This window comes from Pongo pygmaeus, chromosome 23 (genome assembly GCF_028885625.2).
Source record: "Pongo pygmaeus isolate AG05252 chromosome 23, NHGRI_mPonPyg2-v2.0_pri, whole genome shotgun sequence".
Taxonomy (NCBI): Eukaryota; Metazoa; Chordata; class Mammalia; order Primates; family Hominidae; genus Pongo; species Pongo pygmaeus.
Window position 1 is genome coordinate 34044632 of NC_085931.1, and position 63906 is coordinate 34108537.

Genomic DNA, 63906 nt, shown 5'->3' on the forward strand with positions numbered 1-63906 from the left:
CTTTTTGAGATGGAGTTTCGCTCTGTCACCCAGGCTGGAGTGCAGTGGCGCGATCTTGGCTCACTGCAACCTCTGCCTCTCGGGTTCTAGCAGTTCTCTGCCTCAGCCCCCCGAGTAGCTTACAGGTGCCCACCACCGTGTCCAGCTAATTTTTTGTATTTTTTAGTAGAGATGGGGTTTCACCATCTTGACCAGGCTGATCTTGAACTTCTGACCTTGTGATCCACCTACCTTGGGCTCCCAAAGTGCTGGGATTACAGACGTGAGCCACCATGTCCGGCCCCAAAAGCAGTTTTTTTAAAGGCAAAAGAGGATAAGGAGGCCGGGCATGGTGGCACACACCTGTAATCCCAGCACTTTAGGAGGCCAAGGCAGGTGGATCACGTGAGGTTGGGAGTTCGAGACCAGCCTGGCCAACATAGTGAAACCCCCAACTCTACTAACATACAAAATCTGTTGAGTGTGGTGGCACATGCCTGTAATCCCAGCCACTTGGGAGGCTGAGGCAGGAGAATCTCTTGAACCCTGGAGGCAGAGGTTTCGGTAAGCCAAGATTGTGCCATTGCACTCCAGCCTGGGCAACAAGAGCAAAACTACGTCTCAAAACAAAACAAAACAAAAATTAGCTGGGAGTGGTGGCACGCACCTGTGGTCCCAGCTACTTGGGAGACTGAGGCAGAAGAATCCCTGGAACCCAGGAGGTGGAGGCTGCAGTAAGCCAAGATCACGCCACTGTACTCTAGCCTGGGCGACAAAGCGAGATTCTGTCTCAAGAAAATAAATAAAAAGTAAAAAAGAAGATAAGGAGTGGGCTGATACAACGCTGCTTAGCAGGAATTGTCACTGGTTTAGAGAGGTAATGTAATCGCACCATGAGTTCATCTTGCCAACCGCCTAGACAAAGCCTATTTATCAAGACAGGAATTGCAGTAGACAAAGAGTAATTCATGCAGAGTCGATCGGAGTTTTATTATCACTCAAGTCAGTCTCCCCAAGGATTCGGGGATCACAGTTTTTTGTTTTTTGCTTTTTGTTTTTTTTTGAGACGCTCACTGCAACCTCCACCTCCTGCGTTCAAGTGATTTTCATGCCTCAGCCTCCTGAGCAGCTGGGACTACAGGCGTGTGCCACCACACCTAGCTAATTATTGCGATTTTAGTAGAGATGAGGTTTCACCGTGTTGGCTGGTCTTGAACTCCTGACCTCAAGTGATCCACCTGCCTCGGTCTCCCAAACTGCAGGGATTACTGACATGAGCCTCAGTGCCTGACCAAGGGGATCAGAGTTTTTAAAGGTAATTTGGTGGGTAGGGGCTTGGGAAGTGGGGAGTGCTGACTGGTCAGGTTGAAAATGGAATCACAGCCGGTAGAAGTGAGTTTTTCTTGCTGTCTTCTGTTCCTGGTGCGATGGCAGAACTGGTTGAACCAGATTAGCAGTCTGGGTGGTGTCAGCTGATCCATGGTGTGCAGGGTCTGCCAAATATCTCCAGCCCTGATCTTAAGTTTTACAACAGTGATGTTATCCCCAGGAGCAATTTGGGGAGGTTCAGACTCTTGGAGCCAGAGGCGGCATGACCCCTAAACTGTAATTTATTCCCCCACCCACCCACCCAGACGGAGTCTTGCTCTGTCACCCAGGCTGGAGCACAGTGGTGCAATCTCGGCTTGCTGCAACCTCTGCCTCCCGGGTTCAAATGATTCTTTTGCTTCAACCTCCCAAGTAGCTGGGATTACGGGCATGTGCCACCATGCCCAGCTAATTTTTGTGTTCTTAGTAGTGACGGGGTTTCACCATGTTGGCCAGGCTGGTTTCGAACTCTTGAGCTTGTGATCAGCCTGCCTCGGCCTCCCGAAGTGCTGGGATTACAGGCGTGAGCCACTGCGCCCGGCCTAAATGGTAATTTTTAACCTTGTAGCTAATTTGTTAGTCCTGCAAATGCGGACTGGTCCCTAGGCAAGAAGGAGGTCTTTTCAGGAAAGTGCTATTACCAATTTTGTTTCAGAGTTCCTTCCCAAAGTTAGTTCAGCCTACACCCAGGAATGAAGAAGGACAGCTTAAAGGTTAGAAGCAAGATGGAATCAGTTACCTCTGATTTCTTTCACTTTCATAATTTCCTCAGTTACACTTTTGCAAAGGCAGTTTCAATAACATGGGTTAGTGATGGGCTATACTTTTTTTTCTTTTTTTTAGAGATGAGATCTTGCTCTGTTGCCTGGCCTGGACTGCATGGTGCCATCAAGGCTCATTGCAGCCTCAACCTCCAGGGCTCAAATGATCCTCTTGCCTCAGTCTCCCGAGTAGCTGCGATTACAGGTGCATGCTGCCATGGCTAACTGTGTGTGTGTGTGTGTGTGTGTGTGTGTGTGTGTGTGTGTGTGTGTGTGTAGACAGGCTCCACTATGTTGCCCAGACTGGTCTCGAACTCCTGGCCTCAAGCAATCCCCTTGCCTCCATCTCCCAGAGCACTGGGATTACAGGTGTGAGCCAATGCTCCTTGCCTGGCTGGTTACTGCTGAACTATAGAGTATGAGTTATTGCTGGGGCTCAGAAACTGATACCCCAAAATATAGCACTGAACTGAAGAAGAAGCCACAAGGTCTCTCTGACCTCTCCCCACCTCTGTATCAATCTGTCAGCCAGAGCTCAGGATGAAGTTGTTCTCTGAAGTTCCTTATCTGCCTCAAGTCTGGACCTGCCAAAGAAGAAAACAATGAGCTCTGGTCCCTCCTGTGAGTCTTCCTTAACTGAACTCCTATCACAGGAAGAAAGACTGAAATCTGTCAGCACACCTGGACAGACTTGTCACAATCTATTATTTGCTCTTCAGGCCCAACAGACTTTGTCCCAGGCCACTGTGTGGTTTCTTGTTTGTTCGTTTGTTTGTTTGTTTTGAGATGGAGTCTCGCTCTGTCACCCAGGCCGGAGTGCCGTGGTGCAGTCTGGGCTCACTGCAGCCTCTGCCTCCCAGGTTCAAGTGATTCTCCTGCCTCAGCCTTCCAAGTAGCTGGGATTACAGGCATGCACCACCACACCCAGCTAATTTTTGTATTTTTAGTAAAGATGGGGTTTCACCATGTTGGCCAGGCTGGTCTCCATCTCCTGATCTCATAATCCGCCTGCCTCGCCCTCTGGAGTGCTGGGATTATAGGCATGAGCCACCGAGCCAGGCCCGTTGAATGTTCTTTAAATCCATTAAATTCTCCCTGCCCAGGCCAGGGGCAGTGGCTCATGCCTGTAATCCCAGCACTTTGGGAGGCTGAGGCGCATGGATCATCTGAGGTCAAGAGTTCAAGACCAGCCTGGCCAACATGGTGAAACCTCATCTCTGCTAAAAATACAAAAATTAGCTGGGCATGGTGGTGGGTGCCTGTGGTCCCAGCTACTCAGGAGGCTTAGGCAGGAGAATCAGTTGAACCTGGGAGGCAGAGGTCGCAGTGAGCTGAGATTGCACCACTGCACTCCAGCCTGGGTGACAGAGGGAGACTCCGTCTTAAAACACAACAAACAAAAATCCTCCCCACGCCAAATCATGTGCTGTCCTCCTAAAATCATCCACACTCCCATCTCCTGCCAGCCCCGGGTGATCAAGTGCCTGCTGTGGCCCATCAGGAGACCCCTCTCCTCAGGGTCCAGTGCTGCCGAGGAGGAGGGAGTGGCCAGTGTAGTGCGTTGTAGGAGTGGGAAGTCAGGGGGGCTTCCTGGAGGAGTCTGGCTCCAGCTGAGTATCAAAGGAGAGATTCCCATCTCCCTTTCCCCTAAGAAGCAGGGTACATCAGCATCTTTATCCCAATAAGATATTCGGCAATGACTCTTTGTATACCTTGTTTTCCAATTAATCTGCCTTTTGTGAGTTGATTTTTCCTTGAACTTTCAGAGGGTGAAGGGGAAGTTTTCCCTTGGCCCCTACATTATGGTGTCCAGCATATGGCATTTTATGGCTACTTGACATCGTTAGTCTAGAACCCACCTAGCAAGTGGCATCAAGGTGGGAGTGAGGCGTGACTGCTGTGACACCCCATCGCATTTCAATGCCTCTCTGGGCCTGATAATTAAAGGGGGCTCTCATTCCTCAGATAAAAATTTCTTTTTGGCCTGGCGCAGTGGATCACGCCTGTAATCCCAGCACTTAGGGAGGACGAGGCAGGAGGATTGCTTGACCCCAGGAGTTCAAGACCAGCCTGAGCGTGCCTGTGGCTCCAGCTACTTGGGAGGCTGAGGCAGGAGGATCACCTGAGCCTGGGAGGTTGAGGTGGCAATGAGCTATGATCGCACCACTGCACTCCAGTCTGGGTGACAGAGTGAGACCCTGTCTCACAGAAGAAAAGTTTCTTTCCCATCTTAGCACCAATCAACTGCTTCAACAAATGGTCCCTGAAACGTATTAAGGCTTAATCACAAAAGAAGTTTATTTCCTGGTCCTGGAACAGTAGTAGGTGGGTGATCAGGTCAGCAGGGACTTGGTTGCCATGGCTTCCAAAGTCAGTCATCCTCACATCCTTGCAACAAAGGGAGCTGGTGAAAGCCTGGAGGGATGCCTGTGGGAAGCCGCACTCCTCCACGATGCCTCCCTGACTTCCCACTCCTACAATGTGCTGCACCGACCGCCCCCTCCTCTTTGGCAGCATTGGACCCTGAGGACAGGGGTGTCCTGATGGGCCTAGCAGAGGTCTGGCCCACAGCAGGCACTCAGCCACCCTGGGGCTTGCAGAAGGAAGCAGCTTGGCAGAGGAGGGGGTCCCTCGCTCCCCAGCTGTGCCTGTACTGTACTGTACTGGGTCAGACCCTGGCCCGCAGGTCAGCCGCACCCACTATGCTCAGCCAACAGGACACCTAGTGGGAGGCTGGAGGGCAGGGGGCACAGAGAAGCCGGGCTTCCCTACTGTAGCCAGTGGGGGACCTGCAGCTGGGCTGTCACCTCTGTGACACCGCTAGGCCCACAGGCCTTCGTGACGCCCACTTCCATGGGGACCTGGGCCTGGCTCCCATAGCACACTCCTTCCTCCCTTTGCCCTTCTGCCCAAGGTGGGTCTTGGGATCCTGCAGGGACCTCATCGGCTCCTGTTTGACCCCCCAGCTCTCTCATCACCTGTGTCTCCAAAGCCCCGGATTACCATCTGCCCCACTCTGACTGGTACCACCACAATGGTACCAGCCATTGGGTGACTCTGATACTCTGTCATTTCAGCCCCACTGTGGACCACCCGCAAGCTCCCACGGCTGCCCGTCCTGCAAACCCTGGGCTGCTGTTTGGGAGACCATCTCCCTGAGGCAGCGGTCCCTGCCTTTGATGTCTCTAGAGAGTCTGCACCGGCTCCAGGCCTTCCGCTTTTGCACAGGTCCTGTCTCTGTCTCTTTCGGGCCCCAGGAAAAGCTCCTGGCAGGTGGTGGGGCTTCCCAGCCTGGCCTGCCCCTGGCACTGGGAACATCTGATATCTGGGACTGGGGCCACAGACAGGGCACCCTTTCTTCTGCTGGAAAGGGGAGGCGTGGGGGCAGACCAAGGGCCCATCCTGGAGGGAGATTGGTGGGGGTGGGGGAGCCTGAGCCGGGCCACACTTTGCTCTTAGGATGAAATCTAAATGCCTTGGCCTGGCAGGGGAGGCCTTGGCTGGCCCCCACCCCTGCCATTCCGCAGACACGACTGCCCTTCTCTTTCTCTGAGCCTTTACACAGACTGTTCCTCTACCCGGAACCCCTGTCCAACCAATCAGAGCTCTGAGAATCCAACCTGTTTCTTGACCTCAGTTCAGGGGCTGCTCTTGTCTGGAACACCCTCTAGTGGACCTGATGAGCTGCCAAGCTGCCCCTGCCCCTCTTGGGCCCCCTGGAAACCTGTGCCCGCTCCCTCATGTCCAGGCGTTGACCCAGAAACTGACCTCTCACCCACTGACACGTGGCCGGCCCAGGCCTGGCGTGGCACAGGGGTGCGCTGGGGATTCAGACAGTGGGAGGGGAGCCCTGCCTTACTTCATCTGTAGGGATGAAAGTACCTGCCCAGCCGGCCAAAGGGCTGGCCCTCAGCCTCACCATGCCTGGAGGTGCAAACCCAGGGGAATGGGGAAGCAACGGAGTGAGATCTAGAAAGACAGGAGGCCAGACCCCGTTCCCATCTGCTGGTCTCCCGCCACCCCTGCCTTGCAACCCTCTCAGCTCGGTTCCCGCACACGTGCCCCATCATGCACATTCACCTCCTCCAGGAAGGCCTCAGATGAGACCTGCCTCTGCCTCCCCAGCTCTCCCATTCACCAAGGGCAAGGCTGAGCAGGTGAGAGGCCTGGACTCCCACCCCACAGTCAGTGCCTGCTGAATGACCTGGGGCGACCTGTGCAACCTCTTCAACACTCCTGAGATAAGGGGATGACCCAGGTGAGGGGAGGCAGAGGGTGGGCTGTGCGCAGACCTTGGCTGCGGTTGTGACCAAGTTGGCTGATCCACCTGCAGGGCTGGGATGGGCTGACCGCCCTCCTGACCTCCCGCCACCCCGGCTCGCTGTTCCTATCCTCTGCTGCCCCCATGTGGCCACTCCCAGCACTGCAGGCCACACTGAGGCCGCTCAACTCCCCACCCAGTGTTCTCTACCCGGCCCCCAACTTCCAGCCTCACCCTCTCCAGCACTTTCTCTGAGACCTAAGGGGCAAACCTGACCAATGCTACCCTGCCTGAGTCCCCATTCAGGACCCTCTCCACAAAGGTTGATGGGCCCTGGTCATCCTCCAGCTGCCTCCGGGGTTGTGCCTCCATGCCGGGCCCCACAGGAAGTGCCGAGGAGGAGCTGCCTCAGGTGGGCCACGGTGGCCTGAGACCTGGGCTCTGTGCCCAGATTCTGGACATTCCTGTGCTAAGGAGCCCGGGCACTGGTCTCCTGAGGACTTGGAGCTGATCCTGCCCATGACTGCGCCCAGCCAAGGAGCTGAGGTTGCAGGGCAGTGCTTGCCAGAGAGCGCCAGGGCGTGGTGTGGGGGTGGCACCTCTGCTGGGGGAGGGGTTGTCCCTCTCCATCTCTTGAGCAACTCAAGCGAGCCCTGTGCTGTGTTGGCGGCTTCCCCACCCCACGAGGCGGCCACAGTTCTCCATCCCACTGCATACATGGAGAGAGAGCCTGGGGAGGGAGCATCCCCGGCAACCTGGGTGTGGAGGAAGCAGGCAGGGCTCAGACCTGCCTCACTCTGGATATGGTTGGTGGTGACCCCGCCAGGCGGTCATGGAACCCTCCAGAACCAGAGCGCAGCATGAACACCAGGAGACCAGGGAAGGAAACGAGGCGCTTGTTTTCTCCTTGCACACCAGGGAGGGTGTTCCTGAGTGACCTTCCAGAAGAGCTTGAAATTACAAGCCTGGAGTCCCCGGGGAGGTCTCTGCCACTGGGGGTCTCGCTGTCTGCTTTGGGGTTCTGGGGCCTCTCCTTACCCCATCTGGGGTCCCAGGGTGGGCCCAGGGGTCCAGGAACTAAGGCAGCACTGCACTGGTGCCCGCACAGTCTGGGAGCAGGCCTCCGTAGATCAGGGGTCAGGGGCCCCAGCGTCAGGCTCTGGGGAGTGAGGTATTGGAATCTGATGCTCAGATGTGGGAGTGTCAGGGCTCAGGACACAGGTATTAGAATCCCAGGGTATGAAGTTTCAGGTCTGGGGAATTAGAGCCGTGAGTATTTGGGGAACAGCACAGAGCGCTGCTAGCACGGGGCTTGGGTGTTGGAACACTGGGCCTCCTGCCTGGGGTCTGAGATGACAGAGCAGGGGGTTAAAGGCCCAGGTATCAAGTGTCCAGGTCCCAGGTGTCTGGTCCTGGGGCTGCGGGAGTCGCAGGACTGGGCTGCCTGTTCTCAGGAGTCTTGGCCTGGTGCTCACAGCCGAGCTGCTCCCATCAGGGCTGTGCGTCTCAGATGTGCCTGCAACAGATACACTGGTGGTACAGGCATTGGGTAAATATGCCCATTGCAAAAGAGAAAAAACTGCCATAAAAAGGGGCTGCAGATGTCATGGAGGTTTGAAACCCCGCAGGGCATTCATTAAATGTTAAAGCTCCAAAATAATCTTTTTTGACTCCATCTCCCACATCCAGGGCACACTGATGTAAAGGGTGGGCTGCCAAGGCTGAGAGCAGTTCTACCCATTTGGCTATGCAGGGTTCGGCCCCTGTGGCTGCTCTCATAGGCTGTTAAGTGCCTGCAGCTTTTCCAGGTGTAGGATACAATCTGCCAGTGGATCTACCATTCTGGAATACAGAGGACAGTGACCTCCTTCCCACAGCTCCACTAGGCAGTGCCCCAGTGGGGACTCGGTCTGGGGCCTCCAACCCCACATTTCTGCTCCACACTGACCTAGTAGAGGTTCTGTGGGAGGGTTCTGCCCCCGCAACAGGGTTCTGCCTGAGCACCCAGGCTTTTCCATACATCCTCGGAAATCTAGGTGTAGGTTATCGAGGCTCCAACACTCTTGCATTCTGTACACCTGCAGGTTTAACACCACATGGAAGCTGCCAAGGCTTATCATGGCGTTTGCTCCCCAAAGCGGTGGCATAGCAGTATCCAGAGCCTCTTGAGCCAAGGCTGGAGCTGAATCAGCCATGAGGCTGCACAGGACTGTGGGGCCCTAGGTCAGACCCAGCAAGCCATTCAGTTCACCTAGGCTCAGGACCTGTAATGTGAGAGGCGGCCTCAGAGATATCTGAAATACCTTTGAGGTCTTTTTCCCATTGTCTTGGCTATCAACACTTGGCTCCTCTTTAGTTATGCAAATACCTCTAGCAAGTGATTGTTTTGCAGCCCACTTGGGTTCTTTTCAGGAAAAGAGGATGTTATTTTCTACCACATAGTCAAGCTGAAAATTTTTCAATCTTTTATGCTCTGCTTTCCTTTTAAATATAAATTCCAAATTAAAGTAATTTCTTTGATCTCACATCTGAGTATTGCCTGTTAGACACAGCCAGGCCACATCTTGAACTCTTTCTGCCTAGAAATTTCTTCTGCCAGATACTCTTGATTGTTCTGCAGTTCCAACTTCCACAGATTCCTGGAACATGAATAGAATTCAGCCAAACTCTTTCCTAAGGTATAACATGGGAGATATTTGCCCCAGTTCCCAATAAGTTACTCACTTTCCATCTGAGACTTTGACAGCCTATACTTCATTGTTCATAACATCATCAGCATTTTGATCACAACCATTTAACCAGTCTCTATAAAGTTTGAAACATTTTCTACTCTTCCTGTTGTGAACCCCCAAAATTGGACACAGGTCTCAGTTAACTCAGAAAGCTTATTTTGCCAAGATTGAGAAGGCACATCTGTGACACAGCCTCAGGAGATCCTGATGACATGTGTCCAAGGTGGTAGGGGTACAGCTTGGTTTTATACATTTTAGGGAGACATGAGACATCAATCAACATGTAAGATGTACATCAGTTCAGTCTGGAAAGGGGCTCCAGGTGAAGGCAAGACAACTTGAAGCAGGCAATGGGCTTCCAGTCTTAGATAGATAAGAGACAAATTGTTGCATTCTTTTGCGCTTCTGATGAGCCTCTCCAAAAAGAAGCAATCAGGTATGTGTTTATCTCAGTGAGCAGAGGGGAGACTTTCAATAGAATGGGAGGCAGGTGTGCTCTAAGCAGTTCCCAGGTTGAGTGGGGTCCCAAGATTTACTTTCCTTTCACACTGTTTTCTCCTGAGCCCCCCAAACCCTTCCAGTCTCTGGCCATGACTGAGTTCCACAGCTGCTTTTGTACTATCAGGTATCTTTTAGCAATACTTTATTTACCAAGTATCTGTGTTAGAACATTCTTGCATTGCTACAAAGAAATACTCGAGGTTGGGAAATTTACAAATAAAAGAGGTTGAATTGGCTTATGGTTCTGCAAGCTGTACAAGAGTCATGGTGCCTGCAGTTGCTTGGCTTCTGAGGATATCTCAAGGGGATTTTACTCGGTGGAACATGAAGTGGGAGCAGACATCTCTCATGGCAGAGTGGGAGCAAGAAAGAGAGTAAGGCGGGAGGTTCCACACATCTAAACAATCAGATCTTGCAAGAACTCACCCACTGTCATGAGGACAGCACCAAGCCTCGCAGAATCCTCTCTGATGACCCAACCACCTCCCACCAGGTGCCACATGCAACATTGGGGATTACGTTTCAACAGGAGATTGAAAGAGGACACACATCCACACTATATCAGGAGGTGTGTGCCTTGCAACCAGCAGGGGATGCTGCAGGACTGCCCTATGGTCCCTACACAGCTGCTTAGTAAGAACCATTCACTCCAAGGAACCTGTGCCCTGTGTTCAATGATGGGGACTCAGGAGCTGTGTCCTCTCTGGCCTGGCAGAGTCCCCTAAGCAGAGACCTGCATATGGTTTCGGCAGGTGCTTCTTCCCAGGGCCCTCCCAAGGGGGAAACCAAACCTTCCTCCTCCTCAGTCTGCATGTGAGCTGAGCTTCAGCCCCAGGGCTCAGGGATGCGCTGGGCAGTCCTTGGATGGAAACATATTTGCATGAGCAGCCCCTCCTCTGGCAGAGGATGGAGAAAAAAAGGAGACCTGGGGCAGCCCAGGCCCACTGTTAGGGCTCAGGGGCTGTGTCCACTATGGGCTGGACTCTTCTCCTTCTTGTACTCCTCTCTCACTGCACAGGTAGGGAAAGTCCTTATAAACTGAGTCTCAGTGTCCAACCTACACCATCCCCTCTCGCTCAGACCTATGAGAAGCTTTACCCTGGGCACTGCCTTATCACCCATGATGTCTGTGTTTTCAGGTTCCCTCTCGCAGCCTGTGCAGACTCAGCCATCTTCCCATTCTGCATGTTCTGGAGCATCAGCCAGACTCACCTGCACACTGAGCAGTGGCTTCAGTGTTGGGGACTTCTGGATAAGCTGGTACCAACAAAAACCAGGGAACCCTCCCCGGTATCTCCTGTACTACCACTCAGACTCCGATAAGGGCCAAGGCTCTGGAGTTCCCAGCCGCTTCTCTGGATCCAATGATGCATCAGCCAATGCAGGGATTCTGCGTATCTCTGGGCTCCAGCCTAAGGATGAGGCTGACTATTACTGTGGTACATGGCACGGCAACTCTAAGACTCACACACTGCTCCAGACCCATGAGGAAGTAAGACAAACACCTCCCCTCTACTCTCCTGCCCTAGTGAAGTCACCCCTGCTGGTGGCTGTGACCAAATCTAGCTCAGGGGGTGACATCTGTTGTCACATCAACAGCACTGGAGCTCCCACAGACAAGTAGGTCTAACAAAGTCCTACCTTGCTCACATTTCACAGGCAGACATGCTCAGGGGTTTTACCTTGCTCAGGGGTAAAATCTCTCAGAGTTGACATTGAAGAAGGCAAGAGGGGTGGGTTGGGGTTCATCTCAGCCCAGAGTCTAGAAGTAACTCAGAGATGCTGCTGGTCTGAGAGTTTTAATATGAGCATTGGGATACAATACAGGGATGCAGATGGGAATTGTATTCTCTATATCAGTAAGGAACTATCAGTAGTTGAAAAGTCAGTACATTGAAAATAGCATAAAGCATGAAATACTTTAGGATAAGTATGACAAAAATTGTTGTTTTACACACTAGAAGTCATAAAACATTGCTTAGATGCAGGTCTTAAAGAAGACCTGAGTAAATGCACAGATAATCCTTTTTTTTTTTTTTTTTGAGATGGAGTTTCACTCTTGTTGCCCAGGCTGGAGTGCAATGGTGCGATCTTGGCTCACCGCAACCTCCACCTCCTGGGTTCAAGCGATTCTCCTGCCTCAGCCTCCCTAGTAGCTGGGACTATAGACATGTGCCACCACGCCCGGCTAATTTTTTTTTTTTTTCAGTAGGGACGGGGTTTCACCGTGTTCGTTCTCAATCTCTTGACCTCATGATCTGCCCACCTCGGCCTCTCAGAATGCTGGGATTATAGGCATGAGCCACCACACCTGGCCCCAGATAACCCTTTTTATGTGAGAGTGTGGAGAATGTTGCTGCAGCAGGCGTGGGATGGGGGATGGCTGGGTTGAGACTGTGTTGTCACCTGCAGTGTGCACCTGAGGTGACATGGTTCTGAACATCACTTTCCCCAGTGAAGGCCCCAGTGACCTGTTACTTGCTTCTCAAAATTCAGGAACTAGATGACTCTAGGACAGTGCACAGTAAGCTTTCTGCATATTCTTTCATGTGATTTCAAGGTCACTGACTCTTTATCCAAGCCTTAAACACAAAATCCACATCCATCATTCTTGTCTAAAGAGACCGTTCTAACAAAATTGTCTGTCACCTCCCTCCTTGCCTTAGCATATTCCAGAGTGAGGACATATCTCTCCAACACATGAGAATATTGGTGATCTCATGGTGGCAAGTTCTAAAAAAGCTGAACACACTCTTAGCCTACAATTCAGAACCCTAGCTGAACTGAATATACTTCTAACTATTTAACTAAATGAGCAACATGTGCCACACAAGACCCTGTACCCAAATGCTTATAGCTACTCTAATCATGATTGTCAAAGCTTGAAAACAACCAATGTGTTCTTCAATAGGCAAATGGATTCACAAGCCTTGGTAACCCATAGAATGAAGTATTATTCTACAGTAAGAAGGAGGTACTGGGGCACAAAAGAATATGCAGAAAGCTGCATGCATATTGCTAAATGACAGAAGCCAATCTGAAAAGATGGAAATTTTGGTGGTGGTGGTGGTGTGGGGGGCAGGAGCCTTGGGAACCAGTGCCTGCCTGAAGTCCACATGACTCCCACATTTACCAGAGGTTGCTGTGGGCTAAGCACCTGCTTAGGGCTCCTCAGCTGAAAGCCCCCTTTTTCTTGCTTCATGAAGGTGTTGCTGTGCCCTCTCTGGGGTGAAAGTCTTTCTCATTCTACAGTGTTTCCTTTTCTCAGCTGTAGTTCAGACTGAGGTTAAAGGAGGGGCTTGCACAGCCTCCAGAAATGGGGAAGATTTGCATGGAGTCCTCCCACCCTTAGAATCAGTGTGATGGATAAGAGGTGATGGTGGGCTCAGTCCTGGCCATGGACTCGGGCAGCAGAGCCTGGGGCATCTCCACTGTGGCCTGGGTTCCATGCATCCTCCCTTTCTTCACACATTGCACAGGTGGCTGCCTGCAGAGAATTCAAGGGAAGCTCCTGGATGTCACCTGCGATGATGACCTCTCCCTCCTCTCTGGGAAGCAGGCCTGATCTGTCCTCACTGTTCTCTGTGTTGTTCCCTTCTTTCAGGGTCTTGGTGGGAGGATGTGTTCACTCAGTCCCACTCTGTCAGGGTCTCTGGGACAAAAGAACACCATCTTCGGCACCTGGAGCAGTGGTAGCATTGAGAGCAAATATGTGCATTGGTGCCATCAGTGCCTGGGCAGTGCCCCCACCGCCATAATCTACAATGATAACAAAAGACCCTTCAGTGTTATGCATTGAAGACCCTTCAGTGTTACACATTGGTTCTCTGGCTCCAGCAGCTCCATCCAACTCTGCCTCCCTGACCATCTCTGGGCTGCAGTCTGAGGATGAGGTCAACTACTACTGTCATTCTTGTGATAGCGGCGGTAATCACACAGTTCTCCAGACCCATGGGGAAGTGATACAGAAACTCCCCAGAGTGACCCCATCCTGGCTCAGCTCTCAGCCTGTCCCCATCAGCTCTCTCCAATTTCCTGCCTGAATGCTGGAGGTGGACTTGTCTACTCATGACTTCCCCAATTTTCTCTCCAAAAATACCACATCTCTCCCTCTGTATCTTTATGAGTTATCTTGTGATACATTTACCATCAAGCCTCTCCTCTTCCCTGGGTACAAGTCAAACAACATGGCCTCCCTCACCACTTCTGGGCTGAAGCCTGGGGACTGTGCTGATGTGTATTGTTTATCACAGGATGGGAACCTTGAGGACTGCATTGTGTGGGGGCCCACGGGGAAATGAGATACAAACCTGTGAGCTCCTCCAACCTATTCACTGCACTGAGGAATTGCCCAGTGGACCTCTAGGAAGGCATGATGTGGGCTCCTTGTGGACACTATTGGACGTTTGAAGGGGCTCTTAACTAAAGGACCTTTTTAAAGTTGGGAGTACTAACAATGCTCCACAAATTCAGTTAAGACTGTTTAGAATTTCTCATTCAACTAATATTGATGTGCAGCCCAATTCTAAAGTATTTTAGGATCTGTTTAATGATAAGCATTACATAGATTGTTAATAGTGAATATAAAGAACAGAGAGTCTAGATATGTTTACTTAACCTCTGATTTCATTTCATAGAGAAACTGATAAAAAGAAGGATGCCTGGAGTAGCTAAAAGATGGTTCACTTACTCATCTTTTCTGCCAACAATCTTTCAATTCTATGTGGTGATCAGTTAAGGGGACTTTGCACCATTACAGTGTGCATTGACCCCTTGCTGTCATTTCTAGCACAGGAACAGTAATGCCACAACACAACTTCCTTCTGTAGTTTTCCAAAGGCCAACTTTCTCAATGCTGTCTCTAGAGCTCCATCTCCTCCTGTTTCTGCCACTCACTATCATCAGGTGTGTGAGGAGAATTAAAAGTTGCACGGGGACACCTATGGAGTTTACTCCCCAGACAGGGTTTGTGATGGGAAAGCTTTAGGTCACAGATGCCTGACCTTAGAGGCCTAATAAGAGATCTAATATGATATCTTTAGTATTAATGGAGGTGAGCTATAAGGAGGAGCGATGATAGAATATTCCAGGTGTTGGTAATAGCATTTGCCAAGAATAGGGACAAAACAGCTGTTCATTTAACTAATTAATATGACTTGTGTTTGGCTTGGGTATGGCAGATCTCAGCGGGGACAGGATTAGGGGAAGTGATTCTAGATGTGTCCAGATGACAGAAAGGTATAATGTAAACAGATCATGAAGAGGACAGATCCTGAGAAGTGTGCACATGGCCACAGAGGCCACATGGAGTCACTGTAGATAGTAAATCCTTAGCTGGTGTTTATGAGCTCTTCAGGTGCAGAATGGAGAATGGATTGCAAGGTAAACTAAGGCAACACCAGAGACAGGCACACTACTTATGTTTCAGAGGAAATAATTCAGGATGAGATGATGATGTCTTTTTATAGATTCCTAAGTGAAAAAAAGCAAAAGGAGCAATTTTAGATACAAAATGAAGAAGTAATTGCTAAAAAATGAATGAGATTGAGAGGTTTTTGGGGGCCAGAAAAAGATGAACACCTAAGATGAGCACCACACGTCTGGTTGGGGCTTTGGAAGGATTCTTATCCACCATCTAAAAGATGGGCCCTGGAGTCATAGATTTATGACAAAATATATGCCACTTATGTTTGTGATTTCCTCAGTGTTCCGCATTGGTTCTGTGCTGATTTTTACCATTTAGCACAGGACAGGAACCTTGAGGACTGCATTGTGTGGGAGCCCATAGGGAAACAAGATACAAACCTGTGAACTTCCTCCAACCTATTCAGTGTACTGAGGGACGGTCCAATGGACCTATAGGAAGACATGGTGTGGGCTCCTTGTAGACACTATTAGATGTTGGGGAGGAAAAGTAACTTTGGAGAGTTCCTTCAGGGTAGAAGATGAAAAAAGGAATGTAAAGTTTTTTAAAATTATATGTACTTTTGTGTTATATGGAGTCTTAAAATAACCATGCACTTATAAACCGTAGATAGTAAATTATATATGTATATTTCACCTCAATGAAAATAGATTAAAACATAAAAAATAAAATAAGTATGTACTTGTGCTGTGAAGCTGGTTTTGAAAGGGCAGCCAAGATGGACCAGGCCAGGTGGAGAATCACTCAAGGTTCTCTAGGGCACTGGAGAAAGTGACTGATCACTGCTACGGCACATTCATGAAGCCGTCAACATCTCATTACTGCCCTGTGACCGCACATGTTGCAGCAGAGCCACTGAAATGAGATCCTGGGAGACAGACTCCACAGCACCTTTCCTGTGGCCTGGTTTCATTCTCTCTCACTGTGTCATCTACATAAGCAGGTGGCTGCTGCTGAGGGTGAGCAACGGAGCCATAGCGGGGAACTCCTGATCGAATTTCCCTATTGGTGTGGACAGCTGACTCATTCTCCCTGTCTGGGGCCTTTGTTCAGAAGGTCACTCTGTCTCGCACTGAAGGAATTAGTGTGGATTATTATTATGTTGATGCTTACATCAGTGTCCATCAATGAGAAAACACAAAATCATGCTGAGAAATAAAATGTGACCGTCACGGGACTGAGACCCATCTTAGCCTTCAAGTTCTGTCCATGTGGCCTCTCTGAGGCTCCCTGGGCTGCTGCTTGACTATTACTGTCTCTCATGGTGCAGCAGCATGCTTCTCCCATGTGGATGTAGATCACACGTCTTTCCTTCCTGCCCAGTTCACTGCTCCCCACCATTGCCGTCTCATAGACACTTTTGCCATTGCCCTTGAGGAACTTGGGGGCTTCTCAGATCCACGGACTTCTCCACTAAGTCTCCAAGTTAAGCCAATGCTAATAGAAGCTTTCAGACTGGTTATCTCTGCACAGGACATGCAGATAGTACTGGCTTAGCAGGGACACTGTCTCCAGGGTAAGTGGTGGTGAGAGGAGATTTTGGTTTGTGCTGCAAAGACAATGGTGACTTACAGAGCTATGGGGAGCTGGGAGCCTGCAGTCCTTCTTTTTCCCTTCAATTCAGACATCTGCTCCCCTCCAATTCCCCAATTCTACTTGTCTAAGTACCTCCAGCGTTTACACATAACCAGCCCTTCGGTCCTGTCTCAAGCTGATGAAGCCAGGCTTTGTCCAGGGAGGGCAGGATGGTCCCTCCTGTTCCTCAGAGTGGAACACCCACAAGATGAACTGGGATCTTTCCCTATTGATGAGTGCTTCTCCTTCAACACCTCCCTATTGCTTGATCATTATCCCATAATGAACTGGCATCTCTCCCTATTGCTCGATCGTCATGAAGAAGGTGGATGAAGGAGGGTTGATGCCAGGAGCACCTGGCCTCATGGTAGAACATTGGCAGAAGAGAGGAAAGCCAGGATTCTAGACCAGTTCAACTAAGAGCTCTTGGCTGGCTGTCACTGTTCCTTCCTTCCTTCCTTCCTTCCTTCCTTCTTCCTTCTTTTCTTTTCTTTCTTTCTTTTTCTTTCTTTCTTTCTTTCTTTCTTTCTTTCTTTCTTTCTTTCTTTCTTTCTTTCTTTCTCTCTCTCTCTCTTTCTTTCTTTTTCTTACCTTTCTTCTTTTTCTTCTTAGTGTGGAGCCAATGAGAAGCAGGTGACAAGAGGGGATTACATACAGAAGTTATTTTGGGGGAGACAAAGTATACTGGTGAAAGACACATGGGAAAGGAACTGGCATAGGAAGGGTGCTTCACAGCTCTGACCCCTGTGCAAGCAGAGGATGGGGGAAGGGTGGGTATGAAGAGCCCCAGACCACAGGCAGGTCAGAAAAAGCCTCAGCAGACTGAGTAGATCTTCACATGAGGGTGCCCATTAGAGCATCCCTGCTTCCTGTGGGAAGACCTGGCTGTGGCCACCCCTTGGCTCCTCATTGCCTGGATCCAGCCTAGGGGCAGGAGGACATCAGTCACCTCTGCTCCTCCTGCAGGTTCTCCTGGAGGGGCATCTGATTGGGAAACTTCCATGACCACCATCACCAGCTGCTGTATCCTCAACTGGGACAGGGGCTGTGCCCTTCTCCCCAGTGCCTGCTCTTCCACCTGGGACCCATGTGAGGTCAGAACCAAGGTGTCTTGGAGCTTTTGCCACCCATAGGCCCTGCAGCCACTGAGATGCCCCTTCAGCCCAAGCTGCATGCTGGGGAGGGAAAGATCTTTGAATAACCCTTACTCTAAATTAGAGTCAATTCTTCTAGGGGACATTAGAAAGTTTTCAATCCTGGGGTGTGCTCTGGGGTCATCTCCATTCCCATTCTGTGCCCAGCTCCTCCTGCTCCAGTGACCAGGGCCTTGTCCCCAAACCTCTGTTACATCCCCAGTGTCTGAAATGTCAGGCCTTCCTTAAATAAGTGTTTAAAGAATGAATGAATGACTTTTCCAAGTCCTCTGTCTGGTGGGTGACACCTGCATTACACTTTTAGAGACAAAAACAAGCCTGTGGCCCTGATTGTCTCTAAATTGTGCTAACCTGTTTCCACACTGTTGTGTCATGACCACAATGTGACAAAAGTACAACCAGACCCACTGCAGCCCCTCAGATATGCTCTCCACCTGCCTCACCCCTGTCAGCGGTAGCTTCACAGCCTCTCTCAAAGTCACCCTCCACCTACCACACACTCTGGGCCATCTCCTCCTCTGCCACAGCCTGTGGTTCAGTTGTCCCTGTCCCTGTCTGCCACCTCTGAGACACGTACCACTCCATTCCTTCCCTAATTCCTCTGCTGTCGTCTTCCTCCAGGTGCCCAGGAATGTCCCTTGCAAGGGCTCCTGTCTCAAGTTCTAGAAGTTGTCCTGGAACTTTGCCAGAGCTGAGTCTCTCATAGGAGAACTGAGAATAGGCACAGCATCTCCCTAGCAGATGGAGGAGGATCACCCGAGGGCCCCGTACATCCTCCCTGCCGGAGGCCTGGGACACACACCCACCTCTACACCTGCAGCTGCCACTTCAGTGCCCACAATCTCAATGCCTTGCCCTGGAAGGGGCTGAGCATCCCCATGGCCTGTTTTCCCTTGTATGAAGATCTGTTTCACTCTCGGTGAACTCCTAGTCACACTAAGCAGCCTGAGCAAGCGCCTCCTCCTCTGAGCTGTCCCTGTGGAGAGAACCCGTCTGCACTCAGCTCAGGCACTGTGTGCCCAGTTTGCAGCAGATCAAGCTTTCTCCTGGGCCATGATTCCACAGGGGCTTCCCTACTGGACCACCATCCCTCAGAGAGAGGCCCCATTTCAGGGACGGCTGTGTCGGGACCACAGCTCCATCATTCCCCTTAGGGATTCATCTCACATGTTGACAAGGGGAAGACAAGGGGAGGGGAGACAACGGGAGGGGAGACAAGGGGAGGGGAGACAAGGGGAGGGGAGACAAGGGGAGGGGAGACAAGGGGAGGGGAAGACAAGGGGAGGGGAGACAAGGGGAGGGGAGACAAGGGGAGGGGGAGAGAAGGGGAGGGGAGACAAGGGGAGGGGAGACAAGGGGAGGGGAGACAAGGGGAGAGGAGACAAGGGGAGGGGAGACAAGGGGAGGGGAGACAAGGGGAGGGGGAGAGAAGGGGAGGGGAGACAAGGGGAGGGGGAGAGAAGGGGAGAGGAGACAAGGGGAGAGGAGACAAGGGGAGGGGGAGAGAAGGGGAGGGGAGACAAGGGGAGAGGAGACAAGGGGAGGGGAGACAAGGGGAGAGGAGACAAGGGGAGGGGGAGAGAAGGGGAGGGGAGACAAGGGGAGAGGAGACAAGGGGAGGGGGAGAGAAGGGGAGGGGAGACAAGGGGAGGGGGAGAGAAGGGGAGAGGAGACAAGGGGAGGGGAGACAAGGGGAGAGGAGACAAGGGGAGGGGAGACAAGGGGAAGGGAGACAAGGGGAAGGGGAGATTCTGGACCCTTAGAAAGGAGAAGTTCACCCAGGGGCCAGCAGGGGGTGCGGTGAGACTTTCTCTAGGGGTTTCTGCAGGACAGGTGCTCACAGCTGGGGAACCTTGAACTGACAGATGCCCCAGGACTAACTTACTGCTTCATCTCAGAACTCTGCAGCTTTGTCCCCTCTGTGTCTGACACAGTCCCCTGAACAAGGGCCTGTGTGTGGTCCCAGCAGTTTCTTCCTCCTACACCGCACCCATGGGGCAAACTCTTGCCTCATGCCAGCCTCCCTGTCCAAAGGCCTGAACCCTGTGAGTGCACCTGGGGGAAAGGCAATGGGAGGACACATTTGCATGGGCAGCCCCTCCTCTGTGAGCCCAGCGGGGCTGGGATATGAGAGGCCTGGGGCAGCCCAGCCCCAGGTCTGTGGCCTCAGAGGCAGCTGTGTCCACCGTGGCCCTGACTCCTCTCCTCCTCTTCTCCTCTCTCACTGCATGAGTGGAGACTGGGCTCTGAGCCCAGGGTGGCCCCAGCTTGATCTGCACCCCCATGGCTCAGATCCCCCAGCAACTGCAACCTGGCCATGCTCCTCACTGTGCTGTGTCTGTGTCTGCAGGTTCCCTCTTCCAGCCGTTGCTGACTCAGACTCTCTCCCTCTCTGCATCTCTGGGAGCAAGGGCCACACTCCCCTGCACCCTGAGCCGTGGCCTCGAAGTTGAATACTATTTGATACGGTGGTACCAACAGAAGCCAGGGAGCACTCCCAGGTATCTCCTGGGTTTCAAATAAGACTCAGATAAGCACCAGGGCTCTGGGGTTCCCAGCTGCTTCTCAGGATCCAGCGATGCCTCAGCCAATGCAGGAATTCTGCACATCACTGGGCTGCAGTCTGAGGACGAGGCTGACTATTACTGTACTACATGGCATAACAGCTGTAAGACTCACAGAGCTTTCTAGACCCAAGGGGAAATAACACAAAAACCTCCCTTCCTCTGTCTGGACTTTGCTCAGTTACCCCTGCTGGTGGCTCTGGCAAGTGGAGCTCAGGGGTGATTTTATTGTGAGCCCCTGATTTTCATCAGAAGAATAGATCTGACAATGCTTATCTTTTTTCTTAAGTTTAACTTTTAGGTGGACGCGTTGTTCTTACGTCCTTACTTCATTCACCTTGCCCAGGCAGAAATTTATCGCCCAGAGATTAAAACAAACGAATAAAAAATCAACCAAACAAAAACAAAAAACAAAACCACCACCACCACCACCACCACCACCACAACAACAAAAAACATTGCATGGGATTCATTGGCGGAATTCAAAAGGGTTGATCCCATCCACGCCCCACTCAGAGTCCAGGAGTGACTCACAGATGCTCTGCCCTGAGAGCTTCGATATGGTTTTAATGATGCTACACCAACATGCAGAGGGAATAGCATTCTATATACTTGCAATGAACCATCTAATATAACAGAAAAGGAATAGCATTTATAATAGCATCAATATAAAATGCTTAATAAGAAAATGAGAAAAAATCAATATCTTATAACCTGAAAATAACAAAACATTACAAGGGAAATAAAAGAAATATTAAATAAATTAATAATGTTTTCCCAGTTTATTTTTTCTGTATTCCTATTTGTGTTTTCAAACAATCAATATGCTTAAGACAACAGTTCATTCCATTATTTAAAATAGATTGACTCCAAGGTCTTCCTATAAAATATGTTTGCAGTGAATGATAAGGTAGACATTTCAACAAAGAAATTGAATTTTTTAAAGGCATCAGTGACCCATCACCCTGGGTTAATCCTAATCAATTTTCATATGCCCTGTTTCTGAGAAATGGGTGAGTAACATGTTGGTTTTAAAATCCAGAAGGTCATTTTTTTCAGATGTGTAATAAGGAGGAGCCAAGTGATGACAGCTTCAGTTAGGGAAGTGGGCGGAGCAGGTGCAGGACATGCTGCTCTGTGGCTGATGGACAGAGTGTGGGTGCAGCAGGCCGGAGGCTGGCTGCTGCTGGGCTCAGACTGCTGTCACCTACAGCATGCACCCGGGTGACATGGTTCTGATTGTCCCCCACCCCCTGTGAAGGACCCTGAGACTTCTTGCCTACTGCTCAAAATTCAGGACATAGAGGGCCCTTTCTAAGAAAGGGTGCAGTGTAATTTTGGGATCACTAACTCCATTTCCAAAGGCTTAAAAGTGGAACTCACGTCCATGATTTCTTATGCAGTGAATATGATAACCATTCTCACAATATTGTAGATCACCTCCATTCCTTGCCTTGGCCTGTTGCATACAGACTGGGCATATGTTTCTCCACACATGGGGTGTGTTGGGACGATCTTGTGAGGTTATGCAGAGTGAATAGTCTTGCATGTCGGGGAATCTCTTATTCCTTGACCTGTGCTTCCTGTCACTGACTCTCAGGGTCTTTATGGGGACCTAGGGTCCATGATTCATGATCTGCCTATACTTATCACAGACAGTTTCATAGAACAGAATCCAGAAAAGAGCTAGAAAAATCAGATGGGAATGCAGAGTTGTGTGAAGGATCCTGTCCTTTGCTCTGTGAGCAGAATTGTAAAAAGATTTGAGGTAGCTCTGCCTTCTCTTTGAGTCCTAAGAAGCAGGACTATAGGTGTCCCCATCCTGCCTTGGGTCCCCTTTTCCTCATTGTCCTGACACACTACCCAGACACAGGCTCCTGAGGCCCCTGCGGGTCTCCCTCCCAGCTCTTCCCACCACACAGTGGACCCTGCTCTGTGCTTGTAGGTCTCTGTGTCTCTCCTTGCTGGTCTGACCTCCAGCTGGGGCTCAGCCTTCAGAACTGAAGGCAATGTCTACTGCCCTGGAAGACACAGCACAGGATGGAATGGTGTGACTTTGACTCCTCAGCATCCAGGATATCTCACTAAAACTCTGGACTCATTGAAACAACCACATATTTTATAATCTTGGTTCTATTTTTGCCTTCATGTCAGTCTCCCTCAATGGCTCTCTGTTTTACTTTAAGGACGAAGATAAATATCCTTGCTCAGGGCAAGGGATAGGCCCAGTCCTGCTCCAGCGCAGCAGACCGATCAGGAATGAGATTTTGTATCCAGGCACATTCAGCCAATGACACCTGTCAGGTAGTGCCAAATACGTGGAGGTCATAAAAATGATAGAGTACATCCAAATATCTTCATAAAACAAACTCTATTTTCCAAAACAGCCTGTGCTTCTATTAATCAATTATCAAACACTTATCAGGTCAGTCCCCTCTTTTCCCTGCCCTCCAGGAGCTGTGATGTAAGCATAAGGCCACTGAAAAGGTGACTGCATGTAGAAATAGAGTTGTAATAGTGTATCTTTTTTTCTTTCTTTTTTTTTTTTTTGAGTTGGAATCTCGCTCTGTTGCCCAGGCTGGAATGCAGTGGTGTGATCTCGGCTCACTGCAACCTCTGACTCCCTGGTTCAAGGATTATCTTGCCTCAGCCTCCTTAGTAGCTGGGATTACAGGCACGCACCACCATGCCCAGCTAATTTTTGTAGTTTTAGTAGAGACGGAGTTTCACCATATTGGCCAGGATAGTCTCGATCTCCTGACCTCGTGATCCGCCTGCCCCAGCCTCCCAAAGTGTTGGGATTACAGGTGTGAGCCACTGCACCTGGCCGTAATAGTGTATCTTAATACCTTTTCTAGATAATTTTGAATGTTTTTCTTAATACTGCACCAAAGTTTTACAAATGGAAGTTTCTTAAATGTTGGTTGCAATGTAATCAGAAATAATATCGATAAAGTTTTTGGATTCTCTTAAATTATAATCAATTGATTTTTCCTGCAACTTGAATGCATCTTTTATTCATACATGATTTTATAATATTATGCATTGGTCACATGAAAAATATTGTTACATTGAGTCACACAGTTCTTCCAAATAATGCCATGGTAACTTCTAAGACAGGATTAAAAAGTCACATTCCTTGACATGAGCATTGCTTTTACCCAGAAAAACATTTAAATATCTGCAAGACGTCAACCTCATAGGTGAGGAAACACATTTTCTAAATTTTGCTTGTGAGCTGAAATTTTGACAATGCCTATGAACATTGTGGATTGTTTTCCTTGAAGTGACAGGTTCACTTTGTAAACTTTTAAGAAAATTGATTTCAAATGTAAATTTAAATAACAATGTTTTGTCTGTCAGCCATTTTCTGCATTATCATTAAGATTTATTTCTTGTGGCATAAAATTTTCATATTCTTTGCAGTTCAGTTTTCTTAGAATATTCCCAGTGTTGGGCAATCATAACCAAGATCTAATTTTAGAATATTTGCGCCATCCTAAAAGAAACTCAATACACATTAGCATCAGTCCCCATTCCTTTCACCCGCAGATCTTGACAAACCCTAATCTACTTTTTTTTAAAGATATTTGCCACACATACAACCAACCTCATTCCCTCTCTTCATTTTTCTAAATTTTATTTTATTTTAATTTAATTTTATTTTTTATTATACTTAAAGTTCTAGGGTACATGTGCACAACGTGCAGGTTTGTTACATATGTATGCATGTGCCATGTTGGTGTGCTGCACCCATTAACTCGTCATTTACATTAGGTATTTCTCCTAATGCTATCCCTCCCCCAGCCCCCCACCCCATGACAGACCCCAGTGTGTGATGTTCCCCGCCCTGTGTCCAAGTGTTCTCGTTGTTCAATTCCCACCTACGGGTGAGAACATGCGGTGTTTGGTTTTCTGTTCTTGTGATAGTTCGCTCAGAATGATTGTTTCCAGCTTCATCCATGTCGCTGAAAAGGACATGAACTCATCCTTTTTTATGGCTGCATAGTATTCCATGGTGTATATGTGCCACATTTTCTTAATCCAGTCTATCATTGATGGACATTTGGGTTGGTTCCAAGTCTTTGCTATTGTGAATAGTGCCACAATAAACATATGTGCGCATGTGTCTTTATAGCAGCATGATTTATAATCTTTTGGGTATATACCCAGTAATGGGATCGCTGGGTCAAATGGTATTTCTAGTTCTAGATCCTTGAGGAATTGCCACACTGTCTTCCACAATGGTTGAAATGGTTTACACTCTGCCTGTTATTGACATTTCACATAAATAAAATCATCTGATTTGTGGTATTTTGTGATTGGCTTTTTAAAGTTTGCACACTGTTCTCAAGATTTTTCACATTGTATAAAATATCAGTACTAAATTCTTCTGAAATTTTCAAGAAATACTCCATTATATTCACTAATAAACCCAATTAGATATTTAAGATCTTTCCACTTTGTTGCTATTAGGCACTCATTATATACATGTATAAAATTTGTATATATACACATAGTTCCCTGAGTTATGTATCTAGGAATCCCCAGTCATATTGTAACTCTATGTTTAACATATTGAGTAAGTACTAATTTTCTTTCTTTTTTTTTTTTTTTTGAGACGGAGTTTTGCTCTGTTGCCCAGGCTGGAGTGCAATGGCACAGTCTCAGCTCATTGCAACCTCTGCCTCCTGGTTTCACACGATTCTCCTGCCTCAGCTTCCTGACTAGCTGGGATTACAGGCATGCACCACCACTCCCAGCTAATTTTTCTATTTTTAGTAGAGGGGGTTTCATCGTGTCGGCCAGCCTGGTCTCGAACTCTTGACATCGTCATCTGCCCGCCTCGGCCTCCCAAAGTGCTGGGATTTACAGGTGTGAGCCACTGCGCCCAGCCAGTACTAATTTTTTTCTAAAGTGGCTGCCCTTTTAAAATTCCCACCTGCAATGTTTTGAGTACATTTCTACATATCCTTATCAACAATTGTTATGATCTGCCTCTGTAAATATATGTATTCCACTGAACGTTTTTGGATTTTTGTTTTTGTTTGTTTGAAACAGGGTCTGGCTCTGTTACCCAGGCTGGAGTGCAGTGACGTGATCTCGGCTCACTGCCACATCCCCTTCCCGGGCTCAAGCCATCCTTCCACCCCAACCCCAGCCTCCTGAGTAACTAGGACTACGGGCATGTGCCACCAAGCCTGAATAATTTTTGTGTGTATTTTTGTTGAGATGAATTTCACCACGTTGCCCAGGCTGCTCTCAGACTCCTGGGCTCAAACAATTATCCCACCTCAGGCTCCCAAAGTGCTGGGATTACAGGCATGAGCCACCGCACCCAGCCTCCAGTGAACTTTTAAAGATTTAATGACTATTCTTTTTTAAATGTGTGGTAGAATTAAACATAGACACTATCTGGGCCTCAACTTTTCTTTGGAGGTTAGTATTATGCTTGTTACTAATTCAGTCTTCTAACTTGTCAATCTGATTCTCCATTTGTTCTTAAGTTAGTTTTGGTAGTTTGTGTCTTATGAGGCATTTGTCCCTTTCATCAGAGTTCTCTATTTTTTTTGGCATGAGTTTGCTTCTGCTATTCTTTCACTATTTTATTTCTTTATATAAGGTAGTAAAGTAATGTCTTCTCTTTTTACTGATTTTAATATTGGAGTGATTTTTTTTCTTCAACTCTCACATTTTGTATTAGTCTAACGAAAGGTTGGTCAATTTTATTAATCTTTAAAAAAACACTTTTGGTTTTGATTGTTTTCAGAGTTCTGTTTAATTAATGTCTACTCTAATCTTCATTTCCTTCCTTCTGCATTCATTATATTCAGTTTGCCTTTCTGTTTTTCTAGATTTTTAAAGTGGAAATTGACGTTACTTATTTGAGATCTTTTTATTAATATGGGTATTTATAGCCGTAAAATAGCTGTAAATGTATCTCTACACAGTGCTTTTTGCTGGGCGTGGTGGCTCATGTCTGTAATCTCAATCCTGATGCTTTGGGATGCCCTGGTAGGAGGGTTGCTTGAGGCCAGGAGTTCAAGACCAGCCTAGGCAACACAAGGAGATCCTCATCTCTACAAAAACAAAAACAAAAACCCCCAAAATGCTTTAGTTGCAGCATATAAGTTCAGCATTTTAACTTTTTTACATATCAAGGCACTTCTTTCGCCTATGGTTACTTCTATGGCCTGTGTGGTATTTCAGAATATTCTGTTGTGTTAGTCCATTTTATGCTGGAAAAGACAAAAGTCTCACCTAGGAACTGCAGAGACAAACACACCCCTGCAGACACATGGGGTTTACCCCACTGAGTTCTGTATCAAACTTCTGACCTACAGATCTGTAAGAAAATACGTTTCTGTTGTTTTAGGGCACCCTATAGTTACAGAAGCAATAGGAAATGAATACCACAATTTTTGTCAAACAGGACCTGTATCGTGATGTGTTGGGTTTTGAAGACCATCCACAGGCTCCATGACAAACCTCAGGACTCACAGAACTCATAAAAGCTGTTCTCCTAGTTGTGGTTTGTTGCTTTATTATAGTGTGATTGTGCATGTTAAACATCAGCAAAAAGAAAGGCACAGATGAGGAGTCCAGGAGAAATCAGGAGCATGCTTCCAAGCGTCCTCTCCAGAGTCGTGTGGACAAACACAATTCCCAGCATCTGTGTGTGACACCATGAGTGTAGTGTTTCCACCAAGGAAGTTAAGAGGCCTTGACGTGCAGGGTTGTCAATAGGGTCAGGCATGTGGACATGCAGGGCGTGCAGTGTGAACACTTGGACCCAGCAGGCACCAAGCCAGCTGCTCCTCTGACCAGCTCCCAGGGATGGCTCTTTATCCACATCCATCCCACCGCCCCCAGCCACGCTCACTTTGCTCCTTGTGAGGCGCATGAGAGGTGGAAAAGCTGTGGCTCTTGCTGAGCCATTCTTGTAATTTTCCCTCAATAAAGGCCATTTCGTGTCAAGACCATGTGACTTTGTGGTGTTTGCATTTGCAGGTGATACCCAGTGAGGAAAATGGCTTCTCTTGATTATCAGCTTTTGGTAGCATGGACCAGCTGAGCCATTCTGGGGGCAGGAGGAACCCCCTTATGTTGGTGGAAGCTTTATTGGTTGAAATTGTCACTGCCAAACTGGTGAGGGGAATATGTTGAATTTCTCAGAAGTCCAGACCCTTTGAAGTACTTGAAAACATGAAACAGAGAAATACAGCATGTTTCTATGGTAAAATTAATTCTGCAGCAAAGTTCATCTCTGTGGGTAGCTTTGGAAACTCAGTGACCACAGTGCTGACTTTTGTTTCAAAGAATTCAGGAAAGGTCTTGCAACAACAGGTCCTGGATCACACAGAATCCATTCTTCATGTCACTTCTGAACATATACAAGAATAAAGGTGCTATCGAACACATGTCATAATTCCAAAACGGCCTGGATTTCTTCTGCACTTGCTAGAATAGCGGTGGAAATATAAGTGGTTTAACTTCCAGTCTGTGTTGTTATTTTAATTTCAAAACTGCAATGATATGAAAGTTGTGTGCACGTGTGTCTAAAAATCACATCCTCATTGTTGCTGTAATGAAAATGAACAACGGTTAAATCTTTGACTATAAATTTATCAAAAGACAAGGGCCTCTTCACTCATTGACATTTTAAAGTAGAATTCCTCCACATGAGGAATGTGATCCTCCTTATTATCTTTGTCGTTCTCTTCAGTCTTGATCAGAGGTGAAGCCCAATGTGGACACTCCCCTCCCATTCCTTCAAGCATGAGGAGCACCTGCGGCCACCGCTGCCCCTTAAACAAAGGAGATATGTATTGTTTTAACAAGACGGTCACTGGGTGGAAATGAGAGAAACACATATAGATAACAGTTTCTCATTCAGTGAGCCGAGGAGTGAGCTGCATTTGAGAAGAGGCGCTCAGCACTTGATCTACCTCAGAAGGAGAATCAAGTCTGAGCCTCTGATGGAAAATGTCCATGCAGGGAGGACCACACCACCTCAGAGCTCCTCGGTGAATGTGGCATTGCAGACCCTCTTCAAGCTGGGGCAGCAAGGGAAGATGAAGGAAGAGAGGCCCAGAATGTCAGAAAGCACAAAAACTTCAGTGATTTTTCACTTCATGGAGATCCAGGGGACTAAGGTGACCTGAACAAGTAAATTTGTACCTCAGTGGACAAAACCTGGTGTTACCCCTGGGGACGCCTCCACCGCTCCTGTTCTCTGTCCTCTGCTTCACCATAGTGGCGTTCCATGGTTTCACCTTGACTTCCTCATGCCTGTCTCACTGCTGCTTTGTCCTGGTCTTTTCCTAATATTTCTGGAATGGACTAAAGCACGTCCCTTTGCACCATGCAAAGCAGACACCACACTCATCTCTCAGGGTCCAGGGCCCAGGCTGTGCTGATCCTCCCATCCATGGTACTGGGGTCTCAGGGGAAACATCCTGTGTGGCAGGAGAGGCAGCAACATGTGTGGCCTAAGAGGAAAATCATCCAGGATGGAGCCCAGAAATGTGAGCCATTTTCCCATTTACAATATCCAACCATCAGCTGCCTCCTTCTCTGGCCCCTGTGGAAGGAGCTGTTCAGGTCTTCGCTTCCAGAGCCCTCTGCATTCCCCGCTCCCTGCAGCCTCCTCACATTGGATGGTCATCAGATTTCCCACAGGGGCTTCTCTTGGAAATCCAGAAAAACCTCATGAGTAAAGGATTTTTATTCCTATCAGTAACATGGGGCAGAGCCAGAGTCTTGACTCACAGCTTCTGTGGCCTGACAGCGGCCTGGCTCTCAGCTGACTCCACTCACACAATTCTCACTGAGAGACGGCAGGGTGGCCAGCAAGCAGCAGAGGGCACTGCGGGTCTGTCTCAGGATCTGCACGGGAGCACCCGCAGCTGTGCCACCCCCCAATCTCCCCAGGGCTAGGGCAGCAAAGCCTGTGTTTGCTGCTGAGGACTCAGCAGCTGTGTTCTCCGGAGCTGGGCAGAGTCTCCTCCTCACAGGTCTGTGGAAGGTCCCAGCAGCTGCTTCCTCCTTGGTCCCTCCCATGGGGCAAACTCACCTCTCAGACCCTCTGTCTAAAGAACCAAGCTCAGACCTCAACTGATCCTCAGGGTGGGTCAGAGATCACCAGTGGATCAGACAAATGTACATGAACAGCCCCTCCCCACCAGGCAAGCGGAGAAGATAACAAAGGCCTGTGCAGCCCAGCACAGCACTCAGATTTCAGGAGGGCCATGTCCACCTGGGCCTGGATCCCCTCCTTCTCATGTTCCCCTCTCACTGCGCAGGTAGGAACAGTCTTTTGATGTCCGGGCTCAGGTCCTGAGCCTGTGTCATCCTGCTCTGGCTCATAGCCCCAAACACCTTAACCCTGGTCACTGTCCCAGCACCTGTGACTATCCGTCTGCAGGTTCCCTTTCCCAGCCTGTGCTGACTCAGCTGCCCTCCCTCTCTGCATCCCCGGGAGCATCTGCCAGACTCACCTGCACCCTGAGCACTGGCTTCAGTGCTTCTGTGTTGACTTCTCAATACTCTGGTCCCAGCAAAAGCCAGGGATCCCTCCCCAGTTTCTCCTGAGAATACTACTCAGACTCAAATAAGCACCAGGGCTCTGGAGTCCCCAGCTGCTGCTCTGGATCTAAAGATGCCTCGGCCAATGCAGGGATTCTGCACATCTCTGGGCTGCAGCCTGAAGATGAGGATAGGAAGGGAGCAAAAACCTCCCTTCTGTTCTCGGGGCTTGTACAGTCATCTTGGCTGGTGACTTTTACCAAGTCTAGCTCAGGGGTGCCTTCCGTTGTCAGTTCTTCAAACAACACCTGATTTTCCTCGGACAACTAGATCTGACAGTATCATATACTTATACTCAGTTTAACTTTTAGCTGTATCCATTGTTCATATTGCCTCACCCTAATTATGTTTCTTCAAGGAGAAATTTGTTGTTTAAGATAAATATATCTCAATGGAGACTTTGGTGAAGGTTGAAAGATGTTGATTTGGGTCAAGCTAAGCTTAGTTTGAAAAGTGTAAAAAAAATCAAGGTAAAACTTAAGTCCTGAAAGAATCCTTTTCTGGATCCAAATGGCCTGCTTGTATCTGAGGAAGTGGAGGTGAAGGACGCTGGTTGAAAGTTAGAGGAACCAGAGAAGGTGAGCCAAGGAGCACAGCTGCAGTTGCGAAGAGGCACAGACCGGTGCAGGACACACTGCTCTGGGGCTGATGGGCAGAGTGTGGGTGCAGCAGGCCTGGGGCTGGGCATTGCCGGGCTAAAGCTGTGCTGTCTGTCACCTATAACATGGACCTGGGGTGACATGGATCTGACAGGGCTCTCACCCAAGCAAGCTCTCTGTCATCTCCACCTGGGTGATGTGTTTCTTATTGTCATCTCAGAGGTAACAGATAGCTCAGTCTTTATCTTATTTCTATCAAGGCTGTTAACTGATTGGGTAAAGGACATGACTCACATTATAAATGATGAACTTGGCCAGGTGCAGTGCCTCACACCCGTAATTCCAGCAATTTGGGAGGCTGAGGTGGGTGGGTCACTTGAGCTCAGGAATTTGAGACCAACATGAATTTGACGGCAACATGGCAAAATCCAGTCTCTACAAAAAATAAAATAAAATAATTAGCCACATGTGGTGCTGTACACCTGTAGTCCCAGCTATTCAGGAGGCGGAGTGGGTGGATTGTTGGAGCCTAGGAGGCTGAGGCTGCAGTGAGCCATGATTGCACCACCACACTCCAGCCTTAGTAACAGAGCAAGACCCTGTCTTAAAACAAAAACAAAAACAAAAACAAAAAAACAAGCAAAAAACAGATGAACGCTAATCAAAGTCTACTGCTTTAAATGTGAATCCCATCTTAAAAAATACTTTCACAGACACATCTAGAATTCTGTTTGAGCACATGACTAGGTTCTGGGGCCTACCTAATTTGACACACAAAGTTAATTATCATATGGAAAGATTTGAGGCAGCTCTGCCTTCTCTTTGGGTCCTCAGGAGGAGGGTTATGGGTGTCCCCATCCTGCCTGGGTCCCCTCTTCCTCACTGTCCTCACACATGACCCAAGCACAGGCCCCTGAGGCCCCTGCAGGCCTCCCTCCCAGCTCTGCCACCCCAGGGTGGACCCTGCCCTGTGCTCACGGATCTCTGCATCTCTCCGTGCTAGTCCAGCCTCCTGCAGGGCTCAGTCCCCAGGACAGAAACCACCATCTCCTGCCCTGGAAGACACAACACTGGACACAACAGTGTGATTTTGTCACATCAGCACCGGGGCTGTCTCATTAGAAACCCAGATCCGTTAAAACCACCACACGCCTCAGACCCAGGTTCTCTCTTTTGTTCCATATCACCCTTCCTCAGCAGCTCCTGGCTCCCACTTGGGGAGAAGCTGAACATCACTGTCCAGCACAGCACACAGGCCGCCCTCCTCCAGTGCCCAGGCCTGGGGAATGAAGTTCCGCCTCCTAGAGCACCTACAGCCACTCTCCTCCCCAAGCAGTGCTGACTATAGAGGCTTCTGTTTTTCCCAGAGTTTCCTCATTTGACCAAGTGAGTTGGAAGCTGGCCTCCATACAGTCTTCCCACACACACAGAGTGCAGGGGCACCCAGGGCTTTGTCCTCAGTTATATTTAGAATTTGGGGTTCCTATAATCAGTGACTCTCCTTTTGCAGTTTCTCCCTCATTTACCAACCTCTCTGCCAGCCACAAATTTTTACCTCAAGTGAGTTAAGCTCCGGACAAAATGAGCAGGGCCCCAGCCCTCTCCTATCTCCATCATTAATACTTTTAGGTTCCTGTTTCCAGGCTGGGCAGTTAGAAGTAGGCTCGGCAGTCCCACCGGCTGCCTCGGGGTCTCGGGAGAGGGGCTGGGGGGTCTCACATGTTGCCCTTCCTGCGGCTCAGCAGCACATAGACGAGTGCAACCGCCGCCACCACCGCGAGGCCCCCAAAGATGATGCCCAACAGCACCGCGTAGCTGCGTCCTGGTGAGGGAGCGAGTGTCAGTGAGGGGGCCCTCTGGGGTGGTGAGTGGGGACAGGTGCAGGCAGGTGTATGAGCAGGGTGTCCTCACCTGGCTGGCACTTCGGGGTGGGTGAGGACCAGGTGCCGTCAGCCTGGCAGGTGCTGGTCTCTGCCCCGGCCAGGCTGTAGCCATTGTCACAGTGGAAATAGATGGTGGAACCCGCCAGGTACCTGTTGCCCTCCTTTTGTCCGTTGGGAGGTGGGGCCAGCCAGCCACAGGACACCACTGGGATGGGGGCAGAGTGCAGACAACAGGCCTGAGCTGCCATGCATGCACACATCTGGCCACCCCAGGAGGTCCTGTCCCAGGACAAGGTGCCCATCTCCCCCTGCCCGCCCCTACCTGCCCGCCCTCACCTGGCTGCAGGCTCCACATGCGTCGCTGGTGCAGCTGGTGGGCCACCCGAGTGGCATTGCCCGTGCTCAGGCTCCCGGTGGCTGCCACATCAAAGTTGCAGAAATGATCGTCCCCACATAGTTTGGCTGCCTCTTGTGCCTGGCTGGGGTTGAGGATGGTCTCACCAGGGAAGAGGGGTTCGAAGGTGGGGTCATGCTTGGGTTGGTACAGGAAGTTGTGGACCAGGAACCAGGAGTCGTAGGTGAGCAGGGAGGATGCATTGTGCACGGCCCCTGGAAGATACATGACCGGGGCCTGGCTGGGCATGGCTCCCCTTCGTCCCCAAGCCCTGCTCATGCCGTGTTTCCCCCAGTCCCCCACCTCATCTGCCCCATATACTCCACAGTCACTCACAGTCGGCCCCAAACAGGAACAGCTCCTGGGGACTGGTGCCCAGGGGCAGGGTGCCCAGGCGCAGGGTGAAGTCGTCAGTGGGGTCGTTGTTCAGTGTCCCGAGGAGGCTGTGGGTGTGGGTGAGGAAATTCTCAGGCAGCAGGACGGACACACTCAGGAACGGGCCCTGCACGCTGACATCCAGGCCAGCCCCTGATACCAGCATGATGGAGACCCTGTCCCCGGCAGCCACCGACAGGAACATTCCTGGGCACAAGGGGGACGGGTCAGGGTCACCCGCTGTGGGCATCGTGTCCCCTCCTGCAGGCCCAGGACAGGGTGGTCAGCACCCAGGGGCTGTGGGTGAGGGCACCTGCAGGGGAAGGGAGGGCGTTCCCAGGGCCAATTCTGCTGACCATGACCCTCTGCCACCCCTGCCATGCTTGCGGTGGAACCCCCAGCGGCACCTGAGGTGCAGCCCCTGCAGTGAACCCCCCATGTTGAGATGCACCTGTGGGTCCCTCTGGCCTTGGCTGCAGCAGCCACACCTGCCTGGACACATCCCGAGGGTCCCTGAACACAGTACTGACAGGCCCCTCCCAGGTCCCCACCCATCCCAACCAGGAACCATTTCATTCACTCAGTTCCCTGAGGCAAGGGGTTCGGATGCAGGAGCTACCACTTGCCAGGGGCATCCTTAACCATGCAGGGCTGGCGACCTTGCAGTGGCTTTTGAGGACTGAGGGAGTGACAGGAGCACAGGAGTGGTTCTGTGCAGGCCAGCGGTGAACGTTACCAGGGTGAGTTCCCTCCAGATGGCTCCCGGGATCCTCCGTAGGGAGGACATGTCCCACCGTCCCGGCCTCTTGGCTTTTGACCAGGTTGGTATGATGTGGGCACCTCGGTGGGTGTGAAGGCCTGAGATCGGACCTCTGGCTGGGCCTCAGCAATTTCTGGCCTAGGACAGCTGTTTGCAGGGGATGGATTCACCCACCCAGCTGTGCTGTGCCATGCCGGAGCCCTCTGAGCCCAGAGTGGCCTCTGTCTTTGCATCTGAGTCCCAGACACCACCAGGGACTAGCCAGGGCTGGGAGAGGCATGAAGGCCCAGGGCTTCCCCTCAGCCTTCCCGCAGAAATGGGGAGGAGGTGAGGGCAGCCCGCAGCCTTAAGTGGCTGTACTACTCACCCTTCAGGTCCATCCAGCTCTGCTCAGCGAAGCTCAGCACCTCCTGGTTCAGCAGCACCTCCAGACCTCTGGTCCTGTTGGCCAGCCTGACCTCCACCACATCTGAGTTGCCCTCCTGCACAGCCACTGCGGTCAGCCCAGTGCCGCGGGTCTCTGTGCCTATGGTGGGAGCGGAACAGGAGCCACTTGCTCCAGCCTCCCACCTTGGATCTACCCCATGCCACCCAGAGCGGCCTGTAGCCCTGGCCTCACCATTGGACATCGTCCTGGGCTTGGCCCATGCCTGCACCCTCAGGTCGGTCAGTGCTGCCTCCAGCAGCACGTACTCTCTGCGCCCATTGAATGTGAAGTTGATGCCGTCGAAGGTCACAAAGTGTGGGTCTCCAAAGGCGGAGGCTGGGGTGAGAGTGGAGGGTCACGTGGGGTACACCCCAGCCCAGCTCAATCTTTCCCAGGGTCTGGGGCACAGGATGGCACCCACCCAGTCGCGGGGGCCAGTAGTTGAGGCAGTCACTGGAGGGCCGCCGTTGCCATGTAGCAGGGCAGTCGGGTGCCCAGAGGCAGCAGTAATAGAAGCTGAGGACATCGTAGAGCCAGTGGGACAGGCCGGGCACTCGGGGTGGCGTGCGGAACGGGGGTGCGCCCCAGTCATGGCCACGGTCGGGAGTGCTGCCGCTGCTGAAGTCAGCCGTCAGGAGCTGTGTCCCGTCCGCTGTGTAGCAGCACTGCTGACCTGAGCCATACCGGGGGCTGCGGGAGCCAGTGGGTCAGGGCCAGGCCACTGTTGGGAGCCCACCCCCGCCCCCAATCCCCACCCCGGCCCCGGCCTGGGGGCTCACCTGGCCTGCACAGAGCGCACACAGTGCACGGCCCCGGGGTGGTAGGTGCACACGCTGCCCTGCTCCATGTCACAGCCGTAGTCCATCTGCAGAGCAGCAGGTGGCCGTCACCCAGTGGCCTCGGGTTCTGTCATCCCCTCCCTGAGGCCAACCCCGCAGGGGCCCTGAGACCCCAGCCCCACCCTCCAGGACACCTCTGTCTGCCTCCCCTGGTGCTGTCCTCAGTAGGGAGGCTACCCCCTCATCCCCTCTCCTGGGCCCTGATGGGAAGCTCACGGAGAAGCGGCCGGAGTCAGCCCGGGCCTGGGTCAGGGTGCAGGGGCAGTCCGGCAGCTCCTCCAGGAAGTTGGGCAGCTGCTCCTCCAGCTCCTCCCAGGCCTGGCACTGAGTTGGTGCCCAGGCCACAGGGCCCCTCGGAAGTCATCGCTCAGGTTCCAGGCCAGCGCGTGGTCATTGGTCCAGAGCGCCTGCATGTCCCTGTGGAGGCAATGATGCTGGAGCTGGGCCAGGCCACACCAGCCCATGGTCGACCCACTCTTCCCACCCCCGGCCTAGGCTGCCCAGGCAAGCACGATGGGCCACAGGTGGCCCGGCCCTCCACCCATCACCTGCGCCTCCACGCCTTCTTGCTTCTGTCCCACGTAATTTTTTTTTTTTTTTTGAGACAGAGTCTTGCTCTGTCAGCCAGGCTGGAGTGCAGAGGCATGATCTCAGCTCACTGCAACCTCTGCCTCTCAGGTTCAAGCAATTCTCCTGCCTCAGCCTCCCGAATAGCTGGGATTACAGGGGTGTGCCACCAGGTCCGGCTAATTTTTGTATTTTTAGTAGAGACGGGGTTTCACCATGTTGGCCAGGCTGGTCTGGAACTCCTGACCTCAGATAATCCACCCGCCTCGGCCTCCCAAAGTGCTGGGATTACAGGCGTGAGCCACCGTAACCAGCCTGCCCCGCGTAATTTTTGCTGTGGATGATCTGAAGTGCACCCACTCGCCATCTCTGGTAGCTGGAAAGAGCAGGTTTTGGGGTGAAGGTGAAAGAGCCGCAGTTAGGGATGTGTGTGGCCAAGGGGTACAGGTGCGACCACTTTGCAGTCCACTCCTGTGAGTAGGGCATTCCTGAGGGAGAGGAGGCCTGGTTAGCCCTGGGGCTTCTTCAAGGCCTGGCCCCAGGCCTTGGCACCTACAGCAGCCTGACACATGTGTGGATGGACCACCAGGCGGTCCCCTTAGGAGGGTATGTTCTAGCAGGGACCCTGGCTTGGGTGACCACCACCTCCTGCCACACTCCAGGATCCCTGTCCCTGCTGGAAGCCGGGCCCAGGGCCATGCCAGCCGTGCAGGGGTTCCTCATGAGCCTCCTCCCCGGGAGCCAGGCCCCATGCAGCTGCCCCCTCCCACCTGCCTGACCCCCCTGGCCTGCCCTTCCCTCCATCCGAATCCCCAATCTCCGCCTGGAATTCCCTTCCCTCCTCAGCCCCACCTGGAAGCTCCCCTCCTGCCCCCCCACAGCTGGGACTCCCTTTCTCCCACCTCTGGCGGCCCAAAGCTCTGGATGCCACCCCAGCCCTCAGCTGGCCCCACCTGTCTCCTCGTAGCCCCACAGCTCGATGGTGACGGTCTGCGTGGGCAGCGACTTGACATGCCAGGTCAGGCTGAGGTTGCCCGAGGTGTTGGCAGTGCCGTAGTATTGCCAACGCGTCTCGTTCACCAACTCGCTCTTCTCCTTCATCGACACTTTGTTGGGGTGCACTGGGCAGGGGAGGTGAGGGGTGAGTGAGCGCCTGGGCCCAGGGGGTGCAGGGAGGAGGCCCTGAGGCTTCAAGGGCTGTGGGAGCCTCCAGGGCCAATGCATGGCAGCAGCTGGGTGATGGTCTCTCCGGCCCTCACAGCAGAAAAGGACACTGAGGCCAGAGGGGCAGAGGCCTGCCCTCCCTCCACTGCCCACGCCTCTAGCCTCCACCTGGCTTCTCCCCTGCCCTGGCGTGGCGGAGCTCAGTGGATAGGCACTGGCCCACCTCTCTAGGGACCCCTGCAGCTCCCACTCATTCTAGGCTGGTATCGCTGTCTGGATGCCAGGGAGTGGAGAGGAGCTGAAGGAACTCTCGCAGGCGGGCAGGCCTCCCAAGGGACTGGTTCAGCCAGAGTGGCAGGGCACGGACGGGCCAAGTCTCCGTGTCCATAGATTAGTGCCTGGAAAGTCCCGGTGGGGGCAGGCTGTGGGCAGGGAGGAGGGCTGAGGGCTCACCAGCCAGCCAGGTGCCCGCTCGAGGGAAGGAGTGGCCGTTGTCCAGTGAGATGGTGAAGGGGATGCGGCCGCTCTCATAGAGCAGAGGTGACACACAGTGCACTTGCCCGGAGGAGTCCACATGGCCGAGGGTCTGGATGCTGTCCTTAAACCTGTGGGCGCGATGGTGGTAGGAGGGGCTGGGTTATTGCAGGCTGAGCCTCTCGACGGTCTGGGCCCCCAACCTCCCTGGGGAACCCATCCAGCCAGCTGTCCCTGTGCCCTCCTGCCTGTCCTGGGTCCGAGGGGCTCTACTCAGCCAGTCAGTGGGTCTGAGCCCTCAGCATGCGCAGGGATGGGGGCGTGGGGCCCCAGTGCCCGGCCTCCTGGGCCTCCCGGGCCTCCCAGCCTGCAGATAACACTGGCGTCTGTGGGGCTGGACATCTTGAAGTGCCGCACCACAAAGTCCTTGCCGCCCATCATGGAGCCTGAGTAGGGCAAGATCTCCAGGCAGAAGTCCCGGAAATCCAAGCAGCAGGTGCCAAGGCCGGAGCACGTCGGGTGGCAGGAACACGGCCGGTCCAGGGTGCCACAGCGCATGGAGCAGCTCTCTTGGGCATCTGGAGGAGAGGATGCTGAGGGCCTGGCCCGGCGGGTGCTGGACTGGCTGCCCCACGTTCAGGGCCTGTCTCTGTTTCTCCCACAGCCCATTACACAGCAGCATCCCCAGGAGAACGCTGGCCAGGAACTGCACAGGCCACCGCGTGGACACGGTAGAAAGCCACAGGGCCCGTGGGGATGGAATGAATCTTAGCACAGACCATCTGGCCGTTGCCCTGACTGACGGGCTAGAATGCAGCGAGAAGAGGCAAAAGGCTGCATCCGCTCAGCCCTGCAGGGTCAGGAGAAGCCCCTGGGCACGACTGCCCTTCAGCCACCAAGTCCTCTATCCCACAGGCGGGGGTCCTCAGAGGGCCATGGTAGCTGGAGCCCTCGACCTCTCTTGGCTCCCCAGGGTGTCTGTGAACAGCACGCCTTCTGGGGGCCCTGAAGCCTGCAGAAGAACCCCTCTTGCTTGCCTGGACTGGGGTGGGTGATATGGCTGCCAAGAGTCTCATTCGAGGCCTGGTAGGGAATGGTGCAGGGTCTGAACTTGACCCTTCTCACTCTCCCAGGGGCTGCAATTGAGACCCCAAAGACAGCTCCGCCCTCAGGGCAGAAGGCCAGGGCTGCTCCCCTCCTTTCTGGGGAGAGGAGGGACATTTCAAGCAGGGGTCCCAGCAGTGGGGAAAGGGAAGTGGGATGCACACCACGAGGGGCTGTGGGTGCTGGGCCCAGAGCTTCTCCTATGGGCCATAAGACCGGCGGCAAGGCCATATTTCCAGGGACTGGCATGAAGGAAGGGTTGCAGGGAGGGACTGGGGCGGGTGCGTGCACCCAGGCCGGAATTGCACTTCCCTGGCCCTTCCCCATCCCCCATCAAAAGAGGCCAGTCGAGGGCCAGGCCTGGGCCTGAGCCACCCCGCTGGCCCCACTTCACCAAGTGCAGTGCCTGCCCCTTAAGAGCAACAATAAATATGTATTGGCCAAGGATGTGGTGGCGCACAGGGGTCGGGGGAGGAGGCCGAGAGATGCTTGCAAGTGAGATAAGTTGCAGGAGGGCGGATGGGAAATGGGGTGCGGGGTCGGGGGCGGCCTGGGGCCAGTGTCCTGGTTCTGGAGTTCGGGGCTTTCCCTAGACTTTCCTGGATTCAGCCCCATCCTGATGAAGACCCACAATCCTGGCTTCCCGTCCGGGATCCCGCCCTGTCAGGGCTGGGGACACAGGCTGAGGCCTCTGCTGGTCTCCCCCGCCTCCCTCCTAGCTATCAGCGGGTTTAGGGTGGGCCCGGCTCAGACTTCCCATCCCCATGGGCTGCCCCTCCACATGGACCCTCAGAATTTCTTCCCGTCACCCCTAGCACAGCCACAGATGGCCTGACAGATGGACAGAGGCTGAGCCCAGAGGGACATCGGCCCAGGCCTGGCTGCAGACAGATGCACAGACAGATGGGGGCACAGAAGGGCAGGGAGGCATACCTGCTGTGGGTCCGGGGCCCGGGCCGGGGGCTGTCACCAGCAGCAGCAGGGCCCAGGGCAGGAGGGCTGACTTCATGGTGCAGCCTGTGTCTGCAGCCAGCAGTGCAGTGGCTCTGAGGCAAAGCGGCCAGACAAGCTCACTCCCTGCTGGCCTGGCCCCGCCTGCTCTGCACTCTGCGGCACCGCCCCGCCCCGCTCCTCCCCGCCCCTCCCCACCCGGTCCCCTCTCAAAGTCCACAGGTGCCTGCGTGGACCAGCAAGGCCCAAGTTGCCCCGTTAGCACATTCCTGGCCTGCAGGCCTGGGTCGGCCCTGGGACCCTGTGGGAGGGTGAGGAGGCCGGAGCCTCCAGCTGCAGGACCTTTGGCAGGCGATGAGCCGGATGTCCAGAGGCCGAAGCTCAGACCCCGGGTCCCAGCCCCGCCTTGTATGCAGGGCGTGCCGGGCGGGGCTGAAGCAGAGGATGGGATGCGCAGGGTGAATAAGGCAGGGCTGTTTTAGCTCCAGGCAGGATTCCAGCCTCTGTGGCCCTGACATTGACCTCCATCTCTAGCCCTCATCTTCCTGCAGGAAGGAGGTGCGCCCAACTCATCCTCGGGGGGAGGTGGGAGCTGTTTGGGTCAGACACAGGCTGAGCCCTGGGGCCGAGGCAGCTCTGCAGGAGTCCCCTCTGGAGGGAGGAAGAAGGAAGGGGAGAGAAGGTACCCAAGCCCAGCGGGGGGCCCGGAAGGGAGACAGGGCCCATCCCTGGGCTCCAGAGATGCCACCACCCTGGGGAGCCTTGGCTCTCCCAGCCACACCTAATCCTGCCACTCAGAGTTTGCATAATTTAATCAGTGTTCATCTCCCTTCTTGAGCAGATGAGGAAACTGAAGCTCAGATTCAGACAGACGAGGCCGAGCCAGGCCCTTGGTGGCTTCTGGGAGCCCCTGCAGCCAGGGCAGGTGGTAAGGGCTGAAGCCTGGGACTGGTCACTTGGGCCCTGCCACCTGGGCTGGACGTCCAGACAGGCGGGTGGTCCTCTCCCAGCTGCAGCTTCTCTAGGTGTCCAAAAGGGACTCTTGCCACACTTGCAGGGAGTCAGAGCTGGCCCCAGGGCATGAGCTTAGGCCATCTGGTCTGTGATCTGCCCCAGCGCTTGCTGTCAGGCCAGCCCATTGTTCCCCGGCCTGTTCTGTCTCTTGCCTGGGTGGTGCCTGCTGGGAACCACAGGGTGTTGGCAGCCACCTGTGGCTCCAGAGAGGTGGCCCCTACTGAAAGTGTTAGAGGCGTGTGCTGGGGGACTTGGCTCCTGAGTCCCCACACAGAGCTGCTCCAGGGAAGCCACACCCGCATTTGATGTCTTCCCACCTCCCAAAGACATTTGGTGAGAGGCCCCCAAGATCTTCAGCTTCTCAGGGACTGTTTCCAGAGGGGAGAAAGTCCCTTAACCCACAATGGCACTCAGGGCACCTCTGCAGGTGAGTGTCCTGTAAGTGGACGCTCAGGTGCTGAGCCAGGGAGAGCCTGTCTCCTGGCCCCAGGCTGGCGAGGACACTCATCCCAGGCCCAGGGCTGAGGTTGCTCCCTACAGCACTGTATGCAGGGGAGGGTCCGAGGTGTCCGTCCTCCTGTAGGTGAGGCTCCAGGGAGGGGTGCTGGGGGATTGGCTGAGACAGTTCCCGGCAACTGGAGGAGGGAAGAGCTGCTGCTTCCTGTTTCTGGCCTGGGCACTGTTGCTGCATGTGTCTGGAGACGATGGAAGTGCGGTAGGGGATAGGTGTGCAGTCTGGGGAGCTCCATACCCCAGGCCCTGCAGGGAGGGGGCGTCAGCTGAGTAACTCGGGCTGGCTTATCTCAGCCCCCCGAAAGGCGGGTTCAGCCAGACCCATCTGGGGCCGCCAATTCTCTGGTTCCAAAAGGGCGGTGCCCAGCCCTTTACACCTTTCTTCCTGGGTGGTGGGCATGTCCAGCCCATGAGGGGCACAGGGCAGTGAGGAGGGTCCCCATCTCCATCCTGGACAGTGAGCCTGCTCCATGGGAGGTCCCAGGGCCAGGAGGGCCCCTGCGGTGCTGGGAGGGGAAGAGAGTTGTGAAGGGTGCCAGCTCTCGGGGCTTAATGCTCTGTGGGACCTGCCTTAAAATCCTTAATCATTTTTGGTCAGACACGGTGGCTCAGGCCTCTAATCCCAGCACTTTGGGAGGCCAAGGTGGGTGGATCACTTGAGGTCAGGAGTTCGAGACCAGCCTGGGCAACATGGTGAAACTCCATCTATACTAAAAATACAAAACTTAGCCGGGCGTGTTGGCGTGTGCCTGTAGTCTCAGCTACTCGGGAGGCTGAGGCAGGAGAATTGCTTGAATCCAGAAGGCGGAGGTTGCAGTGAGCTGAGATCGTGCCACTGCAGATTGTGCCACTGCACTCCAGCCTGGGAAACAGAGTGAGACTCCACAACAACAACAACAACAAAAAAAATTCCTTAATCCTTTTTGAACAAGGAGCTCCATATTTGCGTCTTGTACTGAGCCCCACAGCTATTCTGTGACTGGCCCCATTAGGGCGACTGTGATGGGAGTAAGTACCCTCCCTGCTGGCCCCATCCCCCCTTTCTCTCCCTGACAGCCCCCTCCTCCCAGTCTCTCAGCAGCCCCAGCCCTGCCTGCCCTTCCACCGTACAGCCTCCCACCCACTGGCACCCAGGTGAGTTCTGGGGATGCACCTAACGCCCCTTTGAAGTCTGGCTCCAGCTGCACTAGAGGCGTCTGCCCAGCCCAGCCCCGAGTCGGCTCTCTCCTTACAACACTGGGCACCCCCAGCCGCTGCTTTGGTTGCCTGGCTGGTCCCTGAGATGCTGGAGAAGGAGGGGGTCTGGGCCCTGCCCTATGGACTACGGCAGTAAAGGCCCAGAATCCCTGGGGACAGCAACCCTCTGCCTGAGACTCTGCCAGATTGCCCCCTAGAGGTGAGCAAAGAGGCAAAGACAACTGTTCCATCTTTATTAGAAAAGCAACCAAAAAAAGGGTGAGGGGCGAGCCTGGCCCTAAAGGACCCCTCCACTGTGACAGAGGCAGAGCCGGCTCATCCCGGCGTCGAGGGGTGGACATGGCCAGCTGGGTGTGGGCAGATTTACAAAGTCAACATTTCATAGAAAAGGATGCCGCCTGGCGTGCAGATGGCGACCAATCCACCTTCACATGGCTAAGGCGGGCCCCTCCGCCTCTGGGCTCCCATGCGGTGTGGACAGCCTGACCTGGGTACAGGGAGGATGCCATAAGGAGGTGGGCTGGGCAGGCCTGGGGGCTGTGTGGGGAGTGGCATCCATGTGGGCCTCTGGTCCTGCCCAGGGTCCAGGCATAGGGGGCATTCCAGGCCTGGCTGGTCCCCTGGGGCGTGGCGGTGCGGCTGCAGTGGCCCCTCAAATGTCCATGTAGTCATCGTCCTCGTCTGTCTCGCTCTCCAGCGAGGACTCCTGGCTGGATGTCTCCAGGACCTCCAGGGCCGACTGGCATAGGCTCTCCTTCCTCACATTGGCAGCAGACTGGGCAGAGAGGATGGCTGACTGCAGAGATGGCCGGGCGGGGCACTGGTCAGGGATGGCTGGGCTCTGCCCCAAGCCCCTCTGCCACCTTCACCCCTGCCCCAGGCTCCCCTCCCACCCTCACCCCTGCCCCAGGCCCCTATGCCATCCTCACCCACACCCCAGGCCCTCCTGCCACCCCCGCCCCTGCCCTAGGCCCCCTTTGTAACCTATGCCTCCCACCCACATACGTGGCTCCAGCCCAGCCCCTGAGGTCACCTTCAGCTTCTGCTTGGTCTCCTCCGAGATGCTGCCTTTGGGGGAGAGCAGGGTTGGGGTGGGTGGCGTGACGGTGATCTCAGGGGGGAACTTGGTGGCGGCGGAGGGGATGACTAGCTTTGGCATGTTGGGCAGGGGGCGAGACTTAGCCCGGCTGGCCTCAGCCTTGCCTGGGTGACCCTCTGGTGGCTGGGCACTCCCACTGCTGGGGGCCTTGGAGCTGGCGGCTGTTGGGGGAGAGCTCAGGGGCTGAGTCTCACTCGCAGCCTCCTGAGCCTCCCCATCCCTTCTCAGCTCAGGCCTCAGTTTCCCCTCTGGAAGACAAAGGTACCAAGAGCACCTCCTGCCTGCCCATCACACAGTGAGCACTTTATCTCGCCCCCCCGGTCCTGGGCCTTTATGCTGTGTAGTCTGTGCTGGCTGGCAGGCTCCAAGGCTTCTACCCTGGGCAAATACTTGGCTCAGGCCTGCAGGGACCCAACTCTGGCTCTGAGCTGTGGGGTGCTGGGACTGTGAACCTCACCCAGTAACACCATGAACTCAAAGCCCAGGACCTGAGACTCCCTGAGCCTTGCTGGGTTCTGCAAGACCTCCAGACATTATGCTTGCATGAACTGTCGTATTTCCACAACCATCCTAGGATGCATGTCCTACTGGTGTCTATGCCCCAGGGAGGACACTGAAGCCCAGAGCTGGTCGCTCAGCCAGGCATGGTCACTGAGCTGGCCCCAGGGCATCCACTTTCGCCTCATCCTCCAGGGGGAGCAAGGGGCTGAGTTTGCCCAGAGCCTGAAGGCTGGGCCAGTTGCAGGCCTCGCAGCCTCTAGGGAGCTGCGTGAGCTGGGAGGACCTGGCTGGCCTGGCTCGTCTCCACATTCCTCTGCAGCCCCATGGCTTTAAAAGGAATGGGGTTTACACAGAGCCCATGCCTGGCCCCCAGGGGCTGGCGCCAGGTCCTGCCATCCCGAGTGGTCTGTGGGAGGCCCAGGCCAGGAGGAGTCCCCAAGGGGCCTGGCTGGTTGGGGCAGCTGGTGGGAACAGGCCGGACTGAGGCCAGGGCTAGAATCTGACATGGCTGTCGATGGGGACGCCTGCTTGGCCCAGCCCAACCCGTCCACCCTTCTGCCTGCTGCTGATGTCCCTCAAGTGTCTGTCACCAGGCCCATGCTCTGCCCTGTCCATGCCTGCTCCTCTTTCCCCACTCTGGGCTCAGCCTGGGTTCTGCAGTGGGCCCAAGCAGGCCGCCTGCCCTCGCTAGTACCCCTCCGTGATGCCAGGGGCGGAATAAGCCTCTGGGGTCCCTCTCTACCCAGCCCCTGACACAATGGGCCACGCGTTAAACTCTTCAGCCTGGGCCTCTCCCTTGGCTCCCCTGTCCGGCCTGCACTACCCCCATTTCCTCCCCATCTCATTCCATGGGGCATCCCCAGGCCCTGCCCTTCAAGGCCAGGCCAGGAAACCCACCCTGGCTGCCAGCTGTGAGGCAGCCTCCTGGGGGCTGGTGCTGGGCTGCTTCCAGCTCGCCTTACCCTGGCTGCAGGTGGGCTCGGCGCCTGTGCCCGGGGCAGCCTCTGCCGGCCAGCAGTGTGGCTCTGCCGGGGAACTTGTGGGGGCCGTCTTCACCTGCGGACTGTGCCGTGGCTCCTGGGGTGGGAAGCCGGTGCCCTCTGCCACTCTCGCCAGCTCTTCTCCCTCTGTGGGGACACAGGCTCACTGCAGGTAATGGACTCATCCACCCCGCAGGCTCCTATGCATCTGTGCCAGGACCTATGGGCCCACGGTGTGCCCCGGGACACTGGGCAGGGGAGTGTGGCCAACGCTGGGGTCCTGGCTGAGGCGGCCCAGGTTGGTGCTGCCAAGAAACCACTCACCACCCAAGAGGACGCTGGTAGGGGCTGGCTCCCCACCCGCAGAGGGCTCCCCCACCTCCCGAGAGGGCTGTACACCTGACCCAGTGGGGCCACACCTGAGTCTTCGAGGCCCAGCCTCTCTAAGATCCCATCACAAGGCAGTGAGAGGGGATGGGGGGGCGGTGTCCACTCTCCCTCCAGCTCACATAAGCAGCATTCAGAAACAAGGTCAGGACCAAAACCCAAACAACCCAACTAAGGCCAAAGTGGAAGCTGGCACTGTGGCTCCTGCCCAGCCAGCTACACCTTCCCTGTCCTGAGGCAGGGGCCAGGAATTGGGCTCAGTTGGGCCAAGGCCGGGATGGGCCTGAGGGGCAAATGCTGTGCCTGTGGCTACCGGCCAGGTGATTACTCAGCATCGGTCCCCGGTTCCCAGGCCTCCAGGCCCTGCCTCCACTCTCCACACGGCCCTCGCTTCCCTTGCTGCTCCCCAGCTTCTCACTCAGGCCTGGACTTTCCCACCACACTGGTCATCAACCACTGCCTTTCCAGCCCCCGCCTCCCCATCCCGCTCCTCTGCCAGGAGGCCCTCCGTCCTCTCCAGCAGCGGGAGCCAGCTCCTCTCCTTGGTCAGCAGGAGTGACAAGGCCTCAGCCAGCCTGGGGCAGGAGCCTCAGACAGAGCAGCCCAATGGGCATGGCCATGGCTGCTGAGGCCTCTGCCTAGCCCAGCAGTCACCTGCTGGCCCCATGCTGGCTGAGGCCTTGTCTCAAGCCCCCATCCCCTTGGGCCACTCCCTCTTATGCTCACTGTCATTCCCAGGTCCAGCCCCTGAAACAATGTCTGACAAGGTTGAGTTCCTCAGAAGCCTCCTCCTGCCATCCTCCCAGCCACTCCCCCACCTCCTGCAGGCAGGTCAGGGCTCACCGGGGCTGGACACACACCCACTGAGCAGGCCTTTTCTCAGTCCTGTTGCCCAGGACCCGGCCGCCCTGTGAGGAGCACTATGTGGGGGCCTGAGGGGAGGGGCCTACCTGGGGGTCCAGTTTGCAGAAAAGGGCTGTCTGGAGCTCCCCACGACTTGAGTTATCTGTGGGAAGCAAGTGGCCAGGCCAAAATCCTGTGCCACTGGGGCAACTCTCCCTGAAGGAAGAGGAAGACCCTCTCATATTATTCTATATTGTTTTATACTCAGTACCTGCTTTAAGAAAAAACAACAAGGAAATAAAACCAAAGACAGGCAGCCCGGCACCAGGCCTGAAACCAGGCCTGGGCCTGCCTGGCCCAAACCCAGTAGTTAAAAATCAACTCATAACTTAGAAACCGATGTTATTCATAGATTCCAGACATTGTATAGAAAAACGTTGTGAAACTCCCTGCCCTGTTCTGTTTCTCTCTGGCCACCGGTGCATGCAGCCCCTGTCACGTACCCCTTGCTTACTCAAATCAATCACGACCCTTTCATGTAAAATCTTTAATGTTGTGAGCCCTTAAAAGAGACAGAAATTGTGCACTCAGGGAGCTCAGATTTTAAGGCAGTAGCTTGCCGATGCTCCCAGCTGAATAAAGCCCTTCCTTTTACAACTTGGTGTCTGAGAGGTTTTGTCTGCGGCTCGTCCTGCTACATCCCTGCTCCTCGGGGCAGACCCATGAGCCAGGTGCCAGGTCTGGGCTGGCCCTGGAAGCTCCTGGGCTTGGCTCTGTCTCCCCCTGGCGTCTAGGGACCTGCACAAGGCCATCATTCCAGCCCCCTTCACCATGCTCAGGGGTGGTGACCTTACTTGAGTCTTGACTTGGGAACCCCTGTTCCACCCTCCCTCCTTGCTCCACTCCCCTCACTCTAGATGGCCTGATTGCCTCAGAGAGAGGGGTCTTCCTCATCTAAGGCCAGGCACTGTTCTAGCTGCTGTTCATGGAACCAGGTCCTGGCCTGTGGCTTGCAGGCACCTGGCAAAGGAGATAAGCACATGCCCAGAGGAGAGAGATGCCTGGACAGGCAGTGCCAGGGCCCCTGTGGGGACATGAGAGCCCTGGCTGACCCCGAGCTCTCTGGGTGCAAATGCTGCACGGGGCCACGGCCTGGTCAGCACAGCCTGGGCAGATGGGTGAGCTCTTCTCTAGGGACCAGGGGCACCTGAGAGCACCCTGCCTGCCTCCTGCAGCCACCCTCCCACTGGAGGCAGGGCTGCCCACCCTGGGAACAGCACCCTCCAGGGACCCCACTGCACCTGCCCTCCTGGCTGTCTCACACGTTGAGTACAGTGTCCTGAGAGAATCCATCCTCAAATCTGTCCTCCCAGGTGGCTCAGCCATTGTTCAGCCCTGGCTCCCAGCCTCCTCCCCAGACCAGCTGTGGCTCCAGGCCTGGACACTCTCCGGTCGGTAAACGCCTCTGCAGGCAGAACCTGCCATCCCCTGCAGCAGCCAGTTGCAGCGTGCCTGGGATGCCTGGACCCTGCTGGGGCCAGCTTGTTCCTGGTGCTTACACCTTTCTAGAGTTTGTGGGATGGGATCTGGGGAGACATGCCTGTTTCAGCTTGGCTGTGCTACCACCCCAGAAAGCTCTGAGGACCCTCAAGGGACGCCCTCTCCAACATGGCCAGCCACACGCCCTCTGCTTGCGGATCTGCGGCAGCCCTGAGGCAGGCAGGTATGGAAGCGGAGCGGGGCTGCTCAGGAAGTGCCGAGTGCAGGGGCCATTAGGAAGAGGCCAGGCCTGCACATTCTCAGCTGAGGGCCGCCCCCTGCCCCTGGTGTCATTCAAGAGTTCCATCCTGTCAAAAGGCCATTTAATTTGGTTTTGGGAATGGGAATAGAAAAGGATCAACTCTCCAGGCTGAAGAAGGTACGCTAGGAAACAGATCCTCTTTCTTAGATCTAACAGTTAGAGGACAGAAGGACGTGAATTACAGCTTTGGCCTGCTTGATGGTGGGACAGGCAGGCAGAGGGAAAGCAGGCAGCCTCTAGCCCCCTACTCCGCTACCCCTGGCCCTGGCATCCACCAGGCCTTCCCACACCCCAGGGAGGTGTGTGTGGCCTACAGAGATCTCAGTTGCTGCTGAGATTAGGTTATAAAAGACACCGTGGCTTCCTCTGTGTTCTCCCGGTGCGGTCAATGGCTCTGGGGAGAACCAGTCACCACGATCCAGGGACACTCAGCTGTTTATAGAAAGGCCCACAGAAGGAGCCGAGGCCTCTGGCCAATAACCAGTGAGGACCTGAGGCTGCCAACACCCCAAGGGAGCTCAGATGCACTGATGATAGCTTGAGTGCAACCACGTGGGAGACCTGAGCCAACTTCACCCTGTTAAGCCATTGTAAATTCCTGACCCTCAAAAACTACAAGACGAGAGCATGACACTGGTACAAGGCAAGAGCCCCAGGCAGAGGGACAGGAGCTGGGTCTTCATGGGAGCGAGCCAGCTACCAACACTGACCAACTGATTACGGCACTGGGCTCCCATCACCCCCACACCTTGACATCACCACCACCAGGCGGGGCATGGTGGTTCACACCTGTAATCCCAGCACTTTGGGAGGCTGAGGCGAGTGGAGCTCCTGAGCCCAGGAGTTTAAGACCAGCTTGGGCAACATGGTGAAACCCCATCTCTACAAAAAATATAAAAATTAGCCAGGTGTAGTGGCCCATGCTTGAGTCTCAGCTACTTGGGAGGCTGAGGTAGGAGGATCACCTGAGCCCAGGGAGGTTGAGGCTGCAGTGAGCCATGATCGCACTGCTGCACTCCAGCCTGGGCAACAGAGTGAGACCCTGTCTCAAAACAAACAGGCTGGGCTTGGTGGCTCATTCCTCTAATCCCAGCATTTTCGGAGGCCGAGGCAGGTGGATCACCTGAGGTCAGGAGTTTCAGACCAGCCTGGCCAACATGGGAAAACCCCATCTCCACTAAAAGTATAAAAATTAACTGGGCATGGTGGCACATGCCTGTAATCCCAGCTACTTGGGAGGCTGAGGCAGGAGAGTTGCTTGAACTCAGGAGGCAGAAGTTGCAGTGAGTGGAGATCGTGCCACTGCACTCCAGCCTGAGCCACAGCGTGAGACTCTGTCTCAAAAAAAAAAAAGACCCACACTAAGTCTCTGCTTAATACCAAGTACCATTCCAAATCTTGCAGCGCTATTGTCTTCATCTTATCCATTTTATGCAGGAAACTGAGGCAGAGAGAAGAAAAGGGACGGCCAAGGTTACATGGTGGTGGAACCACTACAATACTTTTTTTTTTTTTTTTTTGAGACGGAGTCTCTCTGTTGCCCAGGCTGGAGTGCGGTGGCACTATCTTGGCTCACTGCAACCTCTGCCACCTGGGTTCAGGCAATTCTCCTGCCTCAGCCTCCCTAGTACTTAGGACTACAGGCACACCCCCACCACACCCAGCCAATTTTTTGTATTTTTAGTAGGCACAGGGTTTCACCATGTTGGCCAGGCTGGTCTTGAACTCCTGACCTCAGGTGATCTGCCCACCTCGGCCTCCCAAAGTGCTGGGATTACAAGCGTGGGCCACTGCGCCCGGGCATGTTTTCATCTTCCCTATTGTTTTGGGGGTTCACTAGAGACTTCTTCATCACAGGGTCTGAGATTAGCAGTTCCTTCTGTTGCGCTTCCTGTAATATACAGGGGTCCTGAGGACGGAGAGGTGTGGTGTGGAGGGAGGAAAGTGTTCTCTAGTCCTGTGATAAGTCTTCTAGGGAATCCAAGGCCCTGTGCTGTGGCCTCCAGGAGTGCCTCTCAGTTTTCCCCTTTGGTGAGATTGAAAGGATAGAGGCGATGTTCTGCAAAAATAGTTTTTCTTGATGGCAGTTTTATCTTTCACTTTTTTAAAAATATTTTTTATTTTCAGGGGTTTTGGGGGAGCAGGTGGTACACGGTTACATGAGTAAGTTCTTTCATGGGGATGTGTGAGATTTTGGTGCACCCATCTCCTGAGCAGTAGACACTCAACCCAATTTGCAGGTCTTACGCCTTTGCATCCTCATAGCTTAGCTCTCATTTTTGAGTAAGGAGACTAGAATACTCTGGGCATATTTCAAAACAGTTACCCTTTTTCTCCCCCTGCTGGAAGCCCGAGGATAGTTTTCTCTTATCTTCACCCTGAGAACATGAGAATGGGGGTGTTCCTGGAGGTTAAATGTATGAAAATGTGAGGATCCCCGTAAAACAGCCCCTCCCTCCAGAGTGTTCACCTCTCAAGCTGGTCCTCACTGAGCCTCCCGCAACTCACCAATTACGGTCTGAAATTTGCCTGCCCATGTACTGGCTCCAACACAGGCCTCTGCTCAGCTGAGCTGTGATTCTCTGCATCTGCTGTCTTTGCAAGTCACAGAGCAGTGGTTCAGCTGTGATCTCACTTCTCTGATGGATCTAAGAAGAGTTGTGGATTTCCAGTTTGTTCAGCTTTGTTGTTGTGAGGACAGGAGTGATGACCTTAAAGCTCTGTACATATTAGCTGCAAACTGGAAGTGTTTTAGTCCCTTCTTAGAATTAAAATCTAGCTAGCTTTAGATTGTTCCCGTGCAAATAGTCTCTTGCTATCCCTATTTCTGAAAAAGAGTAAAGACATGCTCAATGAATCCTCTTTTTTTCAAAGCAGGATGCCACACGCTGCTCAGGGATATGAGGCATACTACAATTAACATTTCCTTTGGTGACAGAGCAGAAGCGATTTTTCATTCCTTCTTCTCCCTGGCCCAGAAGCTTCATCCCAGGCCCATACTCTCTGGGTGATACGTGTATGTAGGTGGGGGAGCAGCAGTAGTTAAGAGGCAGAATGAGTCTCCCAGACTATCCCTCCCTGGGGCCCGCTTGATCCTGAGCCACCATCCCTTAAACACAGAACACTTTTACATTGGTGTCCATCATTGTAGCCCTCAAGTTGTGCTACTGCCTGCACTGCATTGATTGGGCCACAGGAGACTCAGCAGTTAGTTCAGACCTCACACATCAAAACTCACACAAACCAAGGCTTTCTCCCCTTGGGTCTACAGGACACAGACACATGAGAATAATGTTAATAAGAAGCTTTATGATAAGGTATGGGGAAGGACAAGGGTTCTAGGAGTGACTCAGGGAGGGCAGAGTGGAGTCAACGCTAGGATGTAGGGGGTGTCCTGCCAGCTCCAGGACTGAAGGGAGCTCAGCCAAGGGCGTCTGTCTACTGTCCAGAGACTCTGACCACTGGGATCCAGCAAGGGAAGAGCCTCACACCACCCACATGGAGGGCAAAGCTGCAGGGAAGGCGTGGGGCTGGAATCAGGGTCTCTGGGCCTCCAGTTTGCTCTGGGATTGCAGAGTTCAAGGTGAGCCTTGTGGTTCTTACTGAAAGGGGCTCATTTTTTTTTTTTTTAACATGGTTGCCTAGAAGCAATTCATAGTCATCTGATTTACTTATAAGAATCGAAAAAGTGTGCAGACAACCACACTTTGAATATTATCCTAGAGAGAACATGAGATCTCAACAGAAGAGATGGAAAACACAAAGAAGTAGGGAGGAGAAGGAAAAGAGTCACCAAACTTGGTAGAGATCAGCCAGGAGCTGGGAATGACTCCTCATTACAGGCAGAGGGTGAGAGAGACGTTCTATACTCCACTTTCCCTCTGGGGCACCGTGCAGTCCAGGCAACGGGAGTGCGCTTTGATGTTCTCAGTCTGTGAATCTCAGTTAAGGACCTGCTGGGAGACAGCAAGAGGTAACATCTCCAGGAAGGGAGACTGCCCTGGATCCCAAATCCTCTCTGAAGCTTAGGTGGCTATAGCAAAACGGGGGCTGAGGCAGGTGGATTGCCTGAGGTCAGGAGTTCAAGACCAGCCTGGCCAACATGGTGAAACCCTGTCTCTACTAAAAATGCAAAGATTAGCTGGGCATGGTGGTGGGTGCCTGTAATTCCAGCTACTCAGGAGGCTGAGGCAGGAGAATCGCTTGAACCCGGGAGGTGGAGGTTGCAGTGAGCGGAGATTGTGCCATTGCACTTCAGCTTGGGCAACAAGAGTGAAACCCCGTCTCAAAAAGAAAGGGATGGGTTCTTGCAGCCGGAACTAGGAAGCAAGTGTGGCACAGGCTGCAGCCATCAGTGCTGGAAAGTGGGCACCACCAGAACCAGACTGGGGTTTGAACAAGATACAAGTTGCTGCTGATACTCTGTCCTGAGCTAGGCAAGGGCTCCTATGGCGTGGAGCTGAGTTGGGAGCTATGCACAGAAGGCTGGGTCTAGACAGACCGTTGGGTCTGCTGTGAAAGCTGGGACTGAGTAGAAAGCCTGCCAGGACTGGGCCATGAGAAGGATGTGCATCCGCCACCGGCATGCCATGGCTGTGGCCACTGTAGGTGGCCCCACCCCTCCTGGGGCAGTGGCTCTGCATGGAAGCTGCTATCACTCATCTACAGATTTAGCCTGGGGCCTGACTATTGTTCATTGCCTGCCAATCAGGGCTGGTTCACACAGTCACAATTGATGGGCCTGAGTGAAAGCCCACCCCGTCTAGCTTCACCTGCTTTGTCTGCCTCTTGAGACAGAATGCAGGATTCAGGGTCCTTGGGATTACACAACCCAAATCATGACCCAGAGGCAGAGTCTCAAAAGACTGAAGTTGGCCCTCAATACCCTCCCACTACCACCTCATCGGACTCCAATGTGCAAGTACCATCTGCTGGCCTGGAGGCTGGCATGCACAGCCCACACAACCACTGCCAACATCAGTGTATTGGATCCAGAAGAGCATTTAATCACTGCAACTGTCATGACCCATGCCATGCCAGCTGCCCACTGTCTTAAGTACCTGCCCATCCATGCAGTCCACTGCTACCAGACCAGCAGCCACGAAAGCCACTCAGAGACCAACAAGTTGACCCACCACAGGGGCCACTGTATGCCGCCCCATGGCACAAGGACAGACACATTTAGCCCACTATCTCTACCACTGAAGCCTGAGATGGGCCTATGTGGCAATCCAGTTCCCAGAACAACCGCACAACCAGCTCTGCTGATAACTGTACCCTAACACACCGAGGAGACTGCAGATATCACTAATGCTATTTATTAGCCAATGAAATCATACAGAGAATTCACTACTGCGTGCACCCAGAAAAAAAGCCAAAGTGCCCTACTCAACCAACACCATAGACACATGTCCAGGAAGAAGCCCAGCTCCCCCACAAAAGGAAAGCAAATTCAAGAATAGGAAGAAGTGACTGTATACCAGATGTGCCATATCAACATACACTGGAATCATGAAAACATAAGGAAATACCACACCCCCAAAAGAACACAATAATTCTCCACCACTAGGATTTCAACAAAGAAATTCTTCACATCCCAGATAAACAGCTCAAAAAAATTGATTTTATAAAAACAATGAGATGCAAGAGAAATCTGAAAACAATACAAAAACCTCAGGAAAACAACTGAGGATATGAGTGAGAAAGTCACCAAGGAGAGAGAGATGTTTTTTTAAAAACCAAACAGAAATTCTGGGACTGGAGAACTCATTGTAAGAAATACAAAATATGTTTGAAAGTTTCAACAATAGGCTAGGCAAAGTAGGAGAAAAAATCTCAGAGCTCAAATACAGTTTTTTTAGAACAATCCAGTTGGAGAAAAATGAAGAAGAAAAATGAACAAAGCCTTCCAGACATTTGGGATAATAAAAAGTGACCAAATATTCAAAGTTTTGGTGTTCTGGAAAGTGAAGAGAGATCAAAAGATTTTAAAAACCTGTTTAATAAGCCAGGCGCGGTGGCTCATGCCTGTAATCCCAGCACTTTGGGAGGCTGAGGCAGGCAGATCATGAGGTCAGGAGATAGAGACCATCCTGGCCAACACAGTGAAACCCCATCTCTACTAAAAACACAAAAAATTAGCTGAGCGTGGTGGCGGGCACCTGTAGTCCCAGCTACTTGGGAGGCTGAGGCAGGAGAATCACTTAAACTCAGGAGGCAGAGGTTGCAGTGAGCCAAGATCAAGTCACTGCACTCCAGCCTGAGCAACAGAGCGAGACTCCTCAAAAAAAAAAACAAAAACACAAAAACCTATTTAGTAAAATAATAATGAAAACTACTCACATCTAACAAGAGATTAAACATCCAGAGAGAGGAGGCTCAAATATCCCCAAACAATGCAATGCAAAGGGTCTTTGCCGTGGCAAACTATATTCAGACTATTTAAAGTCAATGTGAAAATGCAAATTCTAAAACCACCAAGAGAAAAGGATCTAGTCACCTATAAAGCAAACCCCATCAGATGAAGAGCAGATTTCACAGCCCAGCAAATAGAAAACACGTGCTTAAAGGCATAGGAGGCAGAGAAGTACAGGGCTGGAGACAGGCAAGGCCAGCACTTCCCTCAAGGCGACGGCCAATCCTGGAAGAGGAGGCTGAGAGACAGAGCAGTGATTCTTTTTTTTTTTTGAGACGGAGTCTCACTCTGTCACCCAGGCTGGAGTGCAGCGGCATGATCTCGGCTCACTGCAAGCTCCACCTCCTGGGTTCATGCCATTCTCCTGCCTCAGCCTCCTGAGTAGCTGGGACTATAGGCGCCTGCCACCACTCCCAGATAATTTTTTGTATTTTTAGTAGAAATGGGGTTTCACCGTGTTAGCCAGGATGGTCTCGATCTCCTGATCTCATGATCTGCCCGCCTTGGCCTCTCAAAGTGCTGGGATTAGAGGCGTGAGCCACCACGCCCAGCTGATTCTGTTTTTAATTCTTCCTTTCTTTTTTTTTTTTTTTGCTTTTTATTTTGCTGAAACAGGGTTGCCATTACTTTTAATGGCAAAAACCGCAATTACTTTTGTACCAATCTAATAATATATTGCTCTGGCTGGTCTCAAATTCCTGGCCTGAAGCAATCCTCCTGCCTCAGTCTCCCGAGTAGCTAGGACTATAGGCGTGAGCCACCACACCTGGTCTAGAGCAGTGCTGTTGACTTACTCATGTGGCTGAGGGAGGGGATGCCATAATGCCCCACACATGGGGTGCAGGTTTCTTACTCTAGGAGTCACAGTCAACCAGAAATAAAGCAGCCCTCAGGAGCACTGGATCCAGCTTCAGATCATCTCAGTCACTCAAATGCATAAAGGAGATCTCAGAATTTCAGACTCCTAGGCCTCAAATTATTTTATTTTTATTTATTTATTTATTTGAGACAGCATCTCACTCTGTTGCCCAGGCTGGAGTCAGGATCATGGCTCACTGCAGCCTCGATCACCCAGGCTCAAGTAAGCCTCCCACCTCAGCGTCCCAAACAGCTGGGACTACAGGTACACACCACCACACCCAGCTAATTTTTTATTTTTTGTACAGATGGGGTTTCACCATGTTGCGCAGGCTGATCTTGAACTCCTAGGCTCAAGCAATCTGCCTGCCTCAGCCTCCCAAAGTGATGGGATTACAAGCATGAGCCATCATGCTGGGGCTCGAAATTATTTTTAAAAATTATTTCTGGCTGGGCGCAGTGGCTCACGCCTGTAATTCCAGCACTTTGGGAGGCTGAGGTGGGCAGATCACGAGGTCAGGAGTTTGAGACCAGCCTGACCAACATGGTGAAAACCCATCTCTACTAAAAATACAAAAATTAGCCAGGCGTGCTGGCACCTGCCTGTAATCCCAGCTACTTGGGAGGCTGAGGTAGGAGAATTGAACCGTGGGATGCAGAGGTTGTAGTGAGCCGAGATCATGTCATTGCACTCCAGCTTGGGCAACAAAGCCAGACTCCATCTCAAAAAAAAAATTATTTGTAAAAATTTTTTTTTTAAAGTATTTATTGCTCATTCTTGGGTGTTTCTCGGAGAGGGGGATATGGCAGGGTCATAAGATAATAGTGGAGAGAAGGTCAGCAGATAAACACATGAACAAAGGTCTCTGGTTTTCCTAGGCAGAGGTCCCTGCGGCCCTCTGGCCCTCCGCAGTGTTTGTGTCCCTGGTACTTGAGATTAGGGAGTGGTGATGACTCTTAATGAGCATGCTGCCTTCAAGCATCTGTTTAACAAAGCACATCTTGCACCGCCCTTAATCCATTTAACCCTGAGTTGACACAGCACATGTTTCAGAGAGCACGGGGCTGGGGGCAAGGCCATATATCAACAGCCTCCCAAGGCAGAATAATTTCTCCTCCCAGATGGGGCGGCCGCGCAGAGGCGCTCATCACTTCCCAGACGGGGCGGCCGGGCAGAGATGCTCCTCACCTCCCAGATGGGGCAGCTGGGCAGAGGCGCTCCTCACTTCCTCCCAGACGGGGTGGCGGCCAGGCAGAGGCGCTCCTCACCTCCCAGACAGGGCCGCCGGGCAGAGGTGCTCCTCACCTCCCAGACGGGGCGGCCAGGCAGAGGCGCTCCTCACCTCCCAGACGGGGCGGCCGGGCAGAGGCGCTCCTCACTTCCTCCCAGATGGGGTGGCGGCCAGGCAGAGGCGCTCCTCACCCCCCAGACAGGGCCGCCGGCCAGGCAGAGGTGCTCCTCACCTCCCAGATGGGGCGGCCAGGCAGAGGCGCTCCTCACCTCCCAGACGGGGCGGCCGGGCAGAGGCACTCCTCACTTCCTCCTCGACGGGGTGGCGGCCAGGCAAAGGCACTCCTCACTTCCCAGACGGGGCGGCCGGGCAGAGGCGCTCCTCACTTTCCAGACGGGGCGGCCGGGCAGAGGCGCTCCTCACTTCCCAGACGGGGCGGCCGGGCAGAGGGGCTCCTCACATCCCAGACGATGGGCGGCCAGGCAGAGACGCTCCTCACTTCCTAGACGGGGTGGCGGCAGGGCAGAGGCTGTAATCTTAGCACTTTGGGAGGCCAAGGCAGGCGGCTGGGAGGTGGAGGTTGTAGCGAGCCGAGATCACGCCACTGCACTCCAGCCTGGGCAACATTGAGCATTGAGTGAGCGAGACTCCGTCTGCAATCCCAGCACCTCGGGAGGCCGAGGCAGGCAGATCACTGGAGGCCAGAAGCTGGAGGCCAGAAGCTGGAGACCAGCTGGTCAACACGGCGAAACCCCGTCTCCACCAAAAATACAAAAACCAATCAGGTGTGGCGGCACGCGCCTGCAATCCCAGGCACTCAGTAGGCCAGGCAGGAGAATCACAGGAGCCCGAGGCAGGGAGGTTGCAGCGAGCTGAGATCACGGCAGTACAGTCCAGCTTCGGTAACAGAGGGAGATCAAAGAAAGAAGGAGAGGGAGACCGAAGAAGAGGGAGATCGAAGAAAGAAGGAGAGGGAGACCGAAGTAAGGGGAGAGGGAGAGGGAGAGGGAGACGGAGAGGGAGAGGGGGAGGGGAGGGGGAGGGGGAGGGGAGGGGGGAGGGGGTGAGGGAGAGGACAATTTTTATACACAACTTCCATTGCCAAATTAAAAACAACCAAGCAAACAAGGAAATAAGACAGCAGGAACAAAGCTCAAGAGAAAGCACAGACAACTTTTAAAAAGGCCCATAGGATCTCCAGATTATAAAATCGTCAGACCATGTACTTTAAAATAAGTACTTTATATGTATATCAAGGATATAAAGAAACAAGAACTTCATGAGGTCAGAAGTTCAAGACCAGCCTGACCAATATGGTGAAACCCCATCTCTACTAAAATTACAAAAATTAGCCAGGCATGGTGGCATGCACCTGTAGTCCCAGCTACTCGGGAGGCTGAGGCAGGAGAATCGCTTGAACTGGGAGGGGGAGGTTGCAGTGAGCCGAGATCGCACCACTCTACTCCAGCCTGGGCGACAGAGCGAGACTCCATCTCAAAAAAAAAAAATAATAATAATAATGGAGGCTGGGAGTGGTGGCTCAGGCCTATAATCCCAGCACTTTGGGAGACAGAGGTAGGCCAATCACATGAGGCCAGGAGTTCAAGACCAGCCTGGCCAACATGGCAAAACCCCATCTCTACTAAAAATACAAAAATGAGTTAGGCGTGGTGGTAATCCCAGTTACTCGGGAGGCTGAAGCACGAGAATCGCTTGAACCAGGGAGGTGGAGACTACAGTGAGTTGAGATTGCACCACTGAACTCCAGCCTGGGCAACAGATAGAGACTCAAAAAAAAAAAAGTCTCAAAAAAAAAAAAATGGAATTAGGAACTCAATTTGAACAGTACACTAGACACAAACATAAAAAAAAAGTGAACTGGTATTTATTTATTTATTTATTGAGACAGGGTCTCACTCTGTTGCCCAGGCTGGAGTGCGGTGGCATGATCTCGGCTCACTGCAACCTCCACCTCCCGGGTTCAAGCAATTCTCCTGTCTCAGCCTCCCAAGTAGCTGGGATTACAGGCACCCGCCACCACACCCCCCGGCTAATTGGGAGATAGTTTGATACAAAATATACAAATTGAAGCACAAAGAGAAAAATAGATAGAACATAGGGGAAATGGATTAAGAGACGTGGGAGATACTTTAACAAGGTATAAGCCATGTGAAATTGGAGTCCCATGAGGAGAGTAGAGAGAGGATGGGGAAGACATAATACTTGAAGAGATAAAGCTGAGAATTTTCTAAAATGGACAAAAAAGAATCAAGTTATAGAATGAAGAGCCACCTAAATGCATCAGTGTAAACTACTCAAAACAAAGACAAAACTTTTCAAAGCAGCCAGAAGAAAAAAGATACTGCCTTCAGGTCGGGGTTGGGGGCTGGCTCATGCCTGTAATCCCAGCATTTGGGAGGCTGAGGTGGGCGAATCACCTGAAATGAGGAGTTTGGGATCAGCCTGACCAACATGGCAAAAGTTCATCTCTATTAAAAATACAACAATTAGCTGGATGTGATGGTGGACACCTGTAATCCCAGCTACTTGGGAGGCTGAGGCAGAAGAATCACTTGAACCCAGGAGGCAGAGGTTGCAGTGAGCTGAGATTGCACCACTGCACTCCAGCCTGGGCGACAGAGTGAGACTCCATCTCAAAAAACACAACATAAAAAGCCATTGCCTTCAAATGAGCAAAATTAGATTGAGAATTGGCTTCCCAATAAAAGCAGGAGAAATCAGATACAAGGGAATCATGTTTTCAAACTGAGGAAAGAAAATATCTGCCAACCTAGAATTCTATGCTCACTAACAATATCCTTCAAAAGCGAAAATGGCCCAGCATGGTGGCTCATGCCTGTAATCCCAGCACTTTGGAAGGCCGAGGCAGGTGGATCACCTGAGGTCAGAAGTTCGAGACCAGCCTGGCCAACATGGTGAAACCCCATCTCTACCAAAAATACACAAATTAGCCAGATGTGGTGGTGGGTGCCTATAATCCCAGCTACTCAGGAGGCTGAGGCACAAGAATTGCTTGAACCCGAGAGGTGGAGGTTGCAGTGAGCCAAGATCTTGCCACTGCACTCCAGCCTGGGTGACAGAGCAAAACTCCATCTCAAAAAAAAAAAAAAAAAAAAAACAGGCCAGCACGGTGGCTCATGCCTATAATCCCAGCACTTTGGGAGGCCGAGGTGGGCAGATTGCCTGAAGTCAGAAGTTCAAGACCAGTCTGACCATGATAGGGAAACCCGGTCTCTACTACAAATACAAAAAAATTATCTGGGCATGGTGGTGTGCACCTGTAATCCCAGCTACTTGGGAGGCTGAGGCAGGGAAATTGCTTGAACCAGGGAGGTGGAGGTTGCAGTGAGCCGAGATCACGCCACTGCACTCCAGCCTGGGCAACAGAGCGATACTCCGTCTCAAAAAAAAAAAAAAATATATATATATAAATTAGCCAGGCATGGTGGCTAACACCTGCAATCCCAGCTACTCGGGAGGCTGAGTCAGGAGACTCACTTGAACCCAGGAGGTAGAAGTTGCAGTGAGCTGAGATCCCACCACCACACTCCAGCCTGGGCCACAGTGCCAGACTCGGTCTCAAAAAACAAAAAAAAAAGTGAAAGTCGAATACGTGTGTGTGTGTGTGTGTGTGTATGTGTATATGTGTGTGTGTGTGTATATGTGTGTATATATATGGAATATATATGTATATTTTGCCCATGATATAGCCCTCAGGAGATCCTTGACCATGTGCTGAAAGATATTTTTTCCCAAAGATATTTTTATAAATAAAAATAAAGCGTAACAGAAGAGGTAAACATGTGGGTAAATCTAAATGAATGTTATTGGTATAAAATTACAGTAGTATAGAAAATGATATCTTGTGGGGTTTAAAATAAATAAAACATACTGAAATATGTATGGGTAAAGTTATATATCTGGGATTTGCACTGAAATAATGTGGGGTAGAGGGAAGCAGGAAAGAGTATACATGAAATTAGCTTGGCCATAAGATTGTTGTTGAAATTGAATGGATACATGGGGCTTCATTACACAATTCTCTTTACTCTTACATAGCTCTACACTCTCAACATAAATAAGAATAAAAACAAAAAAACACACAGATACATCTATGCACACACATATATTTAAAATACACAAAAAGATTAGCATATAAGTCACTGGGGGTAAATTTAGTTCCTGTTCCAAGGTTCCTGTACTGACTAGGAAGAGGATAGAAGTACTAACTCATAGGCTGGGCACGGTGGCTCATGCCTGTAATCCCAACACTTTAGGACGCCGAGGTAGGCAGATCTCTTAAGGTCAGGAATTCAAGACCAGCCTGGCCAACATGGTGAAACCCTGTCTCTACAAAAACAGAATACAAAAATTAGCCGGGCATAGTGGTGCACACCTGTGGTCCCAGCTACTCAGGTGACTGAGGCAGGAGAATTGCTTGAACCCAAGAAGTGGAGGTTGCAGTGAACCAAGATTGCTCCATTACACTCCAGCCTGGGCAGCAGAGGAAGACTCTCTCTATCTCAACAACAACAACAACAAAAAGTACTAGCTCATGTTAGACTTTGATAAGTGAAGGATGCATGTTGTAAGCTCTAAAATAATTCACTGTCATCTTTTAAAATAACTCCAAGACTGCACAGTTATGAAACTAATAAAGGAGGAAATTAAATAATAAAAATAATAAATCCAAAACAAGATGTGAGAGGAGATAAGAAGAAACAGAATAGGCATGGGGAAACAAATTGGTAGTGGCTTTCAACCCAAATAAATCATTAGTTACATTTAAAAGGACAACAAAAATTAAAATAATTGAAAATAAAGTAAAACCCAACTAATGCCTTTTATATAAGGATACAGAGAGGTGGAAAATAATGAAAAATATAAAATATATCATGCATGCACTAACCAAGAAAGCTGTATAACTTTTTTTTTTTTTTTTTTTTTGAGATAGACCCTCACTCTATCTCCCAGGCTGGAGTGCAGTGATGTGATCTTGGCTTACAGCAATCTCTCCCTTCTAGGCTCAAGTGATTCTCCCACCTCAGCATCCTAAGTAGCTGGGACTACAAGTGTGCCAACTTAGAATTATATTAGCCACACCCAGCTAATTTTTGTATTTTTTGTAGAGGCAGGGTCTCGCCATATTGCCCAGGCTGGTCTTGAACTCCTGGGCTTCAGTGAACCACCCACCTCGACCTCCAACAAAGTGCCGAGATTACAGGCATGAGCCACCATGCCCAGCATAACTGTTTTTAATGAAGTAGACTTTAAGAAGAAAAGTATTATTAGAGATAAGAGACACATCACGGAAAAGAAGAAGTTACTAGGAGCCGGGCACGGTGGCTCATGCCTGTAATCCCAGCACTCTGTGAGGCCAAGGCGGCGGATCACCTGAGGTCGGGAGTTCAAGACCAGCCTGACCAACATGGAGAAGCCCCGTCTCTACTAAAAATACAAAAATTAGCCAAGCATGGTGGCACATGCCTGTAATCTCAGCTACTCAGGAGGCTGAGGGAGGAGAATTGCTTGGACCCAGGAAGTGGAGGTTGCAGTGAGCTGAGATTGCGCCATTGCATTCCAGCCTGGGCAACAAGAGCAAAACTCTGTCTCAAAAAAAAAAAAAAAAGAAGTTACTAGCTAGTTTCAGTATTACTTAACATCCAGGAAACTGGATGTGAAAGCTTTTTACAGAAACTAAACCAATAGGTTATACATAGAGAGAGATTTATTTAGGAATTGGCTCACATGATTGGGGGGACTAGCAAGTTTAAAATCTGTAGGGCAAGCCAGCAGGCTATAAATTCAGGTAAGAGTTGATCTCGAAGTCTGGAACCTAAAATCTGTAGAGCAGTCAGCAGGCCAGACACTCAGGCAGGGTTTGTGTGTTATAGTCTTGAAGCAGAATTCCTGCTTCTCTGGGAAACCTCAGTTTTTGTTCTTACGGCCTTCAACTGATTGGAGGTGGCCCACCCATATTATGGTGGGTGATCTGTTTTACTTAAAGTCAAGTGACTGTCAGTGTTAATCACATCTATGAAATAACCTCCCAGCAAGATATTGACAAGTATTTGACCAAACAACGGGGCACCATAGCTTAGCCAAGTTGACACATAAATTAACCGGCAGGAGCGAATAGAATATCCAAAAAACAACATACTAGGGGTAGTATATCTTATATAGCTATTATAATTATATAAAACATATAATTATAGGATGAAGATATTAAGATAACCATTAGAACAAAAATATAAACTTTTCTTTCTTTTTTTTTGAGACCAAGTCTTGCTCTGTCACCCAGGCTGGAGTGCAGTGGTGCAATCTTGGCTTACTGCAAACTTTGCCTCCTGGGTTCAAGTGATTCTCCTGTCTCAGCCTCCCAAGTAGCTGGGATTACAGGCACCCGCTACCAAGCTCAGCGAATTTTTGCACTTTTAGTAGAGACGTGGTTTCACCATGTTGCCCAGGCTGGTTTCCAACTCCTGACCTCAAGTGATCCACCCCCCTTGGCCTCCCAAAGTGCTGGGATTACAGGTATGAGCCACCACGCCCAGCCAAAAATCACCTTTTTTACAAGGATCAAAACAGTCATTATGCTGGAGATGACAGACCTCACTGTCACCATGCTCCTTTTGTATGTCTACTAGGCATGGTGCTGGGTCCACACTCACAGAAACCTTAGGAACTCTCACCCAGGGGCTCCGGCTGTAGCAGAATCCCAAGAATAAAACCTGGTGCTGAAAGAGTAGGAGACGGGGCCGGGCACCATGACTCACTCCTGTAATGCCAGCACTTTGGGAGGCCGAGGCGGGCGAATCGTGAGGTCAAGAGATAGAGACCATCCTGGCCAACATGGTGAAATCCCATCTCTACTAAAAATACAAAAATTAGCTGGGCATGGTGGTTGGCACCTGTAGTCCCAGCTACTCAGGAGGCTGAGGCAGGAGAATCATTTGAACCGAGGAGGCAGAGGTTGCAGTGAGCTGAGATCGGGCCACTGCACTGCAGCCTGGTGACAGAGCGAGACACCATCTCAAAAAAAAAAAAAAAAAAAAGCAGGAGACTGAACTCTGGGAGGGCCTCCTGGTGAGAGGTGAGCACAGAGGGGAGAGATGGAGGCAGGAGCATGGGTTTCTGGTGGCCCCAGCAGACCCTGTGGCAGCGTGGCCAGGGTCCTCGGCAGGGAGGAATCTTGGCCAGGATGACGCTGCAGCAGGCCTCTTCCTGAGGCCTCCAGTCAGCCCAGCCAGGGTCCCAGTGTCCAGTGACCCCTGTTTCGCAGCAGCAGCTGGGACCAGCCCCAGGCTCTCTTCCACTCCCAGCTTCTTAAAACAGGAAGTGGAGAGAGTTGTTTGACAAAACACTGGGGCAAACCACATCCTGTCTCTTCACCAAGGGAGAGTTCGAGGGAGTGCGGGCGGAGGGAGCTTTAGAGTAGAGTCCCCTACCCAACCAGTGACCGTCACGCACACAGCAGGGCACGCTATGGAGACCCCCAGTCACTCGGGGAGACCCAGCAGATCCAGACTCCACCCAGAGATTTGTGGCAGCAGGTCCCCACTCCCAAAAGCCACGTGCCCACGGGTGGTCTCTGGTGCCT

At 52.2% G+C, this 63906-nt stretch overlaps 2 protein-coding genes and 1 gene segment (V, D, J or C); 1 reads left to right on the plus strand and 2 right to left on the minus strand.

The window, feature by feature from the left end:
* Positions 1-10574: 10574 nt before the first annotated feature.
* LOC129022932 (immunoglobulin lambda variable 5-52-like) lies at positions 10575-11226 on the plus strand. The segment is given in 2 exon segments: positions 10575-10620; positions 10742-11226. Coding segments are annotated over 2 exon segments (531 nt in total).
* Positions 11227-26781: 15555 nt separating this feature from the next.
* SUSD2 (sushi domain containing 2) lies at positions 26782-39604 on the minus strand. Its single transcript, XM_054469262.2, is given in 17 exon segments — positions 26782-28812; positions 30802-30942; positions 32227-32329; positions 32419-32595; positions 32727-32999; positions 33121-33366; positions 34287-34445; positions 34539-34682; positions 34768-35036; positions 35126-35211; positions 35402-35538; positions 35541-35604; positions 36068-36240; positions 36706-36873; positions 37370-37521; positions 37758-37968; positions 39428-39604. Coding segments are annotated over 17 exon segments (2679 nt in total). The 5' UTR covers positions 39504-39604; the 3' UTR covers positions 26782-28712.
* A 2784-nt stretch (positions 39605-42388) lies between these two features.
* Positions 42389-47825, minus strand: LOC129023137 (calcineurin-binding protein cabin-1). The gene is made up of 6 exons (XM_063662933.1): positions 47660-47825; positions 46087-46142; positions 45169-45253; positions 44732-44896; positions 43203-43429; positions 42389-42965 (listed from the first exon to the last, which is right to left on the minus strand). The coding sequence occupies exons 1-6, from the start codon at positions 47823-47825 to the stop codon at positions 42822-42824; spliced, it is 843 nt and encodes a 280-aa protein (XP_063519003.1). The 3' UTR covers positions 42389-42821.
* Positions 47826-63906: the final 16081 nt, after the last annotated feature.

Bases quoted from the DNA above. Each gene is read 5' to 3' on its own strand.
- LOC129023137 (XM_063662933.1), bottom strand. From the start codon at position 47,825: ATGGAACTCTTGAATGACACCAGGGGCAGGGGGCGGCCCTCAGCTGAG. The intron at 45,254-46,086 runs GTAGGCCCCTCC...TGCTTATGTGAG, and splicing joins TCTGCAAACTGGACCCCCAG to CTGGAGGGAGAGTGGACACC. The intron at 43,430-44,731 runs GTAAGGCGAGCT...CTCCCCCAACAG, and splicing joins CGAGCCCACCTGCAGCCAGG to CCGCCAGCTCCAAGGCCCCC.